The sequence below is a fragment of the Scomber scombrus genome, chromosome 13 (assembly GCF_963691925.1).
Source record: "Scomber scombrus chromosome 13, fScoSco1.1, whole genome shotgun sequence".
In the NCBI taxonomy this organism is placed as follows: Eukaryota; Metazoa; Chordata; class Actinopteri; order Scombriformes; family Scombridae; genus Scomber; species Scomber scombrus.
The window spans coordinates 5,988,449-6,055,385 of record NC_084982.1 but is presented as its reverse complement, the minus strand read 5'-3'; the positions used below and the strand labels follow the sequence as shown (position 1 = coordinate 6,055,385).

General features: G+C 39.1%; 2 protein-coding genes across 3 annotated transcripts; one reads left to right on the top strand and one right to left on the bottom strand.

Moving 5' to 3' along the window:
- Window positions 1-6,343: 6,343 nt before the first annotated feature.
- On the bottom strand, window positions 6,344-38,635 carry LOC133993422 (aryl hydrocarbon receptor-like). 2 transcript variants are annotated; one of them, XM_062432366.1, is made up of 11 exons: window positions 38,197-38,635; window positions 31,233-31,423; window positions 16,613-16,719; window positions 14,292-14,381; window positions 14,039-14,153; window positions 13,763-13,890; window positions 13,343-13,545; window positions 13,019-13,128; window positions 12,663-12,804; window positions 10,559-12,317; window positions 6,344-10,192 (listed from the first exon to the last, which is right to left on the bottom strand). In XM_062432366.1, exons 1-11 carry the CDS (start codon window positions 38,253-38,255, stop codon window positions 10,112-10,114), a joined length of 2,985 nt encoding a protein of 994 aa, XP_062288350.1. In that variant the 5' UTR covers window positions 38,256-38,635; the 3' UTR covers window positions 6,344-10,111. The 2 variants fall into 2 exon arrangements, with proteins under 2 accessions (XP_062288350.1, XP_062288351.1); XM_062432367.1 differs by having other exon boundaries at window positions 6,344-10,189.
- Window positions 38,636-48,420: 9,785 nt separating this feature from the next.
- On the top strand, window positions 48,421-54,434 carry ndufa10 (NADH:ubiquinone oxidoreductase subunit A10). Its single transcript, XM_062431587.1, has 10 exons — window positions 48,421-48,562; window positions 50,348-50,516; window positions 50,695-50,910; window positions 51,071-51,157; window positions 51,433-51,554; window positions 51,800-51,879; window positions 52,436-52,490; window positions 52,579-52,664; window positions 53,090-53,198; window positions 54,215-54,434. The coding sequence occupies exons 1-10, from the start codon at window positions 48,488-48,490 to the stop codon at window positions 54,281-54,283; spliced, it is 1,068 nt and encodes a 355-aa protein (XP_062287571.1). The 5' UTR covers window positions 48,421-48,487; the 3' UTR covers window positions 54,284-54,434.
- Window positions 54,435-66,937: the final 12,503 nt, after the last annotated feature.

The following is a 66,937-nucleotide window of genomic DNA, read 5'->3' as shown; positions in this document are numbered from 1 at the left end:
CAGACCCCCTTAGGGTGCTGAATACCCCACCCACAACTACGTAGGAAGGAAACTAGGCCAACATGGTGATGGCTTGTATTGTAATTCATTGGGTTTATTTACGGTTCCATTTGTAAAGCAAACATTTCCTCTCTGTCAGCTGTTGATTCAAAAAGACATATTGACCCAGAAGTGTTGGAACAAAGGACAGTGATCTGTCTCTCTGTCAAAGAGCATCCAGAGCAAACAGTTAACCATAAAATTTGATGTGGATATTCATTATTCCCAATGGATGAGCATTTTGAATTTATATTATAATTGTGGTTACACTAAAATTCTTAATGAAATAATCTCACATTGGGTAATATTGTGTTTTTAACATCAGTGCAAATAGAAACCAACTACAATCATTTGTGGTGCAAATAATGTGTTTGCATTATGACTGTCTATCACAAGTGATCAGATATATGTTATAATGCGTACAATTATGATTCAATAATGACACTAGTGCAAAAAGGACGACACTGACAGCACCTCATGTCTTTAATGGAGCTCATTTAAGCATCCCAGTGTTGAGTTTTTCAAAATAAATCACAGTATGCTTTTTAGTACTGCACAATCAATGAGAAGTGTTGTGTCCTCTTTCAACTTCATCCTAAACTTTATAATAAAGACGGATGACAAGTTAAAGGAAAAACTGGCACAGGCCTGAATGCTTGACCCCTACAGTGAGGGGACCTGGTGGCTCTGTTATGCTGTGGGGGACATATTGCTGGCATGGTTTGAGTCCACTTGTCCCCTGAATTCGACTTCATCATTAAATTACCATCATTAAATAGATGTACATAAAAGCATTTGTCTAAATCATTTGTAAGTACACCAATTCAAGTAATAGTCTACTTAAGTAGTGAATGAGATAAGATAAGATATTCCTTTAAATTTCCATGCATTACTGTAGTCAGATTTACAGTAAATGACTACCTTGTAATAAACATTAGGCTACAATGAAATATTTCCCAAAGTACCTTGGTAATCTACAGTAAGATACTGCAGACAGCTTTCACTATAATATATGATTGAGAATACAAACGAAATCATTTGCATAGCACCTATAGTGTCAGTTTGTCTGGAGGCAGACAACAGCACAAATGCAAAAGATGGAATTGGACTTGCCACTGAAAAGGACATTACACTGCTGGTTTTGTGGCTGTTTTTTCAGGAAATACTAAGAATTTTAGCTCAGTAGCTTCCACTTATGAGTGTTATCATTGTCTCAGTTTAGCTACCTTTTGTAAAAAGGTAAGTGAACGTGCTCCTCTGCATCAGTGCATGTAAACTACTGATCTGACACTTCTCCCTGACACTCAACATAGCACTTATATAACTGTTAACATTTATTACCATCAAACACAGTTGTGCTTAACTTTCCTTTTGACTTTCAATTAATTCAGACCAAGAGCACATTTGTTTAAGTGTATATTTTTGTTGCCTGTCTGTAGAATATTCACCTCTACAGAATCTTGTAGTTCCTTCATGCCTCCAGGAGCGGGGGGTTGGAGACGTGTTTTTCAGACACTGGGCGTCCCATGGGACAGAGCACCACTGCAGACATGAATAATATAGAATAGGACAATGTGTCATTTTACCAACAAAGATAACACTTTTAGTTTGTGTTACTGTTAAGATGAAATACAAGAAAGATACTTTTAGACTACAGATTTAAGTTCATAGCAAAGAGACAGCACACATCATACATGACTTCTGCTTTCTAAGCATACTAAAATCTATACAGTACTACACAGTTTATACTCTGCTACAGGTATGTGAACACTAAAAACATTGACCGAGCTAAAAGCATCAATGCATGTATCAAATACATAACTTACATACTATAATGTACATGATTCTGAGTCAAGTCAATTTTATTTGTATAGCCTAATACCACAAATCACAAATTTGCCTCAGGAGGTTTTACAATCTGACGAGAGGGACGGAAATATCATAAAAGCTCTCAAAAGCTTATGAATATTATAAAAAAGACCCAATCAACTGATGAAATAAGGTATGGTCCAGACAGCTACTCACATACAGTATATTGCCCATTTATTTTTGGCTGGACTGCGATACCAGTGCTTTCCCTTTAAACATGAATATCCATAAGTGACTGACTGTGTGACTGACCCCTTTCACATAGCCTGTACAAGGCTGGAGTGCCCCTCAATTCCATGTGAGTACATTTCACACAAAATGGTGAGATGTAACACTCCCACCATGAAGGCTGTATAAAAGCGGCTACTGACCGACTGAGTGATGAAAGTACACCATTGGTCAGCTTGGGACAGCCAAGTATCCCAGAATGCACTTCGCACCAACCAGCAGTGGTAAAGCCATATTTAAAGCTGTTGAAATTCTTGCTGTAGGACTGTTAAGTTATCATTTGATTAAGTCTTGATATCTTTTCGGGTGAGAAAGTAAAAGTTTATATTCCAGATATGTGGTCAAATTTCCTCCCATGTTTCGGAGATATTTTAGATAAGACCAGAGTCCTAGGAGAACCAAGATCTTGCCAAGTCTTAACGTGGTGTATTGAGAAATTCCCTAATGTCTTAAAGCTCTGGGCCCTTCCACCTTCCACCTTCCACACAGTCCAGTCATACACTTGGTTTTGACCTCGCCTTGTTTAAAATGAGATTGACAAAGTATAAAATGTGTGTAAAATTGTTTTGAATTTTGGCAACGACAGCAGGAAAAGCAGTCGAAAGGAATCAAGCTGATGCCTTTAAGTACTCATTTGTTCATGTGAATTTTGGATAGAGCTGCAGAGTTAATATCAAACAGATTTCAAATACAACGCCTGCTATTTGAGTTCTTAGAGCTGGAAAGTCATAAGTAAAACCAAATGAAAGAATACAGACACTTTAAACCTGTCAACCTTGAATCATATGTTGGTTTTCTGAAGAAACACAGTCCACACTGCTAAATGAACAGAACAGGTAATCAAAGAAACTAGAAAATCCAATCATACATTCATGTGTGTATAATATCATATTTGCACGCAGGCTGCTTGTCTGCAAACACTTTAATGTGACTTTGCACACTGAAGTGCTTGCAGACTACTGAAAAATGCATGAGGTTTGTGGTTTTGTAAGTGATCATTTAAATTGTGGCTTAGCGCCCAATTCTTTTTGGGACAAGAAAGGCTTGTAATTTTACACTTCTCAAGATAATACAAATGAAGAACTTTAGCAAGTTGGCTTATGGAAGTCTCACCATCTTGACCATCATACAATAGTACAATTACAGACTGAGTAAGTACACAGGCCACAAAAACACAAGCACATGCCACTTCAGGGAAATCAGAGTTGAATGACTGGTGCTTTGTGGCGATATATTGTCGTCTTTGAAATTTCTTTTTAGGTTCTCCAAGTGAATAAAAGCAAATGAAGGATCATGAAATATGAAGACAAAAACTAAGCTAACTAACCATAGAAAGAAGAGAAATAGAAAGGAAAGAAAATAAACCAGAGATGTACAGTTTGTCCAGTATTACTTATTATTAGTATTACAAACCTTGCACACTGTTATTAGTTTGGGGCTACACACCCACTACCCAATGTTGAAAGTTCCTCATGCTTACCTTAAATGAGTTTGACATCACTACTAGTTTGGGGTCAATATGAAACTTAGAAAAATGTGATGTGGAGATTTGAATCCTCCAGTCCAGAGACATCTTGCATCCAGCACTTTTGGAAATTAACAATATTTAGATATAAATTTTGGATTTTTCAGAATAAGAATAAACACACCACTTGCGTGATACGAGACACAGGTGAAACACATGAGGTTAACAACAAAGGCAGGAAAACACAGAAAGTCAAGGTAACAGCACAAGGAAAGCACATTTCAAAATAAAACAGGAACTAAAATACCAAACTAAAACAAAGAAAATCCTGGCAGGATATGAAAGGAATCTTTAACGTGAGGTCCCAAATTTTGCCAGAGGCTTAAACATCTCATGATCTACCTTAGCAGATGGTGTTTGCTCAGTTGCCATGGAGATAAGTCAGGAATAATTCTAAACACATTATTAGTTTTGTTGATTATGACCTTTTGCAGGACATAAAAAGCATTTTATTCATCTTTAAACTCTTAAGAAAAATAGATTTCTCCCCAGAATTTTGTTTAATGACCGTTATTGAATGATGTCAATACTGTTAAGTCAAACAACAAAAGTGTTTCATGTAGTAAAGCTGCCAAAATGAGCTTAATCACCAGTGAGACTACTGCTTTAACAGCGCTGCTCACTTGCACTGTGACACACTGGGGGGTGAGAGCAGGGAGAGTGAGCCCTCTGCTGGATATAAACCATCATTACTTGGCTGTGTCTCCAGCTTCCCTCCTCTCGGTCTGTGCTGTGTATCATGTCTCCACCTCCTCCACTTCCCTCATTTGTATCGCTTCCTCACATTGCAGCTCCTCCCCTACAGAGACAAAGGAGGTGATGTCAGGACAAATGAGAAATCTTCACATAGTCAGGGTCATCTTCAAGACAGTTTCTCAAGAGTGCACAGTTGGATTAATGATTCGGTCACACGATAAAACAGGAATAATGCCCAAACCTGTCCTCAGTGATGGATCATCTTCTAATTTTCTCATCTGGTCTGATGGTGAAAAATGGTGATGGCGTCAAATTGTTTCTTCATGTGACCAACAGTGAAACCACAGTATGGCAGTAATCCATTAGTTTAAATATTGGAGCCCAGTCCTTTTGGCAATCTCATTAGATCAGCTGCAGCAACCACATCACTCAACAGATTTCCATTGAAGGGTTGTTGCCATTTGATAAAAGCCAAGTCTCCTCCCTCCATTCTCCTCTGAGACACATTTAAAGGATTGGAACATCCTCACTTGATTTGGGGGTCATGGGTTTGAGGACACGAAAGATGATCAACAAAATTGAAAGCACCCTTTCTTTGCTTTCCTATCTCTATCTCAGCATCTCCTTTGAGCCCACAGACTTTGGATGGAAACCATAGCCATCAGCACATTTAGATCACAGTGATATCAGTTAACATGCACTGTCCAAGCTGTCTCACTGCTGTAAGAAGTCTCTCTGACAGTCATTCTTTACAAATGTTCTTGCTTATAGCCATAGGTCAAGACAAACAGGATGCATCCTGGGAGTCATTAGCAGCCAAACAATGACATTTAAGATTAATCAAGGAGCTAGACTGCTCTGTAGTTAAACAGTTTGGTAACACAATAATTAGGTATAAATCATATACTTAAATAATGATAGATCAGGTGATGAATGCCACATCATATATTAATTGATAGAATGTAAAAACAGTTACTGTGGGTGTAAAATCACAGTCTCATGATAACTGGATAATGCAGCAGCATGTAGCAATATCCAAACACTTATTCAATGATATATAATACACTGTAATGTTAAATAGATATAAGGAATTAATGTACAATATTCATCAGTAATTATAAATACTCATTTAAAGTCATATTTAAAATTTTAAAACTGTATTAGTATATTGTCATTTATCATGTTTATACGCCAGCCTCCAATTATGGGTATCTATAGGAGTTAGATGTTTACAAATACATTCATAAATACTCATATCTGCTTTCAACTACATCTATTTGAACTGTTAACAACTAATGCTTACACATGGTAAATAGTGGGTTTAAGTGTTACCAAAAAGAGCCTTAATATAACCTGTGTGTTCTGGGGGAAGAGATTCTGATCTGCTTCACAGAAATGCTCTACATAACTACCAGCTAATATAGTATAATGTATATATTTGTATAATGTAACTGTGAATTAATACTATTATTATTATTAATGACCTATTAAAGTCTGTCTCAGTCAGGTGGCACATTGTAATGAGTTTGTCTTGCTGTAATCATTCCTCCTGTTCATAATGCACTTTCACAGACCTCCTGAGAAAAATGTGGTTTGCCTGAAGCCAATTTGTCCAAATGAGTAAAATCAAGTAGATATCTTTCAACATTTTGAACATCTTCGTTTCCAACGTCTTTTTAGTGCCAAAGTCCCTCTTTTTGTTACTATACTTCCACCACAGGGAAACACAAAGAGGGAATTTGATGCTTAAAAGACTGTAAATGTGTCAGATATCCACTTCATATGTCTAACTCAAACTGCTGAAGCTGAATATAAACTACAGATAAACTTTTAAATGCATGTTTGCACAAAGCAAGGACTGTGGATTTTGTACTCTACCTAGTTTTGCTTCCAAGTTTCCCTCCATGGATCAGCGTGTCATCTGATGTTTATCATTGACTTCATGATGAAATAGATAGACGGATGCTTTATTGTCACTGCATATCAAAACATAACAAAACTTAGTTGGGCAGCAGTCCACTCCACTTAACATAATGTAAAAAAAAAAAAAGATGTTTAAAATATGTATATAAAATATAATAAATAGGACACACAACACAGTTTTACTGATTGCACACATGTATTTATGAAATCGTTTTAACAGTAGACAAAGGGTGGTTATTGTTTAACATATATATCATGATGTAGACATTATAACTGCTTGGCTAAATAAAAGTGGATTATATGAAACTGAATAGTTGTGATTTTTTTTGTCCTCTTTCTTTTTTTTTCTGTAACAAAGCACAGAATTACGGTAAATGTCAAAGGCACGTTAGCATAAAAACATCAACACCGCTGTAATTAAAACATTTGGCTATAGGTTTTTTTGTTGTTGTTTTTTTTTTTGTTAATATAGTGGCTAGTCATGACATGTCTGTATCAAAGTCCAACATCACAGGCAGTTTATAGGCTGTACTTAGCCTCCACAGTCTGCTTCACGCTGAGAGAGAGGGAGAGAGTGAGGTTTCCATCGCTGCTGTTTCCACACAATAAAGAACGACGACCAACCGGGTCACAGGAGACGATCTTTGCCCTAAAACTTTCAGGTTTTCCTCTTTGTGATTCCACTTCATATTTTTTTCTTATCTAAACGTTATGCCAAATGATATTTCCAGATACATACACAATTGCTTCCCAGGGAAACGGTAAAAATACTGAATGATTTCCCACAGTGCAGGAATACAGTAAAGCTGCCATGTTAATGCTGTTCTTGCTTGCTTTAATCCAGAATGTTTGTTATTCTTGTAGTGTGGATATTAAAAAAGAAACAAAAAGAAAAAAAAGAAACAAAAACATCTGGTGAAAATCAAGATAAAATGAAGTTAAAATACTCTGAAGAGGACAAACAGAAAACAGATACATCAAAAGTTCACGTGATCTGAAAGTAGATCAAATCTCCACATTCTAGATTTTGTTTTTAAATACTCTTTAAAACACGTACATTTTCATTCTGCTCATCGATGAAAGAAACCTCACAATCTCCTTTGTAGAAATAAGTCATGACTGAAGTTTTTTTCCCTTGTTTCCATTTGTGCAACGGAGAATGGACTTTAAGGAATTACTGTGTTGAAATGCACTTAGGGATAAAACCTTATTAATTTAAGGGCATTTCCTATATACATGGCTTCCCTTAAATTAGTGCAGCAAAGTGTTGAGAAAAGATGTTTTATATGAGAAGGCACAGATATATTTATATGGAGCTGCCTATTCAGCAAGAAGACACAAGAAAAAATGTACTGGGGTATACTGTATATGGCTCAGTATGGGTGTATCATACAATTTTAACTTTGGGGTTATGGCAATAAGCAGTATATTTACGGTGAGAATGGGACTGAAATCTAAAGGTCAAATTTGGAGGTTTTTTTTTTTTTTTTTTTAAATCTGCTGCATCCCAAATTCAAGTCCCTCTCCTCTGAAGTCTGCATTTCAACAACAGTACATCATAACGGGTCCGAAGTGTCATCATCACATGTCGAGGTAAACGTGACTCGTAGTCAACTCTTGCTGTCGTTCAAAGGAGGTGACCCAACAAATGGGACACAGCTGTCGTCAGTGTGGTAGAGTACTTCTGAGAGAGATTTAGCATCTGTAAAACCACATCACTGTCTTTTTTTTTTGTCATTGAAGAATTAGGAGATCATGCAGGCTTATTATAACTCATGCAATACTCCAATAATTGGAACGTCTTCAATGCAATATGAGTGTTTTGATGAGATGAATACATGATTTCAATTAGGAAATATGTGTCACACACACACACAGACACACACACACACACAGCGAGGTGGAGACCAGTGTGAGTTTCATTACAAATCTGTTCAAATTAAACAGGTTGCAAATTTTTTGGGTGGTGCCACATTAATGAAGGCACATTTTTGGAGAAATGGGGTTTGGTATGTTGAAAAAGAGTTCCATGATATTTGATGGGCTGTTTTCTTCACGCTTAACTGCACAGGATTTACAGATAGTTAGTTCAACTGCTTTAAAATGATGCATCTTGAAATAGCCCACAAGCACAGGATTGCAAGCAGTGCATTTAAAAAAAAAAAAAAAAACCCTAACTGCAGCTATGCTTATTTTCTGTATTAGGAAATACTTAACTGAAATTGAAATTATGTGGCTATTTAATCCCTGATAGCAGGCTGAATAAATCAGACCCTCGGATGGGTCGTTTGATGACAACCAAACTATTTTTCCCTGATTGTGATTTTCTTGGTTTTAAGACTTCTTTTTTTATTTCTTACATTTTAACTAACTTTTTTGGTGTTGTTTTACTGCGCAAAACACTGCTCTATAATGGCATGGCAAACTGGCTTTTTCCAGGGCTGCACCGCACTGAGGTTATTTCTGGTTTGGTTAGGGTGTGGTGATGCCAATCCAGTAGAGCACTGCAATCACGGTGCCAACGATGAGTTAGTCTTACAAAAGTCACTGCCCGCCAGGTTGAAAGCTTAAGTTTTGGTCCAATTATGGCATAATTTAAAGAGATTTCTTTGCAGCATCTGTCATCAACAACAACTCTGATGACTCTCTTTACTGCCAACTGAAGGTGGCAGCTATCTGTTCCACTTGTAGTCTCTAATTAGACTGTTGGGGCAGAAGCAGAGGTTTTCATACTCAAACTGGTGCAAAAAATGTGTGTGGATACAGTCACATGTCAAACTGTAGATGTATTAAAACCTCTTTGCTAAAACCTCCCTCAGGACCTTCCGTTTAAACCAGTCCTCTTCAGGTGTGTCCAATCCAAACATTTGGGCAATGACAGTGCATATCAGACTGCAGTGCTACAGGACAAACATTGCCACACCCTCTACTGCTCCTCTCCTCTCACTGTGGTGCACAGCTAGTCACTGAGATACCAAACTGGTGCAGTTGACTTAACAACCTCACTGCTGCAGGGGGGAAAAAGAGTTTGTCGGTGCAATACTGCGTTTCAAGCCCTGCAACTAACTGGACAGCCTTCTCCATAAAAGCACTTCTATACTGCACACAGAGAGACATAATGCATGTTTTACATGTTAACGTATACTGTACATATGAGACTTTTGTTGGTCAAAGCAGACCTAGTGAAAACAAACAGCAAATTACACATTGTATTAATGCACTTACCACATTTAAGGTTTTGCATTTAACATATACAGATTATTTGATGTTTAATAATATCAACTTGAAGGTACAGCTGTGTCTTAAGGTAGCTATCACTTTCAGTGATTCTTTACACTGATGTATTTTTAGGTGGAGACAACTTCTTTTAAAGAAAAGGTCTCCATTTGGTCAGTATAAAAGTTCAAAATGATAATCTTAGAAAATTGTCACGTTCAGTTTTCTGCTGTTTTTGATGTATTTAAATTTAGGGAAACAAATGAATGTCCCTCGCTGAAAACAGGGAAGTGACGATGTCTGGTTTCCCTTATAAACGCATATTTCTTTGGCTATTTGGATTCGCTTGACCAATCCTCGTAGCTGGCTCAAGCTCCATCCTGGTAAACGCACTTGTGACTTTTATACTTCATTATTATTATTTATAGTGTATCTTCACTAAAAACTGACAAGCTACAGCTTTTAAACATTACAGATTGGAAAAAAAGTATGTATGTGACTGATACAAAAAATATGACAATAACATGAGAGTGGGTGGATAAGCACTGATACAGGCAAACTATACTGTGTTTCGTCCTTCGCCTGCATTTGCTGCAACAACAACACAGCTCGGCTCTACTCTGCGAGGTACATGGGTACATCACAAACAGGAGTGGCAAAAATTCCATTGTGTTCAGCTGAGACTCTTTCATCCTGCTGAACAGAGAGAGAGAGGAAATGAAGGTTAAGCACAGAGTTCACTTTGAAAACAAGCACAGCTTTTTGGAAAATATAAAAAAACTGTTTCCTAGTGAAAAAGCAATGTCAGAGATACATCAGAATATGCAGTATATGATATATGCACAGGTGAGTAGGGTGAGTCACCATTTTCATTTAAACTTTTATATTTCAGGTTATTAATCAACTCTTTGTATTAAACCAAATTTCTTCTTTTTTTTTTAAAGATCATATAACATTTAATTATGAACTGCTCTTCGTTGACAACATAGAAAATACAATCATCAATTATCAGTTTTCTCTTTCTCTGATGAAATGATCCAGGCCACAGTGGGAAATGTTTACCTGTGTCTGTCTGTGGCATTCCAGGTAGCGCTGAATGTTGAGTGTGTGCTCCGAGGAGGACATGTTGGGCGGAACGGTCAGAGGACTGATGTTGGCGTTCTCCTGGTTGATGGCTGATGTGCCCACCACAGACTCACTGCCGCTCCACTGGAAGTAGCAGGAACCTTGAGGAGGACTCTGATCCAGAGGTGTGTCAACCCCCCTCTGGCAAGACGACCCAGAGAGAGTGAAGGTGTTGCTGTTGCCCCCTGCTGGACTGGAAGAAAAATTCTGGTTGAACATGCAGCTGTTGTGAGAAACTGTCTGTCCATGTGCCGGCTCTCCCTGTTGAGTGTGGTTAGGTCCGTTCACACTCTGAGGCCAATGGCCAGCATGTGGGAATGTTTGGCTTTCGGATGTTTGGCTGAGGCATGCTGGCACTGCCTGATGTCCGTTCTGCATGATGCCAGGGTGATGCAGCTTCTGCTGCTGGCTCTGCGGCCACTGCTGAACCTGGTGGTTGTGTGGTGCAAAAGGTCTGCTTCCTTGCAGACAAGGTGTGGAAAAGGGCATGGGAATATTAGGTGTGATAGAGGGAGCAAAGTCATTGCAAGGAATCAGTGGTGGCAAAATGTCCAAAACGATGGGTGCTACATGGTTTGGTTGTTTAACAGAGCTCTGCTGCAGCTGTCCATTTGCTGCTGTTGCAGGGGCTTGCATGTTGTTTTGAGGACACAGAAGACGTTGGCCGGACTGCGTCTGGCCAGGAATCCCCAGTGAGAAGCCCATATTGTTCATGGATGCCTGCCCGCAGGATTGAAAAGGGGCACGAGTTGAAGCATCAGGGATGGTGAGCTCAGGAAGCTCTATCGCTGGGCTGAAAATGTCCTGAAGCTGCAGCTGCTGAAGAGGGGGCAGATTGGTGTCAGCCTGAGCAATCAGGGGAGCATGGTGGGAGAGTTTCTGGGTACTGCTGAATATCTGAGCACACCCTCCTTGGCTTTTCCCTGTATTCATGTGCTCATTCATTGTATCTTGCTGGTGAGCATAGACACCATTCATTGGAGAGTAGGTGCCCTCAGGGCTTGGTGTCTGAAACAGTCCAGTGGGTGAAATCTGACTGAAGGGGTCCTGCTGGTTATTATTGACCCCTGTGAAGCAGGTGGAAGGGTTGGCATTCAGACTATCTTCTCCCTTCTCCTTGAACAGAACAGAATCGATGTAGTCAAATATGTCATTGGTGAGGATACTGTCCAGCTCAGATCTCACGTTATTCTGCTGATCACCATCCTGACTTAATCTCTTGAGAGTATTTTCCAACTCCATCAACTCTGTATCACCGACCTCCAGATTTTCCAACGCAGCACAAAAGTCGCCATTTTGAGCCATTTCTTCCAGCCTGTCGATCACAGCCATTACCGACTGCTTGGCCTCCTCCTTCACAACAACTGGTTCCCCTGTCGTGGCTCCAACCCCACTTTCCTGCCATGCATCACTGGATATGCTGACCAGGGCCCGGCTTTCCCTAAACACCTGATCCACAGGTAAGGGGGTCTCCACTGGCTCCATGTAGATGGAGTCATCCTGTTTAAGGAAGCAGTCCACCATTGAGCCGGTTGTCACGTCCTTGTACATGTCCTTGTTGTTGAACAATTTATTTAACTGAAGCTCTTGAATGTCCATCGTAGGGCCGGTGTTGTAAAGGATGGCTTCTCCTGTGGTGACGCTGAAGGGGAGCTGCATCCTCCTCTGGCGGAGATACTCCTCACCCTCAGCGTTGCTGAAACAGACCAAACAGGGTCCACATTACATTACTGACACCAAAGTCAGAGACTAAATGAGCTTGGTGAGAAAAAACACCTGGAAGGTGCCTTTGGCAGCTGGTATTTCACACTAAGATTCACTAAAAACAAAAACAAGTAGAACAGCAAAGCAACCTTTGTTCAACAAACATATCTGGCAACCTGTTGTGGTGAAACATTTACCATCATTGGAGATGCTCTTCATGCTATTGGATGGGTTTTTCCTGTCCTGGTTAACAGTGTGCCCTTTGCCATATGATTTCATAATCCCAGTGACTAAAAGAGCCACTGATCGTCAAGTTATTAAGGGAATAAACACTCACACTAAAGCTCGCTGATATGCAATGATGAAGTCCGGTCTTCCTCCTTTGAAGATCAGCTTGGCGTTGGCCTTCACCCACACCCAGCTTCCCGACTTACTCAGGAGCCTGAAAACAGTCTGTCCGCTCTCTCCTGTTTTAATCACTGGTAAAAATACAAAAAAAGAGGAGAGGTTAATAGTGTAGTAGCAGTAGATATATTCTGATGTGTAATTTGTTTGGCTTGTACACACCATACACAATGATACAACAAGGTCAGTGCAAGCTTTTCTTGAAGACAGCAATAAAAGGACATCTGCATTTCAATTTAATACAGTATTAAATCTAATGTGAAAGTGTACATTAAATTGTCAACATACTGCGTATGTGGTTGTCAGCGCAGTACATCATATCAGCAGCGTGGATAAACTGGTAGCCGGAGCCTTTCATGCACAGTTCAATCTCTGAATAGCCCAGAACAATCTTCCCCCTGGAGAAAAGACATGAGAAAATAACATAAAGTTTGTGCTCCTTGAATAAAAGTCAGCTCACAAGCAACAGTTCACAAAATGGGCCAGAGTGAAGTGTATTTGTAATGAACTCGGGAACATGCGTAATGTTAGGAGATTGTGTTTTGAGATGGAGCATCTGGAATTAGCCACAATAATAAGTTAAAAAGACAAGAGTAGAATAATTTGTGTCACCTGTTATCAATGCCCATGGGTGTGAAGTCCAGCTTGTGCTTGGTTTGAAAGAGGAGGATTTTAGTCCGGATCTCCACAATAGATGGAGGCTGGACGGGCATAGCGATGGCAAACAGTGCCAGCTGAGATTGGGTACATGTCCCATTTTCCCTCATGAAGCTTTGGCCATGAAGGTACTTCAGTCGTCCTTGCATTTTCAGGGCCTGGTTTCAGGGAAGAAGCATATGTGATTCTCTAAAATGTAAAGTAGAAACAGCTTAACAAGACAAAGAAGTCTAACGGGTGCTTGTCTCTTAAATTGGCTTCAACCATCATCATTTTTCCCCCTAATGTTTATCTAGTCAAGCAAAGACCTCTTAGTCACATTAGACCCCATTTTGGCTCTTTTGTTGACAACTGGACTTAAAATATTGCACTAACCAGAAAGCCAGAGGAGTTGTCCAGAAGGCAGCGAAAGCGACACACAAAAGTCCTCTCCAGGAAGGATGAGTTCTCTGGGGGAAGCTGGTCAGGACTGTACATCATTGTATTAATGGGACCCTGCATGACTGAGACAGTAGGAAGAGATAAATCATCACATGTCAGAACCGTTTACCTAAAACCATGAACCGCTGATTTATGTCAGGCTTGTGTCTCATACAGAGGCGTACAGGCTTCCTAATGGTTAAAACCTGAATAAATGTGCAGTGTTTTTACCATCTCCTTCTGCACCCACAGGTGAGGGGTTTAGAGCAAAGTGGAGCTGCTCTCTGAACGTAGGGCGGTCATCAGTATGGATGAGTTCATACACACTCTGGTGAACCACATCTGACTGTATGCAGAAAGAGAGAGCACAACACTTCATCAACAAACTCATTCATTATCATTCCATGTGAAACTAAGTATTTGACACTCAGACGACTGTATGTGTATTGTCTCTTTAAGAGGAGCCAGAAGGGTAGAATGTCACCTGCTGGAAGCCCAGGTACTCCTTGATTGTGGGAGAGGCATAGAACATCGATCCATCTGATGTGACCACTATCACAAATCCATTCAGCGCCTGCACAGGGAACACATGGTCAGACATTCAGTGAGAATTAACATTAGTTTCTTAGTTTATTGTGTGGTGGATTATTTTAAATTATTTTTCAACAAAATACTTTTTGTTCAAATCTATTGATACATATAGTGTTTTATTGTATATTGATCATAATCATGTAACTTTTCATAGCAGGCTGTGAAGATGCTAGAGCCTCATGGAAAAGTGGGTGTTAACAGGGTAAAATGATTTTCATCTGGATTACATTTTTCACATGCAATCAAATATTTTAACAGTTTGCAGCAACCAGGGAAATTTTCAACAGAGTTTACAGTAAACAGGGTCCTCTGGTGCATCCACTAACAGAAAGTGAGGAGAAAAAAGGAAAGGAAGAGAGAAACCCCATATAATCAGCTCATTATTCAGCACATGAGTAAGGATAAAAGAAGAACTAAAAGCTACAGGTTTGAAAAATGCATTTTTATAATCCAATTTCCAACAGCTTTTAACAGTCAAAAACAGATACGGATTAGAGCATAAAATCAGATTAAGTATCATTTTGTCCAAATTTAACGGCTTTAAAATTAAAAAAAAGCTCTGCTGTAAATAGATGTGAATTTTCAAACTACTTTCCCTTTTTCTAGTATGAGGGATGCTTGGCAGAAGATACTGGGTTGTAAATCCTGCTGGTTGTTTTTTAATAAAAAATACTTGTCACCAGCTGCTGCCTCTCAAAAGCCCTTTTGTATTACATAATCACCGTCTGTTGTGATCATTATGCAGGCCAAACTGTGAAAATGTACCTGACAGGTGAACATCAATAAAAAGGCGAAGGGGCACTTGACAAGCGCGGGTTTTTGTTAAGAATCACAAAGCGTGGCCGGGCTTTGGCAAGAGGCCCCAAGACAAGCAGCCTCACCTGTCATAACTTCCTCCTCAAATGGATAGAGCTGGATTAGCTCTACACAACACGACTAACACACAAATAAACAAAGTCTGACTATGGATTTATGCACCTGCTAGCCTCAGGCTGTTCAGCTTACTAATCAATCAGCCCATGTGACCTTCTCTTCAACACAGCATGACAACATTCAATGAAAGTGTTCTAAAGGTGTATTTGCATTATTATTCAGAGTGGCTGGTTTTAATCTGTGTATTATTACAGTTTGTGCTTCTGCTTTGTGTGTGTGAGAGTTTATGCTGCTTTTCTTGTGTTAGCCGTTTAGAGCTGCTTTAAGTGATACAGCTTCAATCTGTGATGGCAGTTGACCTGAGCGGGTCAACGCATGCCTTCTGACCTTACTTCATGACCCTGCTCCTGAGCACAGATGAACACAGGCCAGACACTGCTGCGCTTCAAAGAATAGTTGGGAAATTAACAGACACTGTTTGACGTTTAAATGACTTCTAGTCTATGTAGCTGCTGCCGAACCAGTCTCATAATATCACGAGAAAAAGGGAGACAGAGTGCACATGTGGTCAAACAAGTGATTGCAATTGTAGTTCAATTGTTCAGAAGTGTGTATGAATGTACACTTGCAGACTGGTCTGATCTGTGACAGCTGTGTTATATGAACAGATCAAATATGTACTCGCTTTGACCTGTCACACACTGTTCTTGTGTGTGAGCGGATTAATAGTACCTTCGTCTGAATAGTTGGGTACATGGGATTGGCACTTTGTGGTTTTTGCTGTCACTTTGCATGGATCGTGCATATTGTAAGGGTGTAGCACCATGCCTGTTTTATAATGTTTTCAGTGTGAAGTCAGGTGACCTCGATAAGGCAGTAACGCTGCAGTGGTTGAAAGCTTCGCTGCCTCTATGACTGTGGTGCTGTTGGTTAGAGTTGAAAATAAACTCAAACTAACTACAGATACGACTCGTCAAATTCAGTTTGACACATTTTCTTTGTTGAAAATTCTGTTTTCACATGCATATAAAAGTCCATGTGTTTTCTGCAAGCCAGAGGACACCGACCAGCGTAGTTGACAGTAAACATGGTCCTGTGGTGGTGAGGGCAGTTTAAAATACGCCTCCATTGGTGGAAAGTGAAGAGAAAACAAACTGATTATGCTTCAGGTTGAAAAATAAAAACCAAACAAAGCAAATCCTAAACACTGTAGAACATTGAGCCATCAGACGTAACAATAAATGGATCACAAAGTAATAAAAATAGGACTCTTTCAGACACATGTGTCTGAGTGGACCCCCCTCCCCACCCCCCAGAAGTCAACTTAGCCCTGCTGTTTACCTGGAGCAGTAGTTCCCCTTCAGAGAAGCCTGTGGTGTCCATGCTGTTCCCGTCCTGCCCGTTGACTCCCGGAAACAACACGCTGCTCTTACTTTTCTTCATGTTGGCTGCAGAAAGGGGGGGAAAAGAAAGTTACATTAAAATAAACCTAAAACTTACCCTGAAATATCAACATCTTAGAGGTTTTACATAGGGCCCAACATATACTGGACTTTAGGGGCCGATACCAATATTAGGGAGCAAAAACTTCCAAAATCTATATATATCGGCCGATACTATTATAAGTACAGAATTTATACATAAACACACATTTTTTAGCAATGATCCCTCAAATGCTGTTATCAAACACTTATGACAAAGATATATAATGGGGGGCCGTGATATTTTACACTGCAAGGATCAACTTTTTTGTGTAAAATGACCAAGTGAAAAATGAACAAGTATACTTAAAATATTGTTTATATAACTTTAAAAAATAAATAATATGGGCACATATTGGACAACATATTCACTGATACTGATACATCTGTGATAGGTCAATATCGTATCAAAAATATGATACACTATGGCATCAATTAATTCTAAATCTACTGCAGCAAATTATGCAAATGTTATCAGAAGGATGGAAGTTAAGTGTATATGCAGCATTGTACAGGGGAATAGATAAACAAGACTTCAGTTAACTTGGCAAAATGTCATATAACAGAGGTATTAAATCTTACATCCTGCCTGAAACATGCTCATTATTGTCTTTTCTACACACTCCAGATGTATTTAGCTGCTTGCTTATTCATTTTAAAGTAAAAAAAAAAAGTCAAATAAACTATTTGCTGTCTGAACTTGTTTTATATGCCTTGGCATGTGCAAGCACAAAAGGTTTATTCTCTGAGGGCAATATGCACTCAGCGGATTCTGTTAAGATAATTAGGCCACTATCGAGGGGCTGTCTACCAATCGCATCTGTGACTTCACTCTATGACGTAAAGAAATTGAAGTAACAGGACACCACTGGGCTTCACCTAAGCCGTTTGTGTCAAAAACCTGCCAGCCAGACAACAGAGCCAGTTTATACAACCATTTCCAGGTAAGGTATTACAAAATACTTGGCAACATCTCTGGTGTATATTTCATATGAGGGAGAAGTTATCTTTGTTGCAACCAGATAACCAAACTCATTGCAACACCGACAGACAGCCTATTTGTTTTAGATTTACCTTGACGTCTGCTCTCAGTGTTGTGTATGAAATGAGCCATTCTGTCCCTACTGAAACCACTCTTATCATTATTCTAAGAAGCCCACAATATCATGTTGTGTTTTAGGCTGCCACTATAATTCAGAAGAATGATGCTATTGTTGGAGGGGGGTGATCATGGGCATACTTGTGGTTGTTTATGGTTGAAAAATGCTAGTACCACATGTTTTAAAGCCTGGAAGACACAAGTACACCTTGTTAGCACGAGGCAAGTACATATTTATGGCATTTTCAGCCATGCTAGTGGCATGTCTGTCGTTCTTCCACATTGGTCCAGATTGAAACATCTCACTTATTAGATGGGTTGCCATTAAATTAACAACAGAGCCTCTAGCAGGGCTGTAGACTCTAACAGATGTTGTTATTATCTCTGTAGAACAGGTGTAAACAGAATGCAAATGAGATTTGTTGGGGAAAAGAAACATGCATTAAATATATGCTTATATAATACACTGTAACACACTAACAGTGGATAGGTAGTATTTAAATCTGAATTTGGCTTTGTACTATAAATGATCTGTAAAAAAAACAACTACAGGCTACAACTTAACTTTTCTGTTCTTCTGTGTTTGGCTCCATTTAACATGAAAGTGTCTATTGCCTGTACTGAAAATAGTTTAGTCATAATACTTTTATGAGTAATATTTTGAGAACTAGTCCAACAGCATCCAAATAAAGATGCAGCCACCTCTGCACCTCTGCTCCATGACAGGTCCATTACAGCCGCTCGCTTATCTGAATGGAGTGAATGGCTGTAGCTGTCTGGCAGTCGCCTTACTGTCATTTCTTTTCTGAGACACCTCACAGAAACTGCTGACAATGGCTATGAGCTCTCTGTCACTTACAGGATGCATCGGGTCCTGGAGCTGACTGTGTCGTGAGCTGCTGCCTTAGTGAATCAGGTGCTGAATACATCAATATTATGGCCGCAAACTTGATGAAAACTGCAGCTCTTAGTCTTGTTATGTCCCTGTGGTAGCATGAGTTAGTGTTCTTAGTTACATTTCACTGCTGGTTATTATAATCTTGAAACACTGCAGAAAGGTTTAAGTATTAAGGTGGAAGTAAAGGGTAAATCTGCATTTAATCACATGCTATAATGGCAGGAGATTCTCTATGTGATGCCTTTTACTACATAATATATTATCTTTGACTTGCTTCAATATTCTACCATAGATTATTATAAGCTTGAACAAGAAAATGAGAGCAACAGTGTTGCTTAGGCTGTGCTGAGCTGTGTGTATACAGTGTGTCTTTGGTCGGCAGTCACACAGCTGTTATGTTTTTGCACTACGCTTCCCAGAGATGAAGACATACAAGAGTGTGGACAAGTCCTATAAATAATCAGAATGTTACATCAAACGTGTGTAGCAGGACAAAAAAAAGAAAGAAGCAAAGTCGGCTATTTTTTGGCTTGAGTTGAGCTTCAAGTGTTGCTCTCCCACCAGAAGACAGGTTTTCTCATTGCTGGAACAACTGATCTGGCAGCTCGCGTATCCGCACACACGCACACACACACGCACGCACGCACACACACACACGCACGCACGCACGCACGCACACACACACACACACACACACACACACACACACACACACACACACACACAGGAATAACACACACAAACACACTAGGTCCTCTCACATATGCCCCTGGGGGGGTTTTGTAAGCAATAGCCGACAAGAGTGCTTCCCTTATCTGGATGGCCACTACAGGAAAATCCCAGGATATGGCCTCTCCCAACCCGTCCGTCCAGTCCTGTCACGCAACTTCTTTAAGGAGAGACTGGGCCCCTGAACACTCCCCCACAAACACAGACACACAAGATATTCCCCCCGCCCCTCAGCTGGAACTCACACGGCGTTTACACAAACACACAGACCTGCCCAGTCTGACAGTCACACATCCACACACAAAGTTGCGGGCCGTGCACACACAATCCATGCATTCATCTACTATGACAGAGAAAAAATGTGAGTCATACATGTAGCCAGACAGACAAAAAGTATAAGTATATCAGTAAAAAAACAGACACACACACACTCACACACATACATAATTCTTTCTTCAGCCTGGCATACACAGACAAATGTAGACCATGCAAGTTCAAATCCAAATCTGGATAATCCACAAACTCTTTCATGCTGTCTTTTTTCCCCCTCTATTCAGTGTTTGCGTGAGTAAGTGGGCCTCTTTATGGCTGTCTGTTTGTTTTCATCCTAGTTTTCTTTCCCCAGTGGTGAACTCGGCATCGTGTTCTTCTCCTCTGTTTCTCTTCCGAGCAGCGCTGCCCCTGTGCACTCATGTAGCTGCAGGGGAAATATGACTAAAGATCCCCTCAAGGCATGGTTTGAATAATAATGTGCGTTTGATATGGGTTTTTCAACAAGAAAAGCTCAGTTATCTTGTCAGAATCCTTAAAATTACACTAGCTCTTTCTTCCTCATTAACATTTTTAGAATTGATAAATATGCAAATATTTTTCCTTTCAAAAGTTCCAGCATTGGACACATGTAGAGGTTTCCACATTATGCATGAGTCAGACCGTCTTACATGTTTTTAACATCTTTCACAATCAAATAACTTATGATTTTAAAGAAAAGCCTCTTGTACTGGGATGGGTTTGCCTGACATCTGACTAGCCACGCTCTTGTGCCCTCCAAGTAGAGCCCATGAATATATTTTTTGTATCTATACATTAGACAGCATTATGAAAGCTCCACATGTAGACACCTTAAGAGACAAGCGTCTGCTCTTGCTCACCTGCCAGCTTCACAGGGCAGTGTAACACACAAGTGGTTCCCACCCAGGTTCCTCCTGAAGAGGAAAAGCTTTTCAGGCATTCAGACAAAGCGCAGAGTCGCTTGTGCAACTTCACATGCTAATGTGGACTAATTTGTGTGTTGCAATGCACAACAAAGCCAGTTATATCTACGGTGGTGGACAGGAGACTCAGTCAAGACCACGGATGACTGAAAACCAAAAGGGGTGAAAGAAAGACTGTAGCATTGATTAATGTAAAATTCATGCCATGTTAAAACAGTTGCTACTGTTAACCATACTAAGCAGTGACAATATACTCTCCTACAAAACAAAGCAACCCTAAAAGCTTCTTCCAATACTTTCAAAGTCTTTTTCAAGCCAAGGTGTCATTTGAAACCAAGAGAGGCCCCTTTTCAGCATTAACACTTCCCCTTTTAGAAAGACAAGTACATTATAGGATTGGTGAAATGCAGAACATGCTTTTCTTGTAAGATTCATTCCAGGTAAAAAAAAGAAACCTTCTTACTCAGGTAATGAGGTCATCTTTGACATCTTTTCATCTTTGGGTAATTAAGTAAAGTCCTAAGAACTGTGAGGGTTTATATTTTTTCTACATGCAGTCTAGTCTGACTATTGAGTATAGTATAAGTATAAAGTAGTGATAACATGAGAGCATGAGTATAACTAACCACTTTCAGCTCCATACACTTCCCAAACATGTTCGATGGTGACAGAAAACAAGCAAAAAATAGAACTGAAAGTGAAAAAAAACGGAATTCTTTAGGCTGAACCTAAATAACCTCTGTGCAGAGTGTCTACTTTAAAGTGTTAGCATGTGGTATGAAGTAGGGACACACTGAAAGTAAGGAGAGAAAAAGGAAATGCAGTCACGGGTTGGAGGTCTGCCAGATTCAGAGAGTATAAAGCATGCCAGCAATGCATAGGGGAATATTATCTTGATTTGAAAACATTTAGTTCCAGTAGATCCTGTACAGAGATCTCTGTTCTCACGCAGATGTGCAGGAAAGGGCAGTGCTAGCAACAAATAGCAGCCAATAAGCTGGGTCATACAGTCCACAGGTTCATCCTCCTGTCAATCTTTTGATTAATGTCCCAGTTTACTTCCATGGCTTTAAGGGAGGAAACGGCCACCTTTTTTTTTTCATGATCAGACAAGAGTGTCATCAAGGCATTTCAAGGAAAGGAAGGAAAGCTGTAGATGGAAAACTGAAGTTTTTAGAGCCACTCCAAGGCTTATTATGGATAAGGAGGCACTATTTGTAGACTCTGTTGTGCTGTGTCACTACAAAAGAATTCTCCATTTATACTGACATTACAACGGATATTGTTTAAGTTTTAACACCTTTTTTTTTCTCAGTCATTTCTATTTTAATCAACTGTAGTTAAAGGTGCAGTGTGGGACTTTTGTCTCCCCCTTCTGGCAGTCAGAGTAGTTGCAAAAATACTGTCAACACATGCTTATGTCACAGCCTACTCTGTTGCTACTAGTTGCGGTTGTAAAACAGTGGACAGATTGTTTTGAGTCTCACACAACCCCTCACGAAATGACTCATTTCACTATCAGGATTTGATCTGATCGGTTTGATAACATTTGGAAAGCCTGGAAGAGCCTCACGTTTAAATTATTTTATACTTGTTTAGATTAGCAGAGAGTTAACTGGAAGTTATCCGCTCTATTGGCAGAGCATGAGCAGATGAATTCAACTGGCCAGCATGGGTATGTCGCCACTGGCACCAGATTTAATTACTCAGTGTAATGAGAGATACGTACAGATTGACCAGTTAGTGTTAGGCCTAATTGCCTAAAATTGTGTGATGTTCAACTGGCAAGGGCTTGAAGGTAACAGACGTTTATTTATATGTCTAAGTTTGATGAGTCGGGTTTTGTTGTCATACCTTGTTTAGACCACCAAAACAACTCGAGCAGGCGCTGCAGGTTTGAAAAGGTCTGTGTGCTGATGTACAGAACAAACCGATCTTGATGAACTGCTCCCACATCAAAATAAACAGTGATTATATGCTATTCAAGACACAAAGTCTGATTTACTGGTGGTGTTGGTAGTGGAGTCTGGGGGCATCTGTGTTTTTAATCAACACTGTGAGCTATTCTTGGCTGTCTGGAATCTTTTCATCGACTTGAAAAGTAGTGTCATCAGTTTTGGACTGGGCTCATACACAGAGAAAAATACAAAACAAAGCGGAATTCAGGTGGCTGCGTTAGGCATGCCCGACACTTATCACATATCATATCGCTTAAAGTGATTGTTATCAGTCTCAAGGCGGTCTGTCAAAGCTCTTGAAATCATCTTCTGCTAGATGTCTAAATTTATCCCTTGCAAATCAGAAAGCAAGTACTTGGATGTTGTAACTTGTGATGGAAATGAACATGTATGAAACACCAACTATATGGACATCATAGTTTACAATGAAGCAAATTTACTGTCCTGGATGAAAATCATTGTTGATATTTGTGCATTCTTTCCGTACCCTGACAGATATGAATCACAGTCCTCAAACAAAGGTAATAATACATCTTCTGTTTCTCTGATCCCCCAACCAAACTTTGAATGGGACAACAGCTGATTCTGGTCCACCGCATAAACAAACTAAAGCATTTTTGGAAGATTCTAAATGTCACAGAAAGCCTTGGTGGGCGAGCTTGGCAGAGAACAGGGAACAAGAAAAAAACAAAAGCCGTTTGGGTATAAAGGGAGATGTAGCGCTGTGGTTTAAAGCTGGAGAGACTAAGAAATAACGTTCCACAGAGTGGAAATTGGAAAAAATGAAAACATGATTCAAACTGTCTCCCAGTGGTTGCTCGCATTCTCACGATATACTGAAAGGGGAGTCATGAATTGAAGAGCTAATGGGCAACTGCTGTAAGATGTCCTCTTCTCTCACATATTATGACAGTGGTTCTCAAAGTGGGGTCTGGGGGATCCTCTGGGATCCTTGAGGGTGTTCCAAGGGGGATCGTTTATTTTCATTATAATTCCATCCATAAGTAAGACAATAACAAAATATATGAATATTTTGGTCATGGGTTTTATGCACTTTCTTTAGGAAAAAATCTAAAAGTAAAAATCAGAGGGGGGATCCTGGGACAAAAATCTTCATTTGTGTAGGTTTAGGGGTCTTTGATGTAAAATGGTTTGAGGATCACTGTATTATGATACTGAGTTGACAGGTGAATTATGCTGAGGTTTTGAGGTCATGTGTAAGTAAAACACATGTCTTTCAAAATAAAAGAAAGAAAGAAAGAAAAATCCTTATTATGAGCCCATCAGGATTCAATAACAAACAAGACCGGGCTTCCCCGCATTGATACTCTCTCTTCCAAAGTTGCAGACGCTGCCAGAAATTAAAATGTTCTTCTTTTCTTATTATTTCTTCTGTTACACTTGTGTCATGTGTATGGGGTTGTGTGGACAATGTTCAGATATCCCAAATACCAAATAATAGCACATGATACCATGTTACCACATCAACTATGATTGCTAACAGGCCCTGGATGTTTTCAATGAACTTGGAAAGCAACTCCACATTTTTCTCAAATTTCTAACAGTGTCACACAAATATGTCAGCAGCAGTGAGCCACAAGCCTTTCAACATATCCAATACTGCCTCATAAAGTCACGCTATGAGGCGAACAGTCCAGCTTGTTCAGAGAGATCTGCCATTTCACGGCAGCCATAAATAGCTTTCTTCATTATCGGGTCTTTAAATCTCACTTGCACCCCCTAAAAACTGCTTATGTTTGTTCATGTCTCTACAGCCTTTTCTTTTACCTAACGATTTATGGGATCTTTATCTTAAATTCTAGGCATGTCCACACTTGAGCACCCATCCCAGGCTTATGTTTTGACTGGGATCACCCTTCAGAGACAACCTCAGTGATCTCACAACAACACAGCAAAGCCTCTGTCACTGTTTGCGGCAATCATCTGCCTTAAAGTGGTGCGTATTCATCTTTACCAACTTGATGCAACGATTGAAACTAGGGGCTGTGTTTAAGTTATTTAACTCCAAAGGCAGGGTTTAATTCCGCACAGCTGTTGCCATGAGTGTGTCTTTAAATGTGTGTTTTCACTTGCTCCACATTTCTCACAAAAAGCTTATTTTGCAGCCATGTATGCTTGGTAGTATTTTTTTAATACCACTAGTGCTTCTCACATCGAAGCCACAGTGCATTCTCAAACATTCCTCCAAGGTTTTCCTCATCATTTGATCCTGCTTCTGTAGTGTTTGTCTTCATTTATTCACCTACATTTTCTTAAAAAAATAAGCATGTGTGTTTGTTTTAACATCATTGCAACAGCCACAAATCAATGGAACACCAGTGTGAGGAGCTGCAGCTCTATCAGCACTTTCAATACCAACTTAAAAAATCTGTTAAAAGTTGCTCAACTCTGCACTCATTGATTTTGTATTATGTGTTCTTTATTGTATAACTTTGTATGTTGAATACTGTACTGCTGAATTAAACATACCAAAGATGTTCTGCTAATGACATGGCTTTAACTTGTCTCATCCATTGTTTTCTCATCTTGAATGTTCTCGACACAACAACTAACTTCCTGTTCTACCAGCTAACAGCCTGCTAAAAGAGAAGTGTGTCTCACAAGACAAGGAATATGTTAACAGAAAAGGTCAAAGCTGTTTTTATTTTTGGACTTGTCAAAACACAGTTAAACCATTACTGTAACATTACTCATGGGTTTGAAATTGAATTTTGTTAGGAAACTCTTGATGTTGTAGCATTAAGGGGAAGGGGAACCTTCAACTTATAACACAGATTCTGTTATCAAGCACTGAAACATAATGAAACAGTATTATAAGCAACAGAGAGTAAAGCTGTGCGGTTATTAGCCATAATTGGATTATTATGGGTTATTATGTGTACTATATGTACAGAAACCAGTGAGTAATAGGACATTTAATCAAGATTGTGTTTCTCAGTAATTACTCAGGTCAAAGTTTATTTCTCATTACCTGCATTGTCAGAAAAAAGAAAATGGAAGAATGGAACTGGAACTATGACAAAGCAGCAGCATTTATGAGGTGATGGGTTGCACATGGGAAGTGTAACGAGACATGTGATTTTAATCCTGCCCTCCATTACTACATACAGGGTGCAGATTGTCTTCACAGTGTACCTGACTGCTGCTAATGTTGAATGAAGTGACAGAGGCTTAAAGAGCAAGGCAGTGTCAATGAGAAACTGCAAAAGAAATTCTTCTCAGATGGTTTTATGTAACAAACCATCTTGTCCGTCAGGTTGTATGGTAGGTGCTTTAACAACATAACATATGGGCCAAATGTTATGTAAAAACCAAATACCACTTGTTATTTCTAAATGTGCAGTTGTTAACATTTTCCACAGTGTAAGAGCTTCATTAAACAGGAAAGAGCACTGCATTCCCAACCAAACTTGATTAGTGATGTCAAAGAACTGCACATGAATGCACTATACACACCACCTTGAATAAACAAATCTTATTGGATGCAGGGAAATAATTTAGGGTGGGCTGTCTGATACTGGAAACACAGGTAATTGACCCTGTGCGGCAAAGAAGAAAAAAAAACAACTATGTTCTGTTGATATTTGTGTAAGCTTACAGTCTGTCGCTTTGGTGCAGAGATGGTTTTACAGTGGCAAACCTGACCTTTGGTTAGTATAATACATGTGAAAGTTAGGACAGATGGAAAATAGGCGGTGATTAGTGGGACTGGGTGTTACAACCCCTGCAGATCAGTACTTTATTTGACTGGAGTCGTCCTGATGTTGGGTGGAAGGATGACCATCAGAGGATGTCATTTTGTTGAGATGCATCTTCAGTTGTGTATCTAAATATCTTTGGGTGTTTCAGCCTTTCGCCCACAATATACCCTCCTTTGAAGCACGCCCACTGAGAACTGACCAAGGTGTGTGTCTCATAGCTAATTGCTGGCCTCTGTTGATGGTCAACTGTTTGCCCACGTGGTGTTCTTCTTGTTAAGCCACAGTCAGTAACTACTTCACTCAGCAGACTTGGCTGTCTTTCTGCTGGTCTGCCCTCTGACTCCCAGCTCCCTGAGGAGCTTTGCTGTAGAGCTAGCCCCCCACATCCCACTTCAACTGGGCAAACCTTGGCGTTCCAGCCTCGGTTCTCTGGTTCTGCTGTGAGGTTGGTGTATTGCAGCCTCTTCTGCTTATGTGCCCTGTCCACACTATCCTCCCAAGGAACGGTTAGCTCAATGATGAAGACACGTTGCTGAGAGTCTAATCAGAGAACTAGATCTGGTTTCAGGCTGATGCTGATGACTTTCAGGGTAAAGGTGAGTTTCTAGACTAGTTCGACAAGTATTTTCCAGTTCATAGCTACTTTCAGTGAGTCTGACTCTGTCATAAGGAATTTTCTTTTTTCACCTTTGCTCTTTGAGGAAAGGTGTTGGATATGGAGGGTTGATTGGGCATTCAGATGCATAGCATTGTAGCTTTTATCCTCAAGTGAAGATGGCAGACACCTCATTACTTGGTTGTGTCGGCAGGTGAATCTGCCTTGTGTTAGGCTGGTGTTACAACTGACCAGTGTGTGCTTGAGGTTGGCAGGAACTAAAGACAAGGCAAGTTTATTTGCATGGCCCATTTTTATACACACAGGCAATTCACAGTGCTTTACATAAAATAGATAAAAAGGAAATAGCATAGGAATATAAAAAGAAACATCTTATAGTCGGAGAGCAATTATTCCCTGCAATTAAAGCAAAGGGGAACAGAGAGAACTAGTTTTTGTTTTTAATCCTAAGAATAGTTAGCAGCCTGTTCTCTGATGACCTAAAAAGTCTATTGGGTTCATAGGATGGAAGCAAAGCAGAGATGCATTTTGGCCTTAAACCATTAAGTGATTTACAGAGAAGTAACAGTGTTCTGAAGTCAATTCTGTGACACACCGGTAATCAAAGCAGAGACCTGACTGGTGTAATATGTCCAGCTTTCTTCTTTTTGTTTTGTGAGAACTCTAGCAGCAGCATTCTCAATGAGCTTTAGCTGCTTAAGTGCTTTATGGGGAAGGCATGAGAGTATGATAGCAGTCTAACCTACTGGAAATAAAAGTGAATTTGTTTTTTTTAGATCTTGTTTGGACATGTATCCTCTAATTCTTGCTACATTTTAAAGATGACAATAGGCCACTGTTGCTGTTTTTATGTGATGTGAGTTAAAGAAAGGAATCAAGATAAGCCACAACTTTGAACCTTTCTTCTTTAGCTCAAAGGATTATGATCTCGGTTTTAACTTATTTTAGTTGCAGTCCAATGACTGATTTGGTCTATGCATAGATGGAACAAGTATTTAAGAATACAGTAACTTGGTGAGAGAGCTATGTATAATTGAGTGTTGTCTACATTGCGTTACATTATGGTAAGCTAGTTTGTTCTTTTGCATGATTTGGCCTAGCAGGAGCATGTAGAAGTTGAATTGAATCTTGAGGTACTCCACATATCTATGGAAACAACCGGACAGTCTAATACAGTTGTAGTAAGTAGTAATGAGTAATGGTTTTCCTCAGGTGCTTGAGTTCTCTTATAGGCCCTTTAACGGTCCCACTCTTCTCCTCGACAAAAAGGCTTGACAAACATGTTCCTGCTATCTTCTTGACATAAGCATGGTTGGTGGGTCTTTACCCTATTTCTTGTCCCTCACTCCAAATCTGTCTATGCCATACTTGTATTGATTACTGTTTTGCCTGTAACTGTGCTTGATAGATTTTTGCTTGTGTTTTGGGTGCTGATACCGTGTGAACTGTAGTGGATATCCTGTCACTGGGATTTATTTGACTGATTTGACCTGCCTCTTAAAAAGTACCGGTCAATGTGAGGCGCCACATGAAGCTTTCTAATGCACTTTCTCCTGCCTTGTTGGATCTTAAAACACTGGTCTAAAGTTGCCTTTGTCCAACCACAAGTGCATCTTTGGAGTTTATGTCCTAATGGGACTTGCAGATTGTCAAGTTCAGTGCTGATCATCTGTCTCATTGTCATTTCCTGTCTGTTGCCATGTGATCTACTAGTGAGTCATCTTGCATTGTCGCTCTAGCTGACCCCTCGGGGTATTCTTTGTCTTGATGTTTTTGTCGCATTTCATGGGTGGCCCAAACACGCTACCCTATGACGGACCATGTTGGCATGAGTAGGTAGCGAATGCTCGCCCTGATGGGGACTGTAACATCCAGTACACAGTTGCAGAGTTAAATAAAGAGGGATGTGTGCTGGGAGTCGTGAATTACTTCTAAAAGGATTTAAAGTGGAAAGGAAGTTGTGAAACTCTTCATTGACCTAAAAACAAAAGGATCTGGGGCCACCTGCATAAAACTGTGTGTACACACAAAGCCAATAAAATACATATCCGTTATTTGGGTCAGATTTATAAAACTATTAATTCACATGGTTCCGTTTTACAATGGCATTGCTAGGTGTGTAGACTAGAAAAAAATCATACATGCAGTTAAATTGGAATTCAACCTTAAAGAATTACAATATTAGATTCACTCTGTCACCTTATTTTCAGGGGTGCACATTCTCACTGAATAATCGTTTTTATCAATACCTATTTAAAGGTACCCTGTAGAGTTTCTGACCTCTAGTAGATCGTACAAAGTGTGGCCAATGATTTTGCAAATGTCTGATGAAAAAGGAAATACATTAAACGCTTTGAATAGACCTACACATACTGTGCTTTGGTGAGTAATACTCAATGTAAATATAACTTAAGAAACATAGGGCATCTTTGAGACATGCCATGCGCATAGTTTCAGTACTGCATATAATTATCATTTATACATCTTGCCCCAGTTGTCTGATAAATTTGACATAAATTTGACATGGCTTCACTGATACTACACTATCTGTCTATACAGTATATAAACACAAGAGGACAATCATGAAGAATCTGCCTTGCATGGAAAACTAGTTTTCTTTTATGGCTCAAAACCTTTGTCCTGTCTTGATAAAACACAATGTATATGGACTTAAGTACATCCCAACTACATGTAAGTAATGTTCGCTGGTATCCACTAGCTGCATATTACTTGAGAGGAATGCATGAGGCAACTGGGACACACTTTTGAAAAAAGAATTTTAAGCATATACATCATATCAATCTATCAATAGAACTACAAACTCAGTTAAAGCAGGTTACTACAGCTGGGGGGACGTTTATTATAGGTTGGAAATGTCGAGTGTTAAGAGCAGGCGTGCAAAGATTATGTAGACTACAATCTTGAATAATTATATGATTGCGCAACTTCAGTACATCAGTATATCTTGCCAGCATAGCAAAAAAGTAGGCAAAAGGGTGTGAGAACAAGCAGTGAGGGAATGTCACAACTCCTCTTACTGCATGTAACATGTCCATTCATACTGAAACCAGCTTGGCTAATGAGGCCATTACATTCTCAAGCTGCAAACCCTTCATTATATTTTAGCTGTTGTAGGGTTTTTTTTTCATTATGATTCACTAGGTTAACATTGCTAGCTAAATATTAGGAGCCTATTAGGTGGCAGTAAACTGGGTTTACGACGTAATAGAACTCTGCTGGTCCCACTATTGTTGACCTTGAACTTCGTTCACACCTGTGCCCCTGGGTTGAACTTTTGCAGCAAAATGCATGCAAGCTATACATGTCAGTTAGTTTACCCCATACACGTGTACTTGCTAGCTAGCAAGCTAGTCACTAATCTATCCAATATTCAACTGTCTTTTTGTTGACAAAGAGGTGGCAGGGGTTTTGGCACAATTTAGTGCAACAGTATAACATCTCACAGGCTAAACAATGCAAAGACAATGTACCAAAAGAAAGTCAGGGCACATATGTGAAACAAGTGAAGCCAGAGACACCGAGACTGAAAAGTTACCCAGCAGCCCGTCTGCCGACACCTCCACTGAAAGGTATGAAAAACTATCATCTCCGGGTGTTGGAGATGTTATTGAAGTGACTCACATATAATTAACTCATTCACATGACTCATCGGTTTTTCAAAGCCAAGGTGCCTGCAAGTCTAATCAACTTGCATTGAAGATTTGAATATTAAAAAACATTTAGTCATATTTTTTTTAGCATGACTGTTGTAAGTGTTGCTGACACAGAGAGGGTGGAGTACAGTTACAAGTATTGAGGATGTGTTGTTTCCTAAAACCAGATTCCTGCATGCTTCTCATTCCTGCCTTGGCTGTCAAATGTACTGCCAGTACATTTGCATGCCTGCACTCAAATTTGTTCCAGTTCCAACAGTCCTACAGTAATCATACAGAGTGGTGTGTCCTTGTTTCCCACAGATGACAAGCTCTGTTAGTTTAAGCAATAATTTATTGTTTAGTAGACCTCTTCTTTGCCAACTGAAAAAAAGCAACTGTGTCTCTTATTAGTATGTATTCACATGCTTTACTCTAAATTTGTTATTTAAATTAAATCGCTGCATCTTGCAGTCCTGTATTACAGGTATTAAATGTTAACTTTTTCTGACATGGTCACATGAAGAAAATCTTAGGAAACAGGTTTGCAGAAGTGGACCTGGTTGGTATTTGACCCAGATTAGTCCTCACCTTTGAAGTGGCTCTTGACCCTCAGGTATCCCACGCTGAGGCGAAGAACTGACAGCTTGTCCAGACGAGAGCGAACATCATCAGGAAAGGGCAGGAGGTCTGTCAGCCGGTCCAGCTCCCCGTTTAGCCGATCCCGGTGGCGCTTTGAAGGGTTTGATTTGACAACTTCATTGCCTTGAGAGAACTTTTTTCTGGGGGGGCAATAGAAAAAACAATACAGTTGATTATTGATGTGTGAAAAATGTTGTTTAACAAAGCCTATGATGAAAGCTAAGAAGACTGATTCAGTTTAGGCCTGGCTAACCGGCCCTGCCAGAGCATGGTATCACCTTCAGTATGACACAAACCAATTATATATGAGCCATGTTAACTTCTAGCAATGCTTCAAACAGCTTCAAGAGAATGAAGAAGCAGCCATAACTGTGAGTAATAAAAATTGCAGTTCAGGTGAGTCGAGCATTTCATGATTAGTATTAGAAAACAGGAATGCTGTCAAACCCTTATGAGAGCTTTATCTGTTGAATGCCAACAAAATAACCATTACTTTATATCTGTTAAGACAAAAAGTACATTACAAGATCCTCATTTAAGTTTGTTTGAAACAAAACAACTGCATCACTGTAGTTTATATTAGTTCATAAAAACATAACCTGAGAAACAGAGATAGTGGGACCCAAGCCAGCTTGACTCTAGATTTTCTGAATGCCCTACCCAGCCTGGAGTAACACACTGGGAATCAAACCTCATTTGTGCAGAGCTGCAATGAATGATTATTCAATCTGTCATTTATTTTCTTGATTAATCGTAATAATTCACAATATTGTATTTTTTGTCAATATCCAATGCCAATATTTTCTATATTTTCTTTTTCAGTTATGTTGGGTTCATCATTTATAGGATTGTTTAATCAATGACATGATAAAAAAATGTATTTGAGGTTTGGGTCTCTTTTAAAAATCCTGTCATCCTGTCAACTGAGGTGTTTCCTATCTTTGTAGCCAAACACAGCAGCTGTTTTTTTCCACTTTAACCTGAAGAAAATAAATTATCTAAGTTACTTTGGACAATGAAAAAGCTGATATCTGACTGATGACTGCTATCACCTACCTAGTTACTGCAGCTAGCTGCTAGATAGCAGTGTGAATAGAAGGTCATGCCATTGGTTAGATTGTTTATCTAGATAAAGATTTTAAAACATGAAAACAATACAGAGTGGGGTTTCTTTCTCAAGGAAACAATCTTTGACCAAGTATAAATAGTGCAGCCACCAGCATGCAAACTATCCAGCGTTACCACAAGTCATTCCATTGGCTACTTATGTAGTTTGTCAAAATGGTAGCTAGTTTTACCATGACAGCAGCTTTATTTGCTCTGCTTGACTTTCACTTAAAAGGGGCGAAAAGGTTTGAGACCACCCATACTCAAGTGCAAAATACCAACTCACAAGGCTCGCTGGAGATACATGTCATTACTCACAAATCAGACACACATGCTACACTTGGAGTGAAACCACGTGTCAGTGAATGGGAAAAATGGGGACAACACACACCACCAATGTTATCATTCCTCTGCTACATACCTCCTGAGAAAACACAGACCGGCTTACAGCTTTGAGGCCCTAAAGAGCCTTTATGTTCATAAATGATCTTGACTACATTTGATGGTGAATAATATTTTTGGAGCTTTCAGACCTCATCCAGTTCAAAATATATGGAATATTTGAAGAAATGCAAGAACAATGCAAATTAATACATTTAATTATTATAATAATTATGATATAGTAAACTGAAATTATGATGTATATGGCCTAATGAGTATCGCTTTGTATATAATTACAACTGATACTTTTAAGAAAGGCTCATTTCTGTCATTCTTTTATATAATGACCATTAACTGTATATAAATATGGATGTTGTGACAGCTCCCCAAAAATGAAGCCAAAATATTCTCAATCGCCCCCTGGTGGCTGGCTGCAATATAGGTCATTAGTCCCGCCCCTTCCATGTTAGCGAATGGGACTAACTAAAAACTTGGCTTTACTTTTGTAGCAGTAGTAAGAAGAGACACGTCATCCATATTTATATACAGTCAATAGTAGTGCTGACACGCTTTGCTGTGTACATCATGAAAGAGGTCAATATTATGGATATGCTCTAATGCTGCTGATGGAATATGATGGTTCAAGATACATCACTTGAATTGGTAACTATGTTGTCATCATTTTATAATCGGACCAAACATGTTACCCGGTTACTATGCAGGTTGTGAGCATTAACTTTCACAGTGGACTCTAATCACTGATAAACTGACATGGGAACTTATTAGTAATGCAAGGGAGTCTACAACTCTTTTCTGTGACTGAGACCCAGCTGACATCTGCAGGCTGGAGTGTCTTGGCCATTTGCATACATGATGTAGCCCAACGCAGCATCTGACTTTATTTAGTCAAGGTTCAGAGTACTGTCAGGACAAAAAAGCTCATTTGTCTGGATGAATATGAATGATTATGTTATTGCAATTGCGGTCATACAGTAAGAACAAATATGGAAATCAAAAACTGAGATTTATCAAGAGCACTGCAAAGTAGATGAGGACCTATTACTATCGATGGCTTGCCAAGCTTTGAGCATAACTTTCTCAGATGTTCTTAAGCCGCTTACTCTGTAAATATTTAGCCAAGGGAACTAATCAGTGATCTGTAGCAGACTGGAAAATTCTAATCACATTAAATCACTTGGTTTCAGTCCTAAATCACCTGATTGGAGTATCTTTAGCATCATCAACTTCTTCAGGTCACTTCCTACCAAAGCATGTATGCAGTTTCAATCTGCAAATTCACTAGTTTTTCCCCTGAATTTCTCTCTTTACCAAAACTGTGGTTAATGATAGGCTATTTAGTTTCCTTCTCCACCATTGAATAGTCTTCGGGGAATGCACCCATAACTCGATTGCTGGCCTCAGACTCGAGCTGTACCTTCTCAGAAATAGAACAGGACTGATCTCACTCTCAAGAAATGCCTAGCGGAGACAAAAGCCAGCATTCAGAACCATTTTTTTCTCCACCTTGATTTGCTATGGATCACGGGGTTGAGCAGCAGACGTCAGGGCCTTCATTGCAGGAAAGAGGGATGTTTCACCTCATCCTTTCATTTCTGTGTGGATTCCTTATCAAGAGTGAAAGATCTGAACCCATTCACCCCTGTCTCGGAGTCAAGGCGACCCCTGTTGCACTCAGTCTGCTGTAATGACATTGACACACATTTTGTCTGCTTAAAGCAGTCTACCAGATTGAAAAGGATGACTCAGTGGCTCGAAAAAGACTGCTTTCTATACATGGTTGGTTGTTGACATGCTGACTGAAAATTTAGAAGTGGCATAGATTAGAAAAGCAGGCTCCAGACTACAAAGAGATTTACAGAGAGAAAATAAATTAAGGTTTTTGGTTTTTTTGTGAGTCTTGCAAACCATTGAAACTGCCACAAACTTCTTAGAGCCACCTTTCAAACACTGGCTTCAGGTCAGGTTTGCACCAAAAGCTTCTGAGCTCGGGCTTGTTTGGGCTGAAATTTCTGGCCTGTGTAGCACTCTGGGAGACAGCCTCTTCTGTGGTCCAAGAGGAAAGAGAGGGAAGCACGCTGTTTGCTTCTGGCTTATTACAAGGCATGCAAAGATTATAAAATACTCTTCCACAGAACTCAGACAGTGCTTGTGTCTGGAGATAAATCATACTGCCTGTTACAAATAGTCAAGAAACATCAGTAGGACATCCATCTTGAGCCATTTTTTTTTATGACACTTCTGTCTAAAGGATATGTTTTCCTGACCTGTGTCTTGCTCAAGGGCACTTCAACATGAAGACAAGCATAGCCAAGAATGGAACCACTCACACTACTTTCACTGACTTACCTTAACTGAGCTACAGCTGCGCTTTTTTAATGTTTCACCCTGCTCGATATACTAACACAACTTTACCATGACAACACAAGAAACTATCAGTTATTCTATTGTTGACTGTTGGTTTTATTCATGCACGCATGTTATTTCGGTTTTTATTTAAATTACCATCTTTCATGCAATGTTTGACAATGATAAAAAAAGTGAAATGGTCTTTGTGAGGACTTTTTCTTTTTTTTTTAAATGAAACAAAGGGCAAAGAACAAAGGGCAACTGTTGCTGTTCACCAGGCGTGTTTTTGGCACCGTGCCACACCTCTTATCAACATATCTGCCTGTGTGTGTGTGTGTGTATTTCTCGTAATCCCTTTGGATTACTGTTATCTAAAAATATTTTTACTGTTGATGCACATTATCTCCTCTTATTCAGAAAAAGCGGGCTTGCTCAAATAAACACTTTTATCACACTATAAAGCGAATAACTTACAATCCTTTCTCTGTTACTACTGTCACTACTATGCATTTATAATTCATCTTCACAGCAACCTGTAGGAATGCTGCTGCAGTGCAGAAAACAATATAGTGCAGCACTAAACAAGTTTCTAATGATTTTACTGCAGTTTACAAAGTCTGCAGCAGAAGCAATGTATTAGATTAAAATCAGTTCTCACTATTTTTTTTATTAATTTGGGCGACTGAAGCCAGGGGGCACAAATGTGGGTGTGATTTGTTGTCGCCTTCAAATGTAGCCAAACAAATGTAGCTGTTGCCTGGAAACTAACTAAACAATGGATGCGGCAAGACTGGAAGCACTCTTTTGATAGATAGGCGCATGAAGCACATGAACTGTGTATTTTACAAACAGTATATTCAAATACATGGTAAAGTAGACCGGCCACATGCAGCTGAATGCATTCGGAGGTCATAAAACAGAGAATTTGGATGGCCAGATCTGCCGTGGAATGCCCCTGTGTAGTGACCACAGCCTTTTACAGTCAGGCTCAATGGTGCCTTTGTGCAGCTGAGCCCAGCTGGCCGTCCAGGAAACCTCAGTCCTCATTGCGCAGTCCCACATCTTCAGAAACGCAGACGTCCACACACAGACCACCTTTTTATTTTGGGATTTACACTGGGAACTGCCTATATGCAATTTACCAGATCAGTCCTAGAAACAGACATATCTGTATACCAGTGTGGGAATATGCTGCAAACCTTTTGACCAAACTGTAAAATTCCAATAACTCTAAAAGTGCATTGAAAGTACTATATGTTATCAAACACTATGTACATAAACAAACTTATAATAACATCACGTTTGGATTTAGCTTGCTGTCTACAGTTAATCCCTGTATTAAAAGAGATGTCAATCTATTTCAAAGTGAAAGCAGGATCCTTTGTTTTGACTTGTGATGGAGGGAGCGGCTGCACTTTGGTTTACAATGGGCCTGAAAAGGTGCTTTTAATTAACAGCAACAATGCACAATGATGAAGCACAATTCTGAGGTCCTGTTTGTTTTACTTTACTGTTTCAGTTTTTGCACAGTTACATTCTCTGGCGGACAAAGAGCAACATTGGCATTGATTCGGAGTCACGTTTCAGTTCGCTGCCATCAATGCTGGGCAGGTAATGAACAGAGGATTCATAACCACTGTTTTTGCCGAAAAAAACATCTGCCTGCTGCGTCTGGAAACGAGGCTGATGAAAGAGGAGGTGCGGGCCAGAACAAACTATAAGCGAGTCTTTTCACATCACACGTAGTCATTTGATCCCCTCTTTGTATAAACAGACCGTTGAATGCAGCTGTAGGGAATTTAATCAACTCGCAGAGGAGCAAATTGATCTGGTAGCAAGAATACGGCAGAAAAGGTTTAATTGGGAATGACACATATGTAGAGATGAAACAGTTAGTTGATTAACTGATTCGTGAAGTCACAGTTAAGTCATCAACCACTTTGATGAACGATTAATCATTTATATCATCCTTCATGCAAAAATAACCATCATTTTTCTGATTTTATGATAGAAAACAGACTATCTTTGTGGATGTTTTTTACAAGATATCTGAGCTTCATTTTATGGATTCACCACTAAAGGAATTGGCAAATAAATCAATAATGAAAATAATTAATGGTTGCAACTCTAAATTCATAAGTCAAACAAAGCAGCTCCAAGCTCCAACACTAAAATGCAGTTTATATCTTAATGCTTTAACAACCAAACACTGAAAGTAAGCTTAAAGTATATTTTAATGATCGAAGTAAACTATCCAACAAGGACTTTTTGGCAGAATTTTTTTTTATTAGGTGTCTCTTCATTTTTTTTTTAAACTTACTTAAAGTATTGTTTACTTGTTTACATTGTGTTGTAAACTTCTTTTTTTTTTTTTTAAACAACTAAGTAGGCGAAACAATAAAGCGAAAAGAGACAGAAAGAAGCAGGCGCGCACATCATATACAGCCTGCAGTGATCCCAAATCGATGAGGCGCGAGGCCGTATCAGATTACAATAACATACTCGGAGAGCCCGCGAGCCCCCCGCCCTCCTCGGAGCATCGCGTGAGAGCAGCAGCCGACTCTCAAACTTGATTGCGATTAATGCGCGAGGGCAAGATATCCATGCCAGATCCATGCGAGACACATTCTTAAGGTAGTCCGGAAGAGTGGAAAACAAAAGAGAGAGCAGACACGAGACCACAGGCTGCCTGTTACTGCTCACAACTTTTCATATGAGTTATAGAGGTGTAAATTTACAGGAAGAAGTTATAATAATAATAGTACTAAGAATTTGACTTTACAATTGACCGAATTGAATTATCTTTCTCTATCCTCACCTTCCTATAAGTAGCAGCACTAAAACCAATTGAAGGTTATTAGGTTCGACTTATCTACTTTATCTTTAACATGCAAGTCTTTCTTAAAGTTTCTAAACTAACCGGAGTAACGTTAAGCACAAACACTGCTTGTTAAAACATAAGCAGAACAACTCCTATAGTTGCCAAGCTGTGTGTGTGTGTGTGTGTGTGTGTGTGTGTGTGTGTGTGTGTAGCTCAACATTTTCTAACCAGACTTACTGTTTGAGAACAGGCTTCTTCCTCTTCTTGTTAGCATAAGTCCCAGGGTTTCCCAACATGGTGTCACTTCGTTTTACGGTCACAAACTGGAAGTAAAGTTACAGCTTATTCGGCTCATTCACTTCGCTGCTCCAGGGGCTTCATTCATCCATACGGTGACAGCCGGTGGTCCGTCAGGTTTTGTCAGCCAGCGAGTCCCATGTGCTGCTGCCGTGGTCCGCGGAGGTTTGGTGCCGCGTTGACAGATCCCGTGGGCGGTCACTGTTGCTGACCTTGGTCGGCGGTGCAGCGAGGGTGAGAATGTGGCAGTGTGTTGAATACTGCTGCTAGGTTTTGGTGAGGGAGGAGGAATGAGAAGTTTAGAAAAGTTTGGCGTGGAGTTCAGCCTGTGTTCAACCCCTCGCATGGGTTAAACAGCGCAGCCGTATTATTATTACACAGAGTCACTTTTTTTTTTTTTTTTACCTGTACGGGGCGTTTTCAGGAAATCTGTATGTACAGTCGAGCAGAGTTCTTTTAAGGTGGACTGGACTCTTTGTGACTGTCAAGTTTGCTTCAGCTTTTGCTGTAGTTTCGTTGTGATTTTTGACCTACTTGGGAAATGTGTTGTTTTGTCACATTTGATCACAGCAGGAAATTTCACTGCAAAGTTTTCTTAATCTTTAATAAAGCTTTCATGTTTAGTACATGTTTATCCAATCAACCGACTGTTTTTTCTCGTTATAATATGTTATTATATACACATATATAGCATCTTGTTTTTATTTGATATGTAAGCAGACTCAAAGATTGCTCACTAGCCCTTTATACCCTGTCATTCACTATGTTTTTCTAAATCAATGTATAGGTTATATCCATATGTATGCTATCAACCTTTAATACAATATGGGTATTGGGTATGGGCAGCTACAGCAAGCCAGCTATTTTGAGAGGGGCACCCCACCAGATTTTGGAACCTGGCTATAGCGATTTAGTCGACTCCCACTGAGTCACAGGATCATTTGAATTGGCCACTGATGGTTGGGTGATAAGGTCTGACTTACATTTGGCACTACAGTTGGTGTTGGATGGGGTTAATAAACAGGAAATGGCCTTCCCTAAACTCTTACCACACAGTTGGGAGCACACTATTGTCCATATGTTGTATGCTGTTACAAAATAACGTGTCATTAACTAATAGGTCTAACCCAACCAACAGCCCCAAACCAAAATTACACAAATACCTGTTTGCATTTGTGTGCTTATAAACTTATGTCTTAGCAGGTTTTGAATAATGGTGCAGTCAAACTGCGGTCAAGCTCAACCTGCTTGATATCTGATTCACTTGATTGACATTAATGTACCACAATGCAATGCACAAAGGAAATAAAGGAGCTGCTCACAGCTGCAAAACATTAACGTCTAACTGGAATTAAAGAGCTTTTTTTTTGTCTGGTGCAGCATACATATGTGCTCTTTGAATCAATTGTCCTGTGTTCTCCTTTAAGAAAAAAACAATCAGAAACTATTTCTTTTACAATGGTGCCCCTTAGTTTTGCATGAATTCGATGGAATGCCACGAAGAACTTGTGCATAAAGAAGTAATGTCAGTGCTCTATCATAGGCAGAGAGGAGAGTCACACTGAGCCTGACAGCATCCTGCTACACAACACAAGAGTCACAGATTCTGAACAATAACCCACATCAGTTTTCCCACTAAAGTCTCCTTCTATGAGATATTTTGATCTCCTAACTGATTTGAAAATCAGCTTTCTAATGTTTAACATGGGTTGTTGCAAAAGTGGTTTTCATCATATCACTTCAGCAAACATCATTGACAGCTAGAGACATGTTGCTAGCAGTTCTCATGGAGACCATTCACACTCAAAGCTTTCTCCATTGTTCCTGTATAAAGCGCAATGTTTATCTTGGACACACTGCACTTTTTCAGAACACCTTTCTGCCATGTTCAAATTCCCTGCATGAAGTTTATCACTGGTTATAATACTAAACTGTTTCCTTGATGGTACAACAGAACACTTGTTTTTAATCATGACAGACTGGCTTTGTGGAAAATGCTGACTGCATGTTACACTTGCATTATTTCAACACGTACAACATGTATTTTTCATTTTACTTTCACTTTTACTGAACTAGTTCAGGTCTAAATGTTAGATTTGTTGCACACTTTTGACAAAAATAAGTTGTTTTTCTTTTGCTTTCTTTCCACATTTGTGTTGGAATGAGACACAAATGCATGGCGAGAAATTTCAAGGCGAAAGTAACTCTTTCATCTGACACTTTGGCAGTGTTTTCAGTAAATCTTTGACAGCTGAGAGTTCATTTGATTGAACGGCGCCTGAGGTGAAAGCTTTGTCATGGAAGCTCTGCCATGTCTCTTACTCTGAGAAAGGATACTCTTTTCCCTCGGGTCATGTGTATCAGCAATCTACAAAGGATGTATGCAGCGTCACAGTTCCATTCTGTTCTCCTTTTATAAACACAGAGTAAACTTAATTGGCAGTCTGGACAGGATTTTATTTGTTTTTGCAACATGTTTGTTTGTTGGTTAAACTGTGGGCTTGTTTGTTTGTTGGCTAAACTGTGGACATGTTTAATTACTGGTGTTGGACTCTTTTGTTAAGTGTGGAGAGTCCCATATCTCTGCCACAGAAGCAGGTGGATCAAATTGGACCATGACCTAAATGATATGAAAATATAGCCCAGGTTGTTAAAAACACATTTTTCCCATAATGATTTAATACATTGTTTTTTTTCACACTCTGTATGCCATTGATCATTAAACACTCATGTGGGCATTAATCAGCATTGTTGTGTTAATGCATTAAAGTGTGACATGTTCTCCTAGTAATCACATTACTTTTCTCAATGATGCAATAACCTTAGTGTTAAATCACTATCACTGCACATCACACTACATAATGCTAAGATCAGTTTTGGAGCAGTTTGGGGCGGTGGAGAAAAAGCATGCAGGAAAATCCCCATCTGTGAGACAAATACTGAACCTTAAGATACCAGTGATGATGACTGTAATGCAAAAGTATGCTGATATATTTCCTGAAAGATCTTGTTTACTGACATTTCCACTCTCCTGAGCTATAAAGTTAACCGCTCTACCCACATGCTGTATGTGGTGAGGGAGACCTCCACATGAAGCTGGATAACAAAAGCTGCCAAGGGCTGAAGAAGATGGGAAACGGGGAATATGGCAGCTGCCACACCACAGAATTCGGCATGCGGTTGCTGGTGAGCGTTAAGCAATGGTTCCCATGAGTTTAATCCACACTGTGTGCCTGTTTATTTGGCTGTGAAGCATTCCTGTGTGACAGCCACCGGTGCATGGCCATCAACACTAGGCTTAATGTCTCTATTTCACACTAACTTTAGAGCAATGTTTTATTCTGCCCAGCAGCGGTTTTCATTTAGCTCACTACCTTTTTTAGTTCTCCACCCACTGCATGACTCCCTTAAAACCTATTACAACAATGCTTTTTTTTTTTGTTTAGTTTTTTTCACTGTTTTGATTTCATCATTTGAACAGTTCAGTCTTGTCTCGGGGTTTGTTGCGTTCAGCGATGAAGTATTTTAAAGCTGAAGCCGTGAAGATTTGAAAGTTGGACACTCCTTTGTAACATGTGTGATTCACTTTCTTTGTTTGTCTAATGAAAGTCCATTCCCCCCAGAAAAAAAATGAAAAACAGGTGAAGAATTAGGGATGGTAAAAATAGAAATTCTCATGTGATTAAAATATCCATGTCAAAATGATTACTTAGTATTTCATAATGATGACTTAGTAAGTTAAATTTATGACTGTGTATTTTAATAATGAGATACTAAAGTGAGTTTTCAACTTACAATGTAATAATTATGATATAAAGTCATAATCAGGGGATCATTTATTATTTGGCCTACTCGGCGGTAATTATGAGGTATTATCTTATAACCTACCAGGTAATAATTATGAGTTACTATTTTACATTTAGCCTTCATAAGCCATGATTAGCATGGAAGCGTGAATGTTAAACAGGGGGGCTGTTAAAACCCTCCTCTTGTGTTCAGGTCAAATTTGACCCATTTTCAGGGTTAGATGTGTGAAACTATATGCTATAACAGTAAAACACATTTTGATCTTTAAAAAAAAGCCTATCAAAAAACAACTTGCATCTGTTGTGTTATGGGTCAAAAGTTGACCTAGTAGTACTTGTGGGTTGTCTATGCAGAGACATACATCGTAGACTTACCCCAACTGTAACCACAAGCTTAACCTAACCCATAACCACTGACCCCAAAATATATATATATTCTTTTTTTAGAACTAGGGACTTTTGTCCTCAATGGGACAAACTGTCCCCAAATAACTGGTCTTTAGTCTGAAATTTGTCCCTGAAAGTAGACACACACCTGCACACACAGACACAGACACACATACACATCACCTGTCCCCCAGCTGTAAGGCAGTATACTGTAGGCTTGGGCTTTGTCGTGCTTCATTTCTTACATCTCACAGCACAACGTGAACACAGTGTGCACACAGTGCACACACACACACACACACACACACACACACACACACACACACACACACACACACACACACACACACACACACACACACACACACACACACACACACACACACACACACACACACACACACACACACACACACACACACACACACACACACACACACACACACACACACACACACCATGCCAGAGATGACACTTGTTGTGTGGTTGTCCAAAATAAACTGTAGCTCATAGACAAGACTTTTCACCTTTTTTCATAGGAAACTATATGTGGTCAATTTTGACTCATAACACAACAGACATAACAATAAATGCTCATTTTAACCTTTTTCCAGATGTAACAAACTATCTGGCATGTCAGGTTAGCTCAGAAAACCTGGCCTGGATAAATAAAAAGAAAAGAAAAATCATGTTTTATAATTTAAAGATTCTTTACTTTTCAATATAACAACATAATCCTTGGATATTAAGTCTTTATTTTGACTTAAATCAAACTATGAGAGACAGATTGATTTAAGTCTTAATTCTGCCTTACAATCATGAGAGTTTTTGCTTTCCAAACTTCTTGAGTGCTTTTCTTTTGGTGGCAGAAACAAGCTTTTTGTGAGATTTGATGCTGCAGCTGAAGGCACGGCTGAAAAAGTAGACATCCCTACATTTCCATGTGACATTTTGTTGGCCACGGCGCTCTCTGAAATACAGAGTCCTTTTTGAACAGGCAGAGGCTTGACAAGAAGCAGGACTGCTGCCCTCTGGGAAGGGAAGAATCGCGTGTGAAGGACAGGAGGGCAGTTTAAAAGCACACTGAGATGTAACTGAGCTCTATTACACACTCAACCACAGTGCCATTAAAATGAACATCAGGTTGTACAATGCACCCTGTGAGTACCATGGTTTCTGTTCATTTGCACGTGTGTGGTCGGAGAGTTTAAATTGTGATGTTATTTGCTAGGTATGAAAGTTACTTCTGTATTTAGTGGGCAGCTAGAGGGAAGACTGCCCTGTCAGAAAAAAAAGGAGAGAAGCATTTAAGTAAAAAAAGGAAGGATCATCAATAGGAGGGCATAAAGAGGTTCACGTTGTCCACCTTGGCTGTTAATAACAACATTGTGTTGTATTTGACATATTTTATGAGACAAAAACTGAAAACTTAAAGGTCCAGTGTGTAGAATTTAGTGACATCTACCAGAACAGACTTGGCAGAAATGGAATATGTTAATAAGTTATCTATCATCCAACAAAAATAAGAATAGTTGTGTTTTCGCTACCTTAGAATAAGCCCTTTATATCTATATAGGGAGCAGGTCCTCATCCACAAAGGTCGCCATGTTGCACCTACAGTAGCCTAGAATGGACAAACCAAACACTGGCTTTAATGAGGTTCTTTGGTGTTTTTGTAAGTTTCACAGCCACTGTAGGTTCTCCTACATGCTTGGAAAGGGTAGGGGTTGTGTTGGTATTCAGTTGGCTGCAAACTGCAACTTAACTGCTAGGTGCTGCTAGGACACATGGGTCCTTTAAAGTACTGCTTTCAGTCAATGGAGGCCAAACTGTTCAACAGGATTCATTAGTGCACTATTTACATTTTAAACTGTTATGATACCTCTTGCTAAGGTCGATGCAACTCAGATCTCAAAAACTGTTGCAAAACGTTGTAAAAACATACTGCTGAAATGGGTCAATGGAAAATGGTTGCAGAACAGTTTTATATTAAAAATCCTACTGCCTTTTCCCTGTTTGGTCCACTTTAAACACAAGCCGTTGTAGCTGGATGAACAATGCATTCCTTATTAATATTTTAGTAATAATATTAAAACATTGAATGTGCACTTTACTGGCAAGTAAGTATGCAAGAAATAACATTGACAGGAAATGACACAGTCAATCAAGCTATAAAAATGATAATTCACATTATCATTTCTTTCAAATGTGAAATACACTACAGATGCAATTCACAGTTTGAAACACTACTGTGTGGTGGTAGCACACAGGATGTATCACAAACAAACATCAAGCAGGCAGTGTTGTAAGTGTAAACAATAACAGTAATACATATTTCACAATCACAGAAAGATCAAGATGAAGCGCATATTGTTCCTATGATTTAAGGCATGTGTAGAATAAAGCAGGCAAATGTAGGCTACTAGTTTGGTTGCTATGCTTTAGAGTTGTTTTAGTTATAAACAATTGCAGGCAAACCTCCTCCCTGTTGGCGCTGTTAAAGCCAGTCCAAACTGCAGAGGAGAGGAATAAAACCTGCTGTAAAACCAGAGGAAATTTGGCAGAGATAGATTTGCCAAACCCCTCAGCTGGCCTCACAGGGCTTTAGCCGTGAGACCTGAATGTGGAGTATTGTTGTTTTACTGTTGACTAATTACTCTGGTTCCTGTGGGTGTGTGCGTCTTTGTGTGTCAGGATGTGTGTGCGCGGGGAAGTGTGGTCACTGTAACTGTTTGTATGCGTTGTGCGTGTACGTATGTGTGTATGTCTGCGTGCGTTGATTGAATTCACCTCTCAATGTTGGCTTCAAAGATTCATTGCTTGCACACATGTTATGTCTTTCCAATCTGCTGTGTCATCCATTAAAATGATTTTACTAGCACTGTCTTCATAGTTATAAAGAGATGGTTGGGGTAAATGGTAAAAAAAGGGGCCTGGTGGTGTCCTTTGTGTGGTTAGATGTAGTCTACAGGGAGCCTTTGGTTAAGGTTAGGGAAAGACTGCAGTTTAGATTATATATTAAGAAGTACCAAACCTTTATTAAGAGCTTTGAGTTTCCTAAATACAACCATGAAAAGTCATGATTTAGTTGCCATAAGTGGATATTGTAGGCAAAACAAATGAAATATGGTGCCAGTGAACATTTTGCAGACTTTGCAGGTCATTCAAGGCATTTTCTTTTTATATTGCTTAAACATTTTACTCTGGCAGCATTATGTTTGACTCTAAAATATAATTTTATATCGCAAATTAGTTGTATATAAATGTTGTTTTTAGGAGACAAGGTTGCTGTCCCAACTCTTTATCTCCACCGTTGTATGTTTGGAGGTGTAATGCACATTGCAGCCTCTAGGAGGATTTTAGACCTTTATTCCTAGAAGTACAACTACATTGTGAAAACTGTATTTAAAATTGTCTAAGATGTCAAAATATATATGTGTTACATATCAAATACAGGAAAAAGCTGGAAAGTAGAACACAATGCCGCATCCGAGGTGTGTGTTTGACAAAATTTAGGGAGGAAGAGGCGTTGGAGGAAAAGCTGGGAAACAGGAATAGCTGCAGAAATATAGATAACTTAAGACTGTTTGGTGTTCTGGACACTGTGATTTAATCGAAGCTTAGATCTGCTGGTGTGTTTGTTACATGCTAAGTTGACTGTATAGAGCTGAAGTGCTCACACTGACCATGAAATATGAAGTGGTGAAGTCGAATGTCAGTTGTGTTTACATTAGTGGTTTCCTAGCCTACAGAGGAAACAGCCAGTGAGTCACACGTATATTCTTATGAGCTTGAGGTGTTATGTAAAGGATTCAGGTGTGAACATTGTGACCTAGTAGCTGCGGGAGAAAAAAAGTAAGTGCTGACAACGATGAGCCTAACCATAACAGAAGGTAATTGTATACTTGTGAAGTTATTACTCTCATTACAAATGAAAAGAGATGAGAAAGAGATGATTGCTGAGTCATGTCCGCACTACAAAGGCGTGATGGGATGTTAGTCATTGTTCAGACACACATTGTGTAAATTCCTGTCCAGATCGTGAAGATTCCTAACAAAAACATATTTTCATGATGAATCAGAAACATTCATAAAATCAGCGCTTTTTTCCCTCTTTGATGAATTACAGGGACCAAAGCTGAAGAAACCAAGAATATTCCTTCAGCCTCCATAGGGGGGGCATGAAGGGTCTTTAAATGTCCCAGATATACAGGTGTGTTTGCATCTGGTATTCACATCATCACATACAAAAACTCAGAGATTTTTCCTTTCCGAAATCTGCACCTTTAGGTCTGTGGAGTGTTTGAAGCCATTAATGTTGCTTGTATGGCAATATATAGTAACATTGCATGTATTTAGTTGTCTCTGCTAACTGGAGATGAAAGAACCTGTCGAAAAAAGGGGCCAATTTGTATTCCAGACTACTTTTCCACTGAAGTTGGACAAATTGCAATGAAAACATAGTTATAAATAGATTCTAGACAAACATTATGTTAATTCCAGTCCAGTCATGAAGATTCCTAACAAAAACATATTTTCATGCTGAATCAGAAACATTTACAAAATTGAACATCTAGGATTTTTCCTTTGATGTATTACTGGCTTCAAGGCTGTGGTCAGAAAAGGAAACAATACAATTGTTACTTCATGTTCCACAAAGGGGGGAGATAAAGGGGCACTACCTCTCCCACATACACTGTTTGTATCTGGCAGGGTAATGCACTATTCACACACAAACAAAAACATGCAATTGCACCTTTAAGTTCAGAAAGAATTTTGTCCAAACGTCTGTACAGTGTTTGAAGCTATTAATGTTGCTTGTAGGAAAACAGAGTAAAATTGCTAATCCCATGTGTTTCATTAACCTTCCAGCCAGTGTTGCAATTTTTAGTTGTTTCCGCTTACAGTAGAGATGAAAGACTCGGTTGAAGCAGGGGCCAATTTGTATTCCTGTCTATTTTCCACTACATTGTAATGAAAACATTTTTTATGAATACATGTCTGGAATTCTCTGACATCAGTGGTGAGGCAGATTTATTTAAAGCAACAGAATACTGCCACCTATAGGTGAAAAGCTAGAGACACACCCCAGGCATGGATTTTACAGTCTTGTAGTAGAGGTGGGCCCACAGATGGATAGAGCAGATTGTATAGCATCAACAGTGAGAGTGAAGTGTGTAATCACAATCAAAGCATTATTATTATGCATTCTTTAACTTTAATCATTTATAGTTAATTTGGATATGATAATCTGCAACATATCTCTAAAATGTATTACTTTTATACAAGAAAGCTTCTCAGAAGATTATGGTGCATTTAATTAGGCTTTTTCTTTTGTTTTTGTTTTGCTTGTTTTCATTTTTCTGGAAGTATTTGAACATTTCAGAAGGAGTTTAAATTAAAACACGTTGTGTTGAAAAATGTAATTATTTTTTATTATTTTCACTGTTATTACTTTTTTAAAAACTGCAATGTGTTGTTATTATTATTGTTAACTTTGTTCAATGTGTGTACTTCATACTATGCCATAGTTACAATTACATAAAATTACATTACAATTAATAGTAGTAGTGTCTTTGTTCAAACTATAGACACATTTGTATATTAATTATACATTTTTGTATAGCTACATATCATATCTTGTAAACATATCTATATATAGTATACCAAAATATACATTTTTGTATACTGATATATATTTCAAACCATAACGTTTTTGTGCCCTATTCCTGTCAATTGAAATCATTTATTCCTATTGTCTGACCCTTTCAGATTCAATATTAAAATTTTCCTTAAAAAATACTTATCATAAAAGAGAAACAATATGATTAAATGAAATGGTTAGTCAACAAACAAACGAAACAAATACATCAAATTAAAAGAGTAACAGTCAGGCAGTGACTAGACACCACCTTACGTATATTGTATGAGACCACATTAGCTAAAGGCCGTACCTCTGACGTCATATAGAGCCGCTAGTTTGCGGCTATTTCTTGGTTTTCGGGTCAGGTCGGAGGTATTTTGGAGGACATTTCATCATGGCCCTGAGGGGGATCCGACTGGTCATCCCGACGGGAACAAGTGCTTTCAAAGCGGTGAATGCTGTACAGAAGGTAGGGAGAGAACATGTAGAAACACGGCTCTTTATTTCCCCTTCAACTTCACAAGGGCAAGCTAACTAGCCGGCTAGCATCAGTGTCTGTCCGACATGATTATCATGTTGTTTATAATGCTGAGAGGACAACTAAGTAAACAGTATATTATTATTATTATTGACGCATACATAATGCTCTTACTCAAGATATGTTGCAAATGCAGGTTTAAACTAAAATCAGTCAGTTTAGATGTTTAGATGTCGTCGACTCCATGTATTAACTTATGTGAGTGTTTCTGTGGGACTGTCAGTGCAAACATCAGGGTAAAGCATGTTCTTTACCTCTTTTCTGAACCATGTTTTGCATGTAAGCACATTTTCTTACACGTAAGGGTGTACATTTGATTAGGAAAGTGGTGGGGACATAGATTTGGTAGGGGTCCTTGGGGTCCTTCTCTCTCTATTCTGCACAATATATACAAGTACAAGTCATGTGTATGACCCAAATACATATCTTCTCCTCACACTGTTGGACATGTATATTTTAAATGATGATGATAATAATAACAGTAATAACAAACAAATCGTAATACTTTCAATGGTGCATATATATATATACACATTATAAGTATATTTAACTGTGTGATAACATTAAGAGTACAAGTTCTAAGTACAAGAACCTGTTATGATATATGAATCATGTTAAAAGTGTTTTATACATATTTGAAGCAGCAATACACAGGAAACACCGAAGCTCACATTTGAAATATTTACCTGGTCACATGATCTCTCTTTAATACCTGTATGGACAAACACAATGTAATACACATGATTAGATTAGAAACTTTATCTTGGACACAACAAAATGACCATGTCAACCTTGTGTTTAGTTTTAGAACATAAATTGTATATTAAGAAGAAGAAGGATGTGCTCAATGACATAACATTACTGCACACAGGTCTGTCTCTATCTGATACTTATATTGACAACCACTAAGTGATACAACTAACCTTAAAAAAGGGTTACTCTTTCCATGCACTTAAAATGAGTGATAGGAGAAATTGGTTTTAAACAATGCGACCCATATTTAACCCGCTTTATTATTATGTACACACAATATGTTCAATTTGTGGCTAAATATTGTGGCCATATGGTTTGACCAGTGACCCATCAGTGAGGACACTGCAACGACATTCAGTGTCTCCTTGAACTACTTTTGACAAGCTAACATTTAAATAATTAATTTCAGAAAAACAAGTGAGAAATGTGAATTTATATAATAATATAAGAAATAAAAGGACCAGAGGTTTATGGATTTTAGATGTTCTGTTGGTGTTTCTAACAGTTGCTGTCACTACAACATCTGTGATGTATTCAGCTTTAAGTCACCAGTTAACAGAGTCATTCTTTAAACTGAAATACCGGAGCAATAATATGCTTGCTGAAAACAACGTTTAAATCTAATATTTTAACAGAATGTGACTGAATTACAGAGTCATGCATGTGCAACAAAGCTGTCATCATCTCACACACTCGGCTGTCAGTTGATCAGGCACGCCTAGCTGCAATTACATTAGGCAAAATATCAGAAATATCTAATTTCAGAGTAATATAATTCAACAGCACCACAAACTACAGCTTCCAAAACAGCCATGAAGTTGAAACAGAACCTCGCTACAACAGTTTCTTCAAAAATTAAACATTCTAACTCCTTAAAGATGGGATGATAAAACTACAAAGCCCATTATGCCATGTGTTCCTTAGTCTTGTCTGTGTTGACACCTGTTTATTTTCGTCATCCAGGCCGGTGTTCACACAAGCTCAGTGAGAAGCCTGCGATATGGCTGGTGGGCCTACGCGCTGGGCGAGAGGACGACGCCGCGGTTTCAGCAGTACAGCAAAATCATCTCTGTAGATGGCAACTTGGCCTCAGGGAAAGGAGCGCTGGCCCAGAGTCTGGCTGACAAGCTGGGTAACTATCTGAACGCAAGGAACTAACATCTGATTCCTACAGATTCATAATCATACAGTACATGGATGAAAGTATGGCTGGCTAATGATGTACAACATTAACTTACAGATACTCTCACATCTTGGTAAATGTGCTTATTTGTTGTTGTTTCTGGGAGTAATAACTTGTGTTTCTGTAGGGATGCACTACATGCCCGAGCCTGACACTTTCTACTTGGACAAGATGACGGGAGAGAAGCAACCTCTCGCTGTCGACTTCAACGGGATGTGCAGCCTGGAGAAATTCTACACAGACCCCAAGGCTGCCGACGGAAACACCTACAGGCTGCAGCTGTGGATGTACAATATGAGACTGCTCCAGTACGCCGACGCCATCGAACACCTGCTCACCACAGGTATCACAAGACTCCTTATAGTTTCCTTGTGCTCGACTAACAAAGTAATCAGACTTGGAATTAAGATGTGCATCACAGTGTGAGATCAGGATGAGTCCACACTGATGTAAACACATTTTTTTCTGGTCACTCATCTTCATCTCAATCTTCTGTGTTTAAGGCCAAGGAGTGATCCTGGAGCGTTCCCCCTTCAGTGACATGGTCTTCCTGGAGGCCATGTCGAAACAGGGCTACATCAGGAAGGAGTGTGAGTATAACTGTAAAAAAAAAAAAATGGCGCCAAATGTTCTTAAATTAACCACCCACTAAAAAATAGTACACATGAGGCACAGTAGATCCATATAACATCCTTTAGGCCTGCGTATCTATCTCGTAATGTTTTTCTCAGGTCATGCTTCTCATTGGGCTTCAGTTAGATAAAATTTATAAAATCATGAAAAGAAATGTAAAATTTTTTTACAGTTATGCTGTGTATCGCAAGTTTTGAGAATAACGTGTTCTCCGCTGTCCTGCTGCTTGCAGGTGTGCAGCACTACAATGAGATCAAAGACATCAGCATATGCGAGTTCCTGCCCCCACACCTCAGCATTTATGTGGATGTGCCAGCTGAGGAGGTGCAGAAGAGGCTGAAACAGAGCGGCAAGGTATGGGGACGCACACGGCGACACCAGAGGTTACTGTCGTCTCTGTAGGATACTGTAATTACGTCTCGTTCATTAACTAACTTAGAATGGAGGTCATTAGCATTTTTAATTGGAACAATAGCCTAATCCAAATTAAAAACAGCTGTAATCCAAAATGAAATGTTAATATTGAAAGAGTGGTGTAAAATAGGATATTTTAATCAGGATTTAATCATTCATTTAAAATGGAATCTCTTCATTTCCAGTCTTATCTTCAGAACGTGCCCCTGATGTATCTGAAGAGCATCGAGGATAGCTACAAGAAGACTTTCCTGCCCAAAATCAGGTGAGCAGGTGCACTTATGACAAACTGGTGAATTAGACCTCACACTATTGTCAAATGTCATTAGACCTGTCACGATAACTCCTTTTATTGGACGATATATTGTCTCAGAAATAATCGCGATAAATGATATTATTGTCATTTGAAGATCATTTTATACCACTGATATAATGATGATATAAGGTTTATAAGGGGTTGTTGAGGTCAAAAAAATGTTCAAGGTCATGTCCATGTATCATATAAGTCCATATATAGACATGATGATGTTGATAATTACGTTATTGTGCGATCAGTCGATAATTATTGTGACAGGCCTAAATGACACATGGTTCATATGTAATTTGACATTAAAATTCAAAACAAAACTTTGCCAGTTTGTGGTTATTTTTAGCCATGCCAGCAGTGTTTAAATACTAATTAGCAAAGCATGACACCAGTTTGTTAACATTGCCATTGTGAGCATGCTATCATTTAGCTCCTATCTAAACGATTTGAGCTCTTAGCGTGGCTTTAGACTCTTCGTGTTATCACAGCTGAAGTGCCTCCGTCTTTCTTTCAGCGAAACATCAGAGCTGCTCGCTTACGATGCAACCCAAGCCCAGGATATTGAAAAAGTAAGAGTTTGATGAACAGTATTTCCTTTAATACAAATCATTTTCAACTGATTATGTAGAAAGCTCACCTGTTGTGTTGTGTCCACAGGTGGCAGAGGACATCGAGTATTTGAAGTTTGAAAAAGGACCATGGCTGGAGCAGGACGACGTCACCTACCACCAAATGAGAATGCTGTGAGTTGCTGCTTCCTGTTCTACATTTCCACATTGAAATGCAAATTACACAGAAAGATCTGCGAAAAAGTCAAATTTTCACAAAAGTATCACAACTGCCTCGGTTTGCAACACTAATTATGGATAAATATGCAAAGTAGCTGAATCACAGAGAACAGAAAGGTACATTTGTTTTCAGCTCTGTTCAGCTCAAACTTTTATTTCCCCACAAGAAAAAAACAGCTATTAAAAGACTATTAAAGACATTAAAGTGCTGGTCATATACACACAGGACAGAATCAATAAAAGTGTCATAAAGAATGTTGGACAAGATAAATTGACGTCTGTATGCTTGTCTTTTGTGCTCCATCTCCAATGATTAGCTATCGTGCAGGTTTTCAACACCTTGTTCTTAATTTTGATTGATTATTTCTGTCTTTTTACAGCGTGGAAGACAAACACAAGGTGGCGAGCCTGACCCAGATACCCAAGTTCCTGCCAGAGATTACAATCGGGGCCCACGACTATGATGAAAAATATTACGCCTATAAATCGGTATGCAGACACAACACGTTCATTCTTATTAGTCGCTACTTGGCGGCGACCTTTTTTATTTATTTATTTTTTTTAGTTGCCTGTCATTCCTCATCTGTCCCTATCTCTCTCTCCACTATAATCCATCTGAGAAGTATTGAAATCGACACAAAGTGAACCCTGCTGTTTATTTCCATGCTCCATTTATTTGAAGTCATAATTTAGTTATATTATATAAAAGGATCGCAAATTGGGATGTTTTTATAGCGAATGCAAATCAATGGAAAAAAGTTGATTTGTTTTAATGATCTTGGAGATCAACTTAGGACATCCCTAATGTTGTTATCTGCAGTGTTTCATTAAGCTGCAGGAGATATAGTGTCTTCTATTATTTATTGTGTCGAGCACTTAATGAAACATCTAAATCTCTCTGTTCCCTTTATAATTACTTTTTATTTTTCTACCCTTTGCCACGCCAAGCCCGCGCAGCAGCACCGATGGATCTAATTTCCCTCCACTAAAATATCGAATGACTGCGTTGTTACGAGACGGCAAATGCCAGATGCGGAATATTCTACAAGGCTCGTGGTATCAGTCTTGCAGGGGAAACATTTGGGTCTGACCTTTTCTGTTTATTGACTGGAGACTTTTGTCGCCAACCCCCCCACCCCCACCCCCCGCTGTTAAAATCCGACTGCATAATGCTACAGGAGGCTGTGACCTGACATTTTGTTCTGAGCCTGGATCTCAGTGGAGAGAATGAAGACTGTGACACATGGTGGCATCATCTCCCTCAGCATGTTTGAGTTTGACAAAGTCGTGGAAGGACATTTGCGATGCTGATGTGTTTGCAGCTTCTGTTGTACATTTTATAGCAGAAATGTGTCTTTTACATTCAGCTAATTTGAGAAAAAGAGTGAAAACTTTCCAGCAAGCCAAAACTGTGCTTGTTAGAGGTTATTAAATGCAAGCCTGCTGGTTTGAATGTGCAATCTTTTTCTTTTCGTTTAACTCTTAAGTTTTGCTTTTCATTTCAGCTCCCTGGGAAGAAGTACGCCGAAGGTTATAACGCAGATGTCGGAGACAAATACATCTGGCTGAAGTAAACCACATGCGGTTAATGAACCTGAATCAACCCTCATCATTGATCAGCTCCCTGGGTGAACTGTGGACTGTTTGTCCATGTTTGTCCCACATGTCCTCTGTTGTACATCCTAAATAATATGTATTAAAAAAGAATAAAACTTGAATCTATTAAAAGAAGTCTTGTCTTTTGTTCTGACTCTGCATCCAGACATGATCGTATTTAATACTCGCATATCTATTGTACAGAGTGGAGCCAATAAATTGCAAAACTCATTTTTGCTCTCATTTTTACTTTACATTATACATATCTTCATTTCAAAATGTCCCTTTTTCAAGAGCTGGTGTTTGATTCATGTTCTCCCAGCAAACTCAACAACCTCTTTGTTTTGTCAGGTCTCATATCTCTGAGAGGCTCAGCCAAAACTCCCCTCTTTGAGAGCGGTGATTAGTTAGTGTCTCTTTGCTGCAGGAGGCTCTTGTTCTAATTAAAAACTGATCATCAGATACAACAATACACTTGGCTCAATTTCAGAGTGGGCCGAAGAAATGAGAAGAAGTCCCCGGTGACCTGCTTCCTGCTGCCAGGTTGTAGCAAAGCTCTCAAACTACACCTTCGACTTCCGTTTTAACTCCAGTATCCTGGTCCAGTGCCCAGATTACGCAATCAAATCTGGCTGTATCAGATTGCTAGCCGTGGTTTGCAGAGAGTGGTGAACAGGTTGTGATACATCTATGACCTCGCATATTAACGGTCTTGGAGAGCAGGAGACGTAAGAAACTGTGTAGCCCTGAGGCTGAAGGATGAGCAGAGTATGAGGGGTAAGAACACCTACACCTACAGTACCAAGTCCAAACATTTTTATGTTCTGGTCCAATTGCAGACAGGATCTCACTCTATCACCACCTTTGAATTATAATGCTACATTCAACATGGATGTGAGCACCCATTATTCACCGTCTAGGAGTGGCCAAGACTAGGACCGGATACCGGTACTCAATACCTTTAAGGTATCGGCCGAAATAAATCGATATCAAGTAGTATCGAAACATCTCCTGTCAAACGATACCTGCAATCGATCCTTTTTGCACCCAGAGCTAGAAAATAGGACTATTTGTATGGACTTGCTCACAGCCAATAAATGCAAGTGTTCTTCGATTTAACGCAATGTGATTGGCCCACTACCACAGAAGCTACAACCTGTCTTTGGTGGTGAAGTCGGGGTAAATTTGAGTTAGTGAGTTCAGCAGCCAAGATGCCACCTAAACGTTCTAAAGTGTGTCTACACTACACACCAACAAAACAGATCCAACTGCAAAGGTAACAAATATAATATAACACAAAATCTACCAAATTGCAAAGATTTGCTGCTCATTAAAACAACCAGATGAAAACTAGAGAAAGACAGACAGGCAGCCCACTCCTACAAACTGCAGAAAAACAAATCCATCACCTATTTGCATACACACTCCTTCTCTCTTTGTCACACACGCACACACACACACACAGACACGCACACACTCACTCCTGTCACGAGTCATGCCAAAGAAGAGAACAGACGCAGCAAAATTTGAGCACGGTCATAATAATGCTGCTGCGAAAGCACTTTGCATACTGCATTAATGAGCGTTAGATAGAATAGAGCTCCATATGTGAGCAAAAGGTCAGGCGTGCATGACCTTGATCCTGAAAGCGTTTGAGGGACGGCACCGAGCTGTTTCTGTTTGGATCCAGAACCCCTGATTTTCTCAAGCACGGCCACCTGGGAGTTAAAGAGAAGGCGATGTAGAGGTTGCACAAAGATGTGTGAGGAAATGGAACAGTACTAAAGACAAATCATTAAAAAAAAAGACATTAAAAAAGGCATTATGGACACAATGAGCCATCTCCTTAAAAGTTTAAAACATTTGGATGAAGCAACCCTTTATTCCTAATTGTTGTATGATCCAGGGACAGGACCTGCTGACCAGAATGCCACTCTGACACAATTATATCTATTATCTCAGCATAAATAATGCTTCAACATAAAGAAATAGGGATACGCTGAGTGTAATTAAAGTCATAAGCCTATAAATATTCAAAGAGCAGTCATGGACTTTGAAAAGAAGAAGTGGTGATTAACTTCAACCCTGTCATTACTCAGTCATATAGATGACTGGCTTCTAATTATCACAGTAAGCCTCCAACCCGTCACTCTGCTCCCAGCACAAAACGCGGTGCTCAGAGCTCTGGGCTTGACATGCTGGATGACACACGCAGTTAAATCAAGCTTCACAAGTTCTCAAAAGCTTCGTCTTTTAGGACAGAGAGAGAGAGAGAGACGTAGCTGCGAGCCAGGACAGAGCTCTGTGAAGGAGTCCGGGCCCAGATAGAAGCTTTCCCTCCCTGAGGACAGAGAGCCGGTTCAGCCTCTCTAAACTTTGGAAGTTGATGAAAGCTCTGTCAGGCGCAGAAATGATGTTATTCTCTTTCCAACTCTTCATGTCCCAAAAGAACCCAAGGGAGGCTTTGACAGAAGGTCCCTGGACAGATCCAAATACTTGGTGTTGAAGGGGGGGGGGGGGGGGGGGGGTTTGAGAGCAGTGGAGACATTTTTCATCTTAGCAGCTGCTATATTTCAGGTACGGGAGACAGTTGTATACCTTATAACAAGCACTAACTGCCCTAGGTAGTGTAGAGGCGAAAAATGGATAGTCAAGGGGGGAAAAAGTATATTATAATGTCTTCTCTGCCTTTTATGCTGTCAGTTAACATACACAATACTGCATTTTAAAAAGCTACAGGGATTTCGAAATCCAAATGACTATACATCCAATGCAAACTGAATGATGTCATCAACAAAACAGTCATCTGCCTGCACTCCTACTGCCAGAGTGTCAGAGCTACTCAGACAAAGGATGTGTGAATAATTGACAGCACAGCAGCCAGGTGCAGTCACAGCGAACTAATGGAGGGTGGAAAACATGAACTCTGTGGAGGGGGGGGGGGGGAGGTTGGCACAGCATCCTGTCCATACAATATAACACTGAGCTCTTATCAGTGGTGAGACTTTAGGCAGGGGAAAAGGTGGACATGCTTTTGCAGAATGGAGTTGTAACTGTAGGGACATTTTCAATGAGTGGCTGGACAGAAGTAACTTTATTGGTTGAGTGAAACCCGTAGACTAGGGCGGGTGGGGGGAGATTAAATGCAGCATTGAGCAAATCATTTTTGAGTTTGTGAGGGGATGTTTTCACCGCCTGGAGTTCGGGTTCACAGGCTCGCTGCCATGCTTGTCAGTTATTGCTGCCAGAATAGCCTAATTTTGGACTGCATGAGAAGGGAAGAAATCATGCTCCATTTGTCTCCTCATACTCATGATGTAACAGCAGATTGGGTGTAGAAGTTGAATGTTATTCATTGTTTTATGGAGAAAGGATGAATGGTGGAGTTTAAGTGAAGATTATTGTGACAAGAAACGTGTGGTTTAATTTAAAGAGAGAAGAGAAATGAAGTCTGTTTGAATAAAGACAGAGAACAGCTTCTAAGTCATGCCTGAGACCCGTAACATACACTTGAATACAAGTCAAACAAACTGGTGTGTGTGAAGAATTTGTTCTTGGTTTGATGAATAAACAGCATTTGTCTTTTATGTATCCCAGTCTTGAAGAATTGCTGCTTTTGCTACTGGACCATTTTCCCTGCAGATATTTAGTCTTGTCAAAGCAGGAAAAGTGCAGGTGTAAATAATAACATTCAGTCTGGCTCCATTCTATTAACGTTAATTCTACCTCTGGGGTACCTGCAGACCCCAGAGGTATACTTGTGCTTTATTCTTTCATCATTCCAATTTTGCATGACTTAGTCAACCAATTTGTTCCTAATGACTTCATGTCATTGTTTTCTGTTTCTGGTTTAATTAGTGCTTTTTTTTCCCCTTTCTTTTTTTAAAGATTTATTTTTGGGCTTTCTGCCTTTATTTTCATAGTAACTGGCAGAGATGCCGACAGGAAGTAGGGAGAGAGAGAGAGAGGGGAATGACCTGCAGCATAGGTCCCTGGCCGGATTTAAACCAGGAACGCTGCGATTATGTAGCATGCTCTCTAACCACTCGACAAGCAGGGCGCTCCTAATTAGTGCTTTTAAAAAATAAAATAAAAAGCCACTGTATAGGGGTCCTTGGAGACTGCAGTCAAAATCACCCAATTTTGCCCATGCAGTTTTAATAGATGTGTTTGCTATGGTTCCTAATTGAAAGTAGGGGGTAGGGGTACATTTTGAAGGTTTTGTGGAAAAATGATAAAAGCTGCAATGTGCATTAAAGAATATTTTCATCTAACACAATTAATTTACACACAGTAGATTATAAAATTAACTGTCACTGTCACCCGAAATAATAAAAACCTGTTTTTCCAGATTATATTAATTATATAACTAATAACATTTTGTTTTGATGGTTGTTTTTTTTATAGTAGTTTATTCAGGACCCTAGTCAGTGGTCCTTGTATGATAAAATGTTGGTAGGATGAAAGTTTATATATATATGTGTGTGTGTATACTGTATATATACCACTGCTGCTCCTGAGATCTCTGCTGTCAGCTCTTGTAATTGCTCACAGATTCAATCCAGTTGAATTTTTATGTATTTATTGTTAATGATACACAGAAAATGGAGTTACTACATGGAATAATTCCTCAACATTTACAGAGCAACAGCAGCGCAGAGCCCTAAACATCCTACTGAATCATTTCTTGATCGTTTGCAGCGGTTTGCTCTCAGTGTGTCTGGTGCTGGTGACTTACTTGTAAAGTAAAGTGTGGACCGCCTACCATCACAAGGTCATCCAGGCTGCTGAATCTGGAGTTGCCTCTGTGATTTTGGGGCGGGAAGCCAGTCACAGCCTTATGCTCATCAGCCCTCTAAATCAATAGAGATTATGTTACTTTTTCAATAACAATATCCTTTAGGAACAATATCTGATTTGCATTAAGCACTGCAGGACAGGTTTTCATACCTTAAGCCTCCATGCTGGCTTTGTGGAGTCCTGGTTCTGGCTGAAATAGAGCAGTGTGTGGGTGCCACCATTTAGAATCTGGTCCTCTGGCTGACCCAGTGTCTGTACCATAGTTATCATCTGGAGAAAGAATATATACAATCACTTCTGCCAACAAGATACACCATGTTTCTGTTTGTGTTTCGATATGGAGCCTCACATTTAAAAGAAGATGTATTATTACACACCAGGTAATACTTGGCAGCGCTGAGGGAACGGCAAGCTGCCAAGGTACAAGGTTGCCAGAACTGCGCCCAAAGACCACATATCTTCAAACTTTGAGATGGGAGGACCCAGAATCACTTCAGGAGACCTGAAAGAGGAAGAAGAGAAGCACATTTCAGAGGATGTTACAAACAATTGAGATGTAAGATGTAATCATGTTTGTGGTGTTAAAACTCAATGAGAAGATAATAAAATAGTATGTAAGGTAACATGAGTGTGATTGTTCAGTCATACAGCATTTACAGTCTTATTCTAAGGGAATACAGAAAATCTCTTCAGAGAAAGCAGACAGTAAAACTTTTAATGCTTTGATAGTATACTTTTTTTTTTCCTGCAATGCAAACACTTGTCCTTTTTATTTAACCAAGCATCGCCTTTGAGGTCTTTCAATCCAAACCAATATAATATAACACAACAATAACTTTTCTGTGATAGCTTCTCACGCATGAAAGCAGATTTCAAGATTCAGCAACCAGAACACGCTAACAGAGGTTATATATATGCTAAGAAACAGGGGAAAACAGTGATTAGACTAAGAAGGAAGTGTCTGGAAGTTCTTGCTTGCATGAGTCTTCTATTACTGTGGACAGTAAGGAAGAAAGAACTCTATAGCTCCCTAGCTGTTTCCAGCAGCATGAACAGCACCTTGGAGAGCGCCACGGCACACAGTCCTGACAAAATTCAAATTGATACGCCTACCAAAACCATGACATTACTCTCTGTTGACTTTTATAGGTTCCGTAATCATAATGATAAATACTTCAAAGTAAGACTCAATTTGTTTCAAGATGAAATGATCATTTGTCTGATAAGAAAATGGGATTTAATGACATGGACCAATACAATATAAAGTGGAAGGCGCTTCAGGATTGAGGTTGCTGAAATATGAACATGAATTTACTCTATTGATACTCTTCATTAACTTCAGACAGATCAGGTGAATGTTGAGCGATGGAAACAAAGAAAGCAGAACACGTGAGGAGTTTACGCGTCACCTATAATCAAGCCGAAAAAAAGGTATGTCTTTTTGCAGGTCAACTATATGAATAACATATTTCAAGGGAAATGTGGCATAAAAATAGATGAAAGGTTTGTGTCGTATAGATGACTTTTGTCTTTGTCAGAGCGCACAGTAAAAAATGTCACCCCAAGCTCCATCTACATGAAACAATGCTGATGATTATGACAAGGACATTAAAAGGGGGTGTTAACAAGCTCTCAAGATCATGCTTCATCACAGGTAATCCTTTGTGGCACAGTTACACAATGAGAGCAAGCAAAGCAAACACATGAATGTAAAACAGCTTGATATCAACAGCTGCTGCATATTGAAGAAGTAATGTAGATTGCTTATTGAGTGACAGAGTAAGTAGCCATGAAATTAAATTACCATTACATATTGTTGTTGGTATGACAGCATACAATTAAAAGTGTACATTAATGTTGCAGTTTTATATAAAAAAATCTACAAGACCATATGTCAAGCTCCTCCTTCATCCAACTTATCATGAGGATACGCAGGGAAGCATTCAAATTATAAAGGATGCTGCATCGTGTAAATCTCACGTACAAGTAATTTTCATTATAGGGAATGTAATTATACACATTTTTTCATAACATAAAAACTTGCAACTACTGCTAGAAGAGCTATCAAAACAACATGAAGACAGTTGAAGAAACAAGGATTAACAATATTAAGCTAATCCTTATATATTAAGAATTAAAAAAAAAAACACTGAACAAACTAGACAATAGAAAGGAAATTGAGAGAAAGTAGGACAGATAAGAAGTTCATTAGGGAGAAAGGATTAAACTCATCTTCTGTTAAGTAGTCTTTGTTTATTTAGCCCCAAAAATAACACGTATTGTTTTAATGACCCTCAGCTGACTTCACTGTGGAAAAAATTCTGTGTTGCCCTCGCAAATAAGAAGAAACAGCTTTACCATCCATCACAGAGTCCCTTAGACCACACCAGTAGCTTACAGGCAAGGTATGAGTTCTAATAATAGAACAGAACCAGTGCTCATAAAACCCCAAAAAGGATGTTACAGTCAAAACACTTTAAGTAAATTGTAATTCTCCTTGACACAATTCACTATTATTACAGGTGGGTGCAAAATTTGTCCACACTTAAATATTTACCTGTTTTGTGTACACTTGGGAGCGAGTGGTCACATTAACCAGGCCCACGCACACCTGCCCAGTAATCATGCTGTTTAATCAGTAGCTTGATATGCCACACCTGTCAGGTAGATGGATTAACTTGGCAAACGGGAAGTGATCACAAACACAAATTTCAACATACTTGTGAACGAAATTTAAGAGGAATGAGCCTTTTGGGTGCATAGAAAAAGTCTGCATCTTAAAAATCACCTGCATTCCTTGGCTTTTTCTTGATGTTATAACTTTATCCATGTTAGTTACATTTTTAATTCCAACTTTCAGTAAATAACTTTCTAAATACTGTTTTGAAAAGCGTAGCGTGAATTATAATCATAAACAAATACTGTAGGTGACCAATTAAAGGAAAAATACAGAAGTGACTGTGGAAACATAACAAATGCAGATGTTTCCATGCATGGAACAAGGGGTCACTGTGTGAGAGTATAAAAAAGATGAGAATCACACACTGTGGCCTTCACAATCACCAGATGTCAACCATCTGACAGCAGACAGCACTCACCAACACCATCATCAAACCCTAATCAGGGATAACTTTTCTGTCACAAGTTGTTCCCTTAAACTTTTTCATCTGGGACCCAAAACTTCCAATGAAGCAAGTCCAGGAGACCTCAGCTCATGAATGTATGATTAGACCAAAATCACTCACTGCACAGCTGAGGAGGGACCTTGAGGAATCATCAGTCTGGCACCAGTTAGAGCGACAGGCCCATAATGAATGCGATGAGGGGGGGAAAAAAACTTGTAGCTGCCACCATAAGCACATACCAATGTGAGCCATGATAGGAGCATTTAAAACTATTTCCCTGGAGTCTATGATGCAGTTTTTGTCAGGACCAGTACTTCAGGATGGATTGTTTTCAAAGAATGGTGAATGTTTTTTTTTCCATCTTGGTATTTTAGAATCAATGCCAATGAGTCCTAAAGCTTTCCTGTCACACTATGGTGGCCCTTACTAAGACACTTAATGTGTTGTGCTTATATTTTATGTATGTATGCATAATAAGTTCATACATTATTCTCACACAGTGAATATTTCAACATGAGGAGAATCTGCCATGGCAAAAACTGCGATGTGGACATAAAATGGAAATGAGTTGTGCAACACCTAGTTCAGCAGGATGGCAGTAACTGTGGTTTACTCATCATCATTTTCCTAATGATCTGAACCAATTCAGCATGTAGGATTGTTTATTTTCTACATTTACAATTCCCATATTTGGGGGAGTTGGATAGTTACCCAAAGTACATCACATATTGTGTCATTGTTTTGTATTGTATTGTATTGTGTCTTTCCAGAAACACCCAAAATGGTCTTCGTGACCACACAAAAAGCACATGAACATGAGGTCTTGGCTCTGGAGATACTGAAAGCCTCAGGTGTGTGATTACATTTCTTAATTATACTGTGATATTGTACTCAAGACATAACACTTGCGTTGGTATATTAGTGTTTAATGCAGACAGCAATTGTGCTATGTGCTCTGCCACAAAACCACTTGGTCCCGGGGCCTCCTTCACTGACTGGATTATTTTTGTTTCATCTTTACCTTTTTTATTTTTTTAAGTATTTGTGCATTTTGTACCTTTAATAAAAGGTGAACAATATATATAGACAACAGGAAACGAGTGCAGAGTGAGATCTGAAAAGAAATGCAGGAAGGTCTCCAGCTGGAATCATATCAAGGATTTTCTTTTCAACCCTTTGCCACGCTCCTGAGGCACTCCTGTTTTACTCTTCTGAATGCAGTCATGATGTAATCGAGGAAAACCATTCAACAAAAGGTTGTTGCAATAGGGAAGGCCACTACTGTGATGACAGTAGTTACCTTCTCTTTCCCATGGAGACTGCATAAACAGGTGATTAAGACAAACTTGTATTTACTGGAATTCACATTTGTAGTGTACTGTTATGCAGTATGTGAATGCACAAATCCCATTAAAACACATTTATCAACACACTAGAAGTTTAGAGATGTGTAAAGATGATAAATGATGATAGCCACACTGAGTATTTGAAAAAAAAAAAACATATTAACTTTAATATAATTCCTAATAGTGTCGGTAGGTAGTGTTGGTGAAATGTTTTATTATTATTATTTCAGGCTCCACCTGAGCCATGGTATCCATCCTCTTGTGTGGGCAGTAAGCTTACCCTGCTTTCAGTTCATGCAGGTTCACAAATAGACACAGACAGAAACTAAACCAAAATACTTCAGGGATGAGGCTTATCCTTCATATTGCATCACTGTACCTATGAAAAGTTTGTCATTCTCACCACTCTCATACTCAGACTTTTACAGATTCAGTGTGACAGCTGTTGCCAGCGGTTCCATACTGAGTGCCTGCAGACGGACACAGCACAGCTTCAAAATGCTAAGGCTGTTGACTAGTATTGCTGTCTGTGTGAGAAATCATTTCACAAATAATACATACAGTATGCATAGTGCAGAGTGTGTAAGTTATGTTTTTCTATGCCACACGTTTTTCTGTGTGTGTGTGTGTGTGTGTGTGATGCAGGTGGTGGAATAAGATGCCTGTTTTGCTTTTCATAATGTGTTATTTGGATTTCCTTTTTCTCACATATTAAAAATACTAACAAAGTCAAACACTGTGACTGATCCCGAATCCTAATGACAGATGATGATCAGTGCATGAATAAAGGGAGGTTTTTGCTTTATTACAGAAAGCCCTTTCCCCTCCTGCTTTTTCCAAAATGGGTCATTAAAGTCTGCCTAAACCAATTAAAATTGTGTTCCGAGTTTGTCACACCACAGAAAAATGTGTTATTAACCACCCAGCCAAATTTTAATGATTAAAAAAAAATCACCATGTATCCAAAATTGGGTTTGAAATCATGGGGGAAAAAGCAGTATTGTCTGCTCTTAAGTGCTGGGGCTGTGTCAACTGAAGGGGCTGAAAGCACAGTCCAACTGAACTGTCTCTGTAGAAAAATACACAGTTTAAAATAGGCCTTGTTTGTAGGTGTAAGGCAGCAACATGGATGATATTCTAAAAGATAAAGTAGCATTCGGAAACACTGATTCATTTGGCACATATTTTGTAGGTAAATGTAAAAGGTAAAAAGGTAAGTTAAATGACTAGTTAACATGACTTTTTCAAATAGAGTTTAGTGGACTTGATGTTGGTCACTTCTCAGCTGAAATGTCCTTGGTGTTTGTATTCTTGGAGGAAAAGCCTTTCACACTGTGTTTTTTGGTGTCTCAGTGCTACCTGAGAAATACTGGCTGGAGACCTCCCAGCCACACTGCCAATGCTAAAGCCAAAGCCACTTGTTTTATTGATCACTTATTTACTCAGGTCTCTCTGGAAAATTAGATCTCGATCTCAATGGTACCTACCTCATTTAATAAAGGAATGCTTATAGGTTGAACAAACACACATAGTAAAAATGCTTAATTTTGGGTCGGGTGTGTAGTCAGGCTTATCCTAAACATAGATAAATTAGTTATTGTCAGAGGTTATGGAGCAATGTGTTTTTAAAGTTCAATCATAAAGTCATTTCAAGGCACTAATATGACCCTTTAACTTTGAAATTCTCTAGCTTCAGAATTCTTGCTATTGATACAATAAGACCACTTGTTTTTGGACTTATCAAACAATGTTTTCTTACAGCACCTCAAGTTTAAGAAAGGAAGCCATTTGAAGGTACTAATGTGGGACTTTAACTTTGAAATTCTTTAAAATGAGAGTCTGCAGTCAGGGTACTCCTGAACTCTAATATACCAGATGATTTTCAGGATTTTTGTTTTTGTTCTTGCAACCCAAAATCAAAGAATAATGTCCCTCACAAAGTAGTAGAACGTTTTAATTAATAAAGGTTACATATGCTTTATGACTACTTCCATATATGTTTTTTGCCTCTGTTAAAACCTTATTTTGAACACTGGAAGTAGGTATATGTGTATTATTACACAAAGTACAACACAATTTGACTAATTGTATTGTATTTGATGAGGTCAGGTAGAATATCGATGCCATAGCCTCTTATAAGAGCATCCCTAATCCACGTTAGCATGCTAGCTACCTTGCTAACCCCACAAAATTATGAGTCTCTATAGAATTTGCTTAATTTACTTTTGTTTACTTTACTTATTTAATTACTTTACTTATATTGTTTTATAATATTATATTCCTCACTTTAACATTTATATTTGCCAGTTATTCAACACAGATCTGCTAATTACGATACCTCTGACTTTAGAGGTTGAAACAATACTTCCAGTAAAAGTATTATTGCAAATATTTGATATACTCTATACATACAATTAGTTTCACTTAACCAAATAATTACAACCTGTCAATCATGATTTAATTAATGCTTCAATCATTCTCCGACCAAGTTCAGTTCAATACAACTTTATTTCTCCCTGTAAGAGTTGGCCTTAATTTAATTTAATCTCACAGCATCTCCCCCTGGATCAAGAGATACAGTAATATACAGTTAATGTTTTAAATGAAGACTAGAATTAGGGAGTTTTAAAAAATTAATCTTACTTGCCAGTAATTAGAGTTTGTACCAAGACGCTGAATGGGTTTTGGAGGCAAATGATGGCTGCAGTATCTTTGTCACGCATTACAAATTTGGGAATTAACATCCCTGCAATGCCTTTTACTGAAAGATGACTTTCATCTAAAGCTTCAAGGATTAAAACTAATTTAACACTATACAAATTGTATCCCATAGAAAAGCCTGGCAGTGAGATTAAACTGAGAGAAGATTGATGCTGGGGTTCATTACTCAGTCACAGTCAGCTGTGGCTGCTGCTCAGCACCATGGGAGCCTAGGAAAGAAAAACAGAGCAGGAGGAGCGAGGACAGGGTTGCTACTATAATCAGCAAGGCTAATTATCATTCATTTAGCATATTAACATAACTGCCCAATAAAATATTGTGTTTATATTGTATTCAGGATGAAGTTTGATATGTGCAAGGCTAAAAAGGCAGCTGGTCTGATGGCATCCCATCAGGCTTCAGTCTGGTGGCAGCAGATGGCAGTGTTGCTATCTGGATACAAGAAATCTGAAGGCAGTGTCAAGTAGAGAGATTTGTTTTGACAGTATGTAGCTCTGGGCATATGTGCCTCTGAAGAATACCACTTAATGGCAAAACACACACTGAGAGGCTTTTCTTTCCTCACCTTAGCTGTTATTTTCAAGATAGAGTTAACAAGGTGTGTACTAATGAAACTGTAAAGTAAAAGACATATATTTTG

What these genes read in the sequence shown, in the direction of transcription:
- LOC133993422 (XM_062432366.1), bottom strand. Translation starts at nt 38,255, where the DNA reads ATGTTGGGAAACCCTGGGACTTATGCTAACAAGAAGAGGAAGAAGCCT. An exon ending in AGTACCTGGGCTTCCAGCAG is followed by an intron (nt 14,154 to 14,291) that starts GTGACATTCTAC and finishes TTCTGCATACAG; the next exon opens with TCAGATGTGGTTCACCAGAG. An exon ending in ACAACTCCTCTGGCTTTCTG is followed by an intron (nt 13,546 to 13,762) that starts GTTAGTGCAATA and finishes CCCTGAAACCAG; the next exon opens with GCCCTGAAAATGCAAGGACG.
- ndufa10 (XM_062431587.1), top strand. Translation starts at nt 48,488, where the DNA reads ATGGCCCTGAGGGGGATCCGACTGGTCATCCCGACGGGAACAAGTGCT. An exon ending in ACTTTCCTGCCCAAAATCAG is followed by an intron (nt 51,880 to 52,435) that starts GTGAGCAGGTGC and finishes TCTTTCTTTCAG; the next exon opens with CGAAACATCAGAGCTGCTCG. An exon ending in AATATTACGCCTATAAATCG is followed by an intron (nt 53,199 to 54,214) that starts GTATGCAGACAC and finishes TTTTCATTTCAG; the next exon opens with CTCCCTGGGAAGAAGTACGC.